We start from the raw sequence: 70769 nt of genomic DNA, 5'->3' as shown, positions 1-70769 counted from the left end.
TCAGTCCTACAAACAGGACTTTCCTCAGGACCAAACACATTAATACATGCATACAATTCGATTTATATACAAGATACATAGCATAAACGAGCTTACCCTCAGGTGAAGTGCATTTCCTGATCAGCGTCCTATGCCGCCCTGTGCGCATGTGCAAACCAGGCTCCGCCCCTGTGACGTGATGACGTCATCACGCCCGTTTCCATGACGACCGGAAGCTTACCGCGGTCACCATGGGAACGGAAATGCAACTGCCGAAGTCACTGAAAAACACCCTGGCCGTGAGGGGAACTATTGAAAAAAGATTTGTTGATAAAGTGCATTGAGTGTGTGATTGACTAATAGAGGTCTAAGTTTAATAAGGCAACTTACTGTTGCTAATAATAGTGCTGTCTATATAAAGTGCTAATAGCTGGAATACATTAAAGTGCAAGTGCATATATGATTGACACTGTGAATATAGCAAATGTAGCAAATTGTGCAAACAGTGATATGTACAAGAAGTGCTCAAAATATATATGTATAAAGTGCTTAAAGAATATTTTCTAAAGGGCATAGGACGCTGATCAGGAAATGCACTTCACCTGAGGGTAAGCTCGTTTATGCTATGTATCTTGTATATAAATCGAATTGTATGCATGTATTAATGTGTTTGGTCCTGAGGAAAGTCCTGTTTGTAGGACTGAAACGTCGACCTCATTTTAATTTGTTCGAAATAAAGATTGGATTTTAAAATTATTCCGTGAGTGCTGCTACCTTGTTGGATTTCCTGGATATTCAAGCCCTGGCAAAGCACCCGGTCCTAGAGGCAAACTATAGCGTGAGTGCAAGAACTTTCTCCTTTTTTCTTTATATATATATATATATATATATATATATATTGCTTTTTCTAATATAAAATATTGGTCCTTTCAGAGTAAAACTTTTAATTATACAGTAAGCATACTCACACGCCGACACAGACAATCTCACTGACACGCACAAGCTCATTGATACACAGCCTCATAGACAATCTCACTGATATACATAAGCTCATTGACATAAAAACACAAGCTCACTCACTAGCAGACACACACACACACATACATGCAAGCAAGCTCACTAGCAGGCGCACACACACACAGCTTAATGTAGTGTTTCTGGTGTCTATAGCCTGTCCCTGCAGGCTTTTGAATGTAAACACTGACTTTGCAGAGAAAAGGCAGTGTTTACATTGCTTCCAAGTGACACCTCTAGTGACCGTCACTCAGACGGTCACTAGAGGTGCTTCCTGTGTCAGTGAGTAAAAACACTATTTTTAAAACACACACACACCATGGCAGACACACACACACATAACACGACAGACACACACACACACCATGATAGACACAAACGTGACACAGACACACACACCATGACAGACACACACACCATGACAGACACACACACCATGACAGACACACACACCATGACAGACACACCATGACACAAAGTCCATGACACACACACCCACACTATGACAGATAGACACACACACCATGACAGACAGACACACAAACGCACACCATGACAAATGCACACCATGACAGACAAACGCACACCATGACAGACACACCATGACACAAAGTCCATGACACACACACCCAGACTATGACAGATAGACACACGCACACCATGACAGACACACACACACCATGACAGACACACACACACACCATGACAGACACATGCACACCATGACAGACACACACACCATGACAGACACACACACCATGACAGACACACACACCATGACAGACAAACGCACACCATGACAGACAAACACACACCATGACAAACAAACGCACACCATGACAGACAAACAAACGCACACCATGACAGACAAACAAACGCACACCATGACAGACAAACAAACGCACACCATGACAGACAAACAAACGCACACCATGACAGACAGACACACACCATGACAGACAGACAGACACACACCATGACAGACAGACAGACACACACCATGACAGACAGACACACACACACACCATGACAGACACACACCATGACAGACAGACACACACACAAACACACATGCATACACTGACAGCATTACACATGTGGGTGATTACCTGTGGGTGATTGGCTAGGGGGTCATGCAGGGCAGAGAGCTGGGAGTGCTGTCGGCCGCAGAAGGTGCTGGGAAGGCGGCCACGGAAGGAGCTGGGGAGGCGGCCGCGGAAGGAGCTGGGGGGGCGGCCGCGGAAGGAGCTGTTCTGGCGGCCGCGGAAAAAGCTGGTGAGGCGGCCGCGGAAGGAACTGTTCTGGCGGCCGCGGAAGGAGCTGGTGAGGCGGCCGCAGAAGGAGCTGTTCTGGCGGCCGCGGAAGGAGCTGTTCTGGCGGCCGCATGGGAAGCTGTGCTGTCTCTGCTCCCCCGCCCTCGAGCGCTACTGAATGAGACCGGGGCCGGAATATGACGTCATATTCCGGCCCCGGTCTCATTCAGTAGCGCGCTGGGAGCAAAGACAGCACAGAACAGATCCTTCTGCGGCCGCCAGCAGAACCAGATGTCTGCCCGGCCCCAGGTGCCGACGGCCCACCGGGAAATTTCCCGGTGTCCCGGTGGGCCAGTCCGGCCCTGTCGGTAAGTGGGAGAAGCCGGCGTTCGATAGTTTACAGTGGTGGTTCGTGAGGTCGAGTGTCCGATTTTAGTTCCAGACACTCGACGACCAAGTCCCGCTGACTCCCCTCGTGCGAACAAGATGGCCGCCGTTTTCTTTCCAAGATGGCCGTCGTGTTCGGTAGTTTCAAACTGCCGAACTAATATCCAGTATTCAGACAGTAAATGGGGGAAACACACGAGTACAAAAGAAAATGTTCAAATAAAGTCCATTTTCTTCACACCGACCTTCATACAGAAGTTCACATATGCACAACTGACAAGCTATATTAAGACTCGACCACAGGGAAAGGCTCTGCAACGTACCCCCACGGAGTTTGAGCAACTATGTCTCGACCCGGAACCACTTCCACACGAGATATCCATATTATATGGCTCGCTACAAAAACAGATCCCAGTAGAGACACCTAGGTTTAAGGGGAAATGGGAAACGGCCTTGAACCAAAAACTTAGCGACGGGGAATGGGACAAAATATGCTCATTAACACACCACTGTGCTGTCTTTAGCAGACACCAGGAGACCGCATATAAACTCCTCACACAATGGTACCGCACTCCGGACATCTTACACAACATGCACCCAGATCAATCCACACAATGCTGGAGATGCGGGACAGGGACAGGGACACACATACACATCTGGTGGTACTGTGAGAAAATACAACCCTTCTGGCAAGGGATACATAAAATGCTACAGACATTCTCGGACCAACCACCACCTTTTGACCCATCTGCAATGCTCTTACACCACACTACCATACCAAGCAACAAATACAAAAGATCTCTAACTATACGGATACTAAATATTCCCCAACATTGGAGAAACACAGAGGCACCTACGCTTCGGGAATGGTTCGCACAAATGGAAGACCTCATACACATGAAAACCACAGATGGAACACAACAATACCTGGACATCTGGACACACTGGATATTGAGAACGACAGGGGACAAATTCGCGGACGCACTCGGGGAGACAGGTCAACCCTAGAGACCTTTGACTCCTAGAGACCACAAAGAACCCCTACGTGACACACGCCAGAAGGAAACACCCGACTTAACACCCAAACAGACAGACCCTTTAGGAATATGTCCCACCCCATTCACCAACGACGGACGCTTGACAGAATAAAAGTGACGCTCCACACGAACCTCAGCACAACCTCGGTCACGCACACCGAACGAGGGCATAACGATACCCAACTTACTAATTGACACAGGCCTATAAAATGACCCTAAGAACGAAAAACCGGGACTTAATTGTCCCATGACGGTACAATAATAACACCTGAGACCTGCGAGTCTATCAACATGCTTAATTAGGAAAGACAGAGGCCTGCGCGCCTCCACACACAAAACCTAATGAAGGACCTGCGAGTCCTGCTCAAACACACGCTCCGAACTGTTCAACACTGTTCATCAATATTGTTTATGGTTACTAAGAGACCTGTTGGAATGCTATTACAGTTGCTATTTGATATATATATACAAAATTACTGTTTTAGTGAATAGCAGGGACCTGCGCGTCCCATAGAGATATAATGAGACCTGCGAGTCTATCACAAATATTTCTCAGAAAGGGAAAGGGGCCTGCGTGCCTTAATGTATTACACCCTTTGGGGGATCAACAAGTCTCATCTTTACGAATGATTAATGCTGTTAACCGTTGTAATGATTCCTGCAAAATATAATAATAAAATTATATTTACAAAAAAAGGGCCAGTTCAATTAATTTCAATAAAGTGTTTTACATACATGCCCATGCTCACATGCTTCCCTGCAGCCAATCAGGGAGCACTTTAGACTATTTAAGCCTGTTTTGTCCATTTCTCTGTGCTCTGTCGTGGTTTCCATTTGGTTATCTGAGAGCGCGTTCCTTGTATTGATTCTAGTGTATTTTGACCTTGGCTTCCCTTTTGACTATCCGATCTCTGTATTCTTTGACCTTTGGCTTAGCTCCTGACTATTCTAATTTCTCCATTCCTTGACCCGGGGGGGTTGTTCATTGTTTACGTTATTTCTACATCTTGTTTTTTCCCTGTCTTGTGGCTATTTACCTTTATACGTTAAATCCGGCCATTCTAAGGCCCGGTAATACGTCTTAGGTATTTTCTTATTATCTACTTTAGTTCTGCGTGTTGGTCATCTCTAGTAATTCTGACAATGGATAATCGTGCTCTGAGAACAGCCGGCTGAAGAAGCATTGTTGTATGAATGAAAATGCATGGATAACAGCTTTTCACATAGCTAGGGTTTTTAGCAACACAGCACTTCATGAGGACTTTGTCTGGTCTCCCCAGAACCAGGATAACAGAGAAGAAAAATCAGGAATGCAGAGTAGGGTCACAAAATGTGGACTGCCTCGCTAAATTCAGGTTAGATGGCAAATATAGGTTAGAAGGGACAGATCATTTTGGAATATTAGGGAAATAGATGTATTGAGGTAAGGGATTGTGAGAAAGTCAGAGGCTGGGGGTTTGCGATGGTCACTACATATCAATCTAAACTGCATCGAGGACCAAACGTTACAGCAAAGTAAATGCTACTCCACAGTATAATTTTTTTTTTTTAATTAATGGAAAAATATTTTAAAATAGCACACACTGCTGATGGGTGGGAGACAAAAAGATTTGCAAACATAAAATAGTGTGTTTTGTGCATTTGCATGCTTTTATGTATTTTATGTAAGTGCGTAGTGAGTAAGGTCATCTACATACATTAAAGGTGTTTTTTGTTTTTTATTTTTTATCCCACCCCTTATTGGGGCTGCTGGTACTTTTTTTTAAAAGTGTTTTTGTAAGAAAGAACAGCTTTTTAAAGGATATTGAAAAATGGTGTCTACATTGATCAGCAGCTTGTATTGGCCCATGAATTTAATGGCATCTCAATCTTCCAGTCAGCAGTAGAGTTAATCTCGTCAGGAACCCACACAAATGTGCTCCCCAGAGAAATACAAACACATCTTTCTGACTATCTCATGTTTATTCAGTTAAATTAGACCGGGGGTGCCCAAAAGGTAGGTCCCCAAATGTTTTAAAACTACAGCTTCAATGATGCTTTATCATTCTAAACGCATGCAAAGCATCGGGGGAGTTGTAGTACTACAACATCTGGGGATCTACCTTTTGGGCACCCCTGAATTAGACATTATTTTTTAATAGCACTATGCTTTCTAAAGACCCAATATTTTTAACTTTGATGTTGTAGTGCAAGGTTGCTCAACCCGTGTACAGAATTCCACATGTGACCCAACACAATCTTTAATAAGGTCCACAAACACATCCATCAACTTTTTAGTGCCAACTTCAAGACCAGAATTTAATTAAATTCCAAACCATGTTTAAACCGCTGTCTGCACAATATGCTCCTCAATAAGTGGCTCCAACATCTCAGCTCCAGATCGAGTTCCAAGAGAGACTTTACAATTTCTACACTCAAGAAAGGTCCTGAACTTACCAAAACGACTTAACCTTTCCTGTGGCTGTAATGGAGGGGACTTCCAAATGGTAATTATTGACCTTCAATGTGACTGAGACCTGAAAAAAAAATTAAGGACGTGTCTGTCCTAGAATATTACCAAAAGTATGTAGAAATGGAAAACTTTGTCATTTTAAGAAGGTATGCGGCAAACATTTTCTCTCTTTTCAGGAGTCCATACTTGCGTGAACAGATGTTTCCAGAATGAAGCACTCCTAGTCAAAATTGAGGACAAAAAGTACTGATTGTCATCCAGAGCACAGCCTCCCAAACACCTAGCATGGAAATATCCTAACATTGAATCATTAGTTAAAAAAAACAAAAGAACCCTGTTACTGAATCTTTCATTTATTTCATTGCTATTATAATGTATGTAAGAGTTTTCATACTCCAATTTTTAAAAGCTTGATCACCCCTGTTCGAGTAGATTACTATTGCAGAGTTATTTACTTTTTTTTTATTTTATTTTTTTATATTCTTTATTTTTCACTCAATAGAACATAGCAAGTGTACATTCCCTGTGGGCGAGCCAAGGGTTCAGGCGGAAATACAATTTTCAAAAAACATGACACATGTCAACAAAATACAATACATGCCTATACATTATAATACCAACAGTACTTGCTGTCCATTGAGGGATTTTATCATGAAGGACAGACATTTAGGCGATACTAGTAGCCCAATCTATTCAAGAATTAAGCTTGCGTTTGAGCTACCTTGTTCCTCCAACCGTATAATCATGTCTGGAGAAAATGAAAAATAAAAAGAAAAACCACTTTCCGAGGCGAAGCCCTGGGAAGGGCTATTAAAAAGAACACAAATTAAAGTGAGACCAAAAAAGCGAGAACATCTAGAGATGAGGGTGAGATAAGAAGGCACGAAGTGGAAAAAGGAGAGCAGAGAGGATATGGAGATGAATAGGAAGAGAAGGATATGAAGGAAAGCGGAGGAGGGGGGGGGGAAGTGAGGATGTGGAAACCCCGCCACATTGATGTGGGAGCTATGTCTCCCTCCAGGAGGGATCTCCTCTAAACCTGGACATATACCCCAATAAAAGGCCCTGTCATTCCCCGTTTGAGCCCACTAAACTGTTGTCCCATGGTTCCCAAAGTTTTTGAAACATCGCAGTTGTCCCTCTCACTCTTGCTGTCAAGTCGTCCATGATTCTGCATTCTCTAATCCTAGATATTACCCCAGAGAATTCTGGGCCCTCTGGCGAGAGCCATGCAGTCGCTATAGCACGTCGTGTGCTCAGTGTTATCTTATGCACTAATTTCTGTTCTCTCCTAGTCCATCCTTCTAGAGATCTATTTAACAGGTATATCCATGGGTCCATGTCCAGAGGCCTGTTGAACGTCTGTCTCAAAAGACCCTCCACAGACCTCCAGAAGCTACTTATCTTCGGGCAGTTCCACCACATGTGGATATATGTGCCTCGGGATCCACATTCATTCGATATAATTTAACTGGCATGGTATACCACCGAAGCATGGTTTTGAGTTATTTACTAAACTGAGAATTCAATATGAATGTCACATTAAAATCAAGAGTAGTCAAACTGATTGCATAGGTTACTTACAGGGTTAGTTACTAAAAATGAGATTCCGCAGTAAATTCGAAATTTTGGTCAAAAATGCCATATTGGAAAAATGTTCTAAGTCAGCTATGCTTTCATTTTGTGTACTCTGGCCATAAATTCGAAATTCACTTTGAATTCTCACTTTAGTGTCTAACACTGTTACAGAATTTTACCAATTCATCTATTTTAACTTTGAAATTCACATGTAATTCACCTTGAATTCTCACTTGAGTGATTTACCTTGTTGATTTTCCTTACAGTTACAGATCTCGGACTGCTTACAACTTGAATTTGTTGAATTTATTCTGGATATGTGTCACCTTGGATTGCTATCAGTCTTCAGCAATCACTTGGTTATTTGAACCACTGCCCAATTTGCTCTCTCCAGACTAACATGCAGAGACTCGCATTCCGAATGAGTGGTGTTATCACACTCTGCCTGGCATAACCTGGTTGGCTATAATGCAGCGAGGTTCTATCATAATAATAAAAAATAAAATAATAAAAAGTTAATATACAGAAATAATTACTAATATGTTCTTTTAATAGAACTCTCCAAATACCATAACCCAGGGGTGTCCAAAATGTAGATCCCCAGGACTACAGCTTCTATGACGCTTTGTCATTCTAAAGGCTTGAAGAGCATCATGGAAGTTGTAATTCTACAACATCGTGGGATCTACCTTTTGGACACCCCTGCCATAACCACTATGGTGTGCTGTTGTGTTTAGTCAAAAATTTTAGAAATGGCAGAGGCGTTGCTGAGGTCTAATCCTGGCTAGAGCCCTGAGTGGCCTCCTCACAAGCCCAGAGACTATTATTATTACTATTATTATTAGAAACAGACTACAATTTTAAGTAGTGTTATTATTAGTCCCGAGTCCCCTTTTCCACTGTTAGCTGTGGACTTGAAGGTTGTGTGACTTTAAATTCATCACAAAATTCTTGCACTCCACAGAGCTATGCCAGAACATCAGTGATGATATTATTACATGGACAGTTCTGGCCAGGAATCACTAAAGGGCACTGACTCCAGGCAGTGGTGTATCCTGGTTTTGTGCTGCCCTAGGCAGGACAAAACTCAGGCGCCCCCCTCCCGCCCACGCCACCCCCACCCAACCCTCCCCCCCGCCCGCGCCACCCCCACCCAACCCTTCCCCCGTCCCGCCTTCTAAATACACACACACACATTCACTGACAAATACGCATACACTAGGTAACAGAAACACACACACACACACTAACACACACACTCACTAGCAGATACACACACACACTCACACTAACAGACACACACACACAGTCTAACAGACACACACAGTCTAACAGACAAACACACTAACATACACACACACACTTACAGACACACACACACTAACACACACACTGACACACACACACTAACAGACACACACACACCCACACACTAACAGACACACACAGACACACTAACAGACACACACACACTTACAGACATACACACACACTAACAGACATACACACACACTAACAGACACACACACACACACACACACACTAACAGACACACACACACAGACATACACACACACTAACAGACACACACACTTACAGACATAAACACACACTTACAGACATACACACACACAGACACACTAACAGACATACACAGACATACAAACACACTCACTCACTCACTCACATATTTAATAAAAAATTTTTTTAAATTTAACCCCCCAGCCTCCTTACCTTTGGGAATGCTGGGGGGGGGGGGGGTATCTGTCTCCCTGGTGGTCCAGTGGCTGCTGGGCAGTGCGGGTGGGTGGGGGCCGCGAGGGAGCACTTCCTCTGAGCTGTCTGCTCAGCTCCCTCGCGCGCCGCAGAGTGATGCTGGGAGGCGGAGCCGGAATATGACGTCATATTCCGGCTCCCAGCCTCACTCTGCGGCGCGCGAGGGAGCTGAGCAGACAGCTCAGAGGAAGTGCTCCCTCGCCGCCCGCCCGCCCACCCACCCGCACTGCCCAGCAGCCCGCCGGCCGCCCAGCATGCCTTGTTAGCCGCAAGGCTAACAAGACATTTGCCTTGGGCATTTGGGGGCGGCTTTTTTTGCCGCCCCCTGAAAAATGCCGCCCAAGGCAAATGCTAATACGCCCCTGACTCCAGGTTGAACTAAGTTTAAATAGGTTCTGGCCCTGATGTCATGATCCTACAATAGTTGCACAGGCACATTTGCGTAAAAATTGACACTGCATGAAATGTTTGAATTTTTTTTATATAAGACCCCAAAGTTACAGCACGTATCATGAAGGGGCTGAAAATATATAGATCATATAGGTGTGTCCAAAATGATACAAGCTGGGCAAAATTAATTCTAGTACGTCATTTCTGTTTACTAATTTAATATTTGACCTGGAAGTGCCATTTCTAGTGTAAGGGAAAACTTACGTAGGGGTATCATTTCTGATAGGTGTTCTTCAAGAGTGTTTCATTAAAGGGACTCTCCAGGCAGAGTCTTTTACTCACCTGGTTCCAGCGCCGGGAGCCTCGTGAAGCCGCGCCCCCTATTTCGTCGGGCGCGAGCAGGGAGCAATCAGACGCTTCCATTTGGAAGCATCATTGCTCCCTTGTGCGCATGCGCGGCTTCGCCGCACATGCGCACATACTTCAGAGGGCGGCATTCATGCCGCCCTCTGAAGTCCTGAGCGCACTACCGCGCATGCGCTCGGTGTGCGCGGCCGCGAGCTGAGCTGACTGACAGCTCAGCTCGCGGTCTTTGCCTGCCCCCCTCCTCTGCTGACAGGCTGGAGAGAGAAGGCGCGCACACAGTGCCTTCTCTCTCCTGCACACGTCAGACGTATTTTAATACGTCTGACGTGTACAGGGCCTTTTTAGGCCCTGCATGATAGGAAGTCCCTCTGGTGGCCGTCTGAGTGACGGCCACTGGAGGTATTCCTATCAATCAATGTAAACACTGTATTTTCTCTAAAAATACAGTGTTTACATTAGATTGCCTGCAGGGAGCTATAGATCATACCTGAACAACTACATTAAGTTGTAGTTGTTCAGGTGACTATAGTGTCCCTTTAAGTCCCAATGTTTACAGAATGTCCTTTAGAAAAAAAGTGTTCAATATAAAATGATAACTTAAAAGAACACTATAGCACCAGAACCACTGAAGCTTAATGTATTGGTTCTGTGAAAACTCCGACAGACACTATAGAAACTTTGCTATTGCTAAACACAAATACACACACCAGTCAAGCCATAAGACTTGCTTTTCCCATATAAATCTCACTTTAACAGTGCTCTCACTACTGCAAGGGATTCTGGGCACCCAGAATCCCTTGCAGTAGTGAGAGCACTGTTAAAGTGAGATTTGTGTGGGAAAAGCAAGTTTTATGGCTTGACTGGTGTGTGTATTTGTGTTTAGCAATGCATTAACTATCTATATATATATATATAGATAGATAGATAGATAGATAGATTTACAACAGAAGAAAAAAAATAACTGAGTGAAATAGTTACTGTAACCATGGTGATTTTCAGAAAAACAAAAAAAGGAAACTTCACTTAACATGAAAGTTATGTTAGAATTCTAATGGTTCCTCAGGCCGAATCCATAACAGATACCAAGTCATTAACCCCTCGTGACCTTGCAGAAAATCACTACTTGTTGAAATCACTGTAAGCATACCTTATAATTCTTTATTTACAGAGGGTAAGACAGAATCCTCGTGTTAAGCCTCTCGTACTTGTACAGTGACGTTGGGAGGAATGCTTTGCACATTCATTCGCACAGTGTGTACGTTCTAGGTGACAAACAGCTAAAGAATCTACCTGCATATTCAGTCAATGGGAATATGTGTTCACACCCCGATCCACACCCATGCATGCCAGGGTCAGGAGTTTCACTCAAAACTATTCATCTGTTAAAGGGGTGCTATAATTAAAAGTTGCGTTTTTTGTTTGTTGTGGTGTATAGTAATATAACGTAATTTGCAAAGTTGTATCTGTAACCTGTAAGGCATCTTATTTTATAATGCATGCTATATTTGTATGAATATCTACTTTTTTAAATAATATTTCAGATTTCCATACAGTGCCAACAGTCCCGAATTTGACGGGACTGTCTCATATTTTTGGAGTCTGACCCGCCAAATATTTTTCCAGGGACCTGTCCCGTATTTTGAAATCTGCAAAATGAAAAAAGGAATAGTCACTAGAACTATGCATTTAACAATTCAGCAGTGTTCCGTGCATGGTCAGGCTAATAGTCAGTCTACCGCTTGAGCACATCCTTGTGGTTGTGTTTCAAAAAAGCGCAATGCATGGATAGCTATTAATTAAATCAAATTAGTGACTCACCGCATAACAATCTTGCCCCTTTCCCATCCAAAGTCCATTCTTCTAATTGTTAGGAGAAATGCTAATTGATCTACTTTAAGTGGTGTGTTCTCAGTATGAAAAAATTATTTTTTCTTCAAATCAGTAGCTGCAGTGGCGTACACACAAACCATGGGGCCCAGGTGCGAAAATGATCCGAGGGGCCCCCCCTCCCTATTCTCCCCCCGACAAACACACACACACATACAAACAGACAGGCACACATATATACATACAGACCGACACACAGACAGGTACACATAAAGACACACACACATACAAACAGACAAACACACACATACATACATACAAAGACATACATACAAACAGGCAGACACACACACACACAATGTTTAAGTCACCCTCCTGTTTCTTACCTTTTAAGTGCTCCAGGTGTGGCTCAGGTGGATGGGAGTCAGAGTTCCCACTGTGACTCCCTGGTCTTCCTCCCGCGCGGGCTCTCAGTAATAGCTGGGAGGAGTGACATGCAGTCACTTCCTCCCAGCTCTGTGATGTCATCACAGGGGGCCAGGTCGCGCTGTTAAAGCGCCCAGCGCAGACTGGGCCCCCTTACAATCCACATCCATCTGGTGGCCCTGACAGCATGTACCACCCGATGGACCCCTTGGATGGCGGCCCCGGCGGTTTGCCGCACAGGCCCAGGGCCGCAGAAGATGATGGCGGCGGATACCCGGTCACAGGGGTCCGCAGGGCGGCCGGGTCCCCTGGAGTGGCGGGCCTGGTCGCAGCTGCGACCCCTGCGACCGCCGTATGTACGCCACTGAGTAGCTGGCATGACAACACATCTGTGCATATTCAGCTGAATTTATTATATTTACAGGGTTATTTACTAAAGAGATAATTCAAAGTGAATTTCAAAGTTAAAGGGACACTATAGTTAGCAAAACAGTTTCTATGGTAAGTTAACATCTGATTGAAAATTAAACCTTTTTTTTTTCATGCATAGACAGAGGAGGTTTGGTTAGGGCTGCATGCACTGTAACAAAGGTGATTAATCTCCTAAATCACAGAGAATTGAACACTGAGATTTAAGAGACATGATCTGTACACCACAACTGCTTAATTAAGTTAAAGTTGTTTTGGTGACTATGGTGTCTCTTTAAGGCCAAGGTAGCTGATATAAAAGCTCAGATTAGTCAAATAACCCTGCAAATGTAGCAAATTCAGCTGAATATGCACAGATTTGTCAGGGTCCCCAGATACAAGAGCATAATAACACTCTCCTGCTGTATATCAAAATATAGAGGTTAAGGTTTCGCATATGTACATACTTGAAAACGAGAGAAATCTAAATGTATCTTTCCTTGTAAAATATTTTATAAATAAATATGTTGTCAGACATTATTATTATTAGATACACTATTATGTATTTAATTCACTGGTGCATATTGTAACGCTTTGTGCTGTAGACAAACATGTCATGCTATGCCTTTGCACAGAATACGAGACTGTTGAGGGACATTTCAACCAAAGAATGACATATATAATAACAATGTTTTAACTGTTGATTCATATAGTAGATGTTATCTAACAAAACACATTTCCTAAAATTCCTGTGACTTATAGAAACTGATCTGGTAACTTGTTCCTTTGATATACAAGAAAGTAGACTCACTAAAGTTAAAGACAAAACCACTAACAAATAAAACATCAAAAAACAAATAAATGAAAGTCCATTTTTAAAAAATCAATTATTCCATAAGGAATTTTATTTGTATGCATTTTTTTTTTTTTTATTAATTCTTTATTTTTATTTGTGCATATGAAAACAGATTACATGTATTCTTGCAGTGCCACAACAGCGACTGCAGGCGGATTTTGAACATCAAGTTGTCATGGCATGCAGTGAAAAGCAGCACATTTTTGTTATTGTTATTTTTCATGCAAAAGTATCACGTTAAATAAGACAAGTATATTAGTGCGTAGATTACAGTGCTAGACAAAGATTTACAGACACTCTAATGCCTTACCCAGACATCATTAACATGAACTATTACTAAGTATGCGTCTGAACTAAAAGCTGGTTCATCAATCTAGTAAACAATATAACCTTGTAAGATTAGCCATGCAGGTTGAGCATTGTGAAGCTTGATACATACGTAGAGTCCACATAATGTATGCCCCGGCGCGCCCTGTGTGTAGTAGAGCCAGTCGGTCCCTGTGGGGTCGGCTGATGCCTGTGCCAGAGGCAGCAGGTGTTGATGCACCAGGTTTTTCGGTGGTCTGGATCAGCTGCCTGCGCTGTGACTCCTGGTGGTTGAAGCCAAGGCTGTATACGGTTGGATAAGGAGCTGAGATTTGGTTAGGTGCTAGTCCCCAGGTGAGTTTTCGCCATTGTTTGTGGCTGTCTCCGTTGAGCCCAGGTTGCGACCAGGAAGGGGCCAGGGCTGAATGCTGCCGGGTCACATGGTTGCCATTACGGACTGTGTGCCGTCGTTGGATGCCTGAAGGAGTGGATAAGGTCTCTTGCCGCTGCTTGCTTTGGGGCTTTTCTCTTCCACTTCATCTCCCCCTGGGCTGCCACTGATGTGTGAGGCCACGTTGCGTCCTGCCGCCATCTTAAGTAGCAGAATGTTGTTGCTTTCACCCGCCTTATGGCCGGCCAACAGGGTCCATGCTTGCATGCCCATGTATGTGAGCGCGCCGTGGGGGACCGCGATGACCCCCGCTAGTCCAAGGGGGGGGGAGGTTCTGCATCTACAGGACTTCGGGGCTGGAGGACCGGTCGCGTCCCCAGCCCCGCATCAACTGCTAGGCCGCAGGTCGGACCTGCCTCGGCTGGTGCCTCCAGAGTGCCGTTATTGCCCCAGTCTTGTTCCCACCCGGGGCTCCATAGGGTGAGTAGATGTGGAGCCTGTTTAGCCTGGCTGGATGGCTACATGGAAGGCTTAAAGTCCGCCATTTAGTGGGAGCCCCGGGTGTTTGCATCCTCTCCGCATGGCGGTCAAGCTCCGCCCCCCCTGTATGCATTTTTTTGGTGTCAAGTGTTATTTTTTTTTATTATTTTAAAGGATATAATTACAAACTATTAAGTTTGAGCGACCGACCGACAGCAAAACCTTGACATAAAATCACCAAAAATAAAAATGTAATGTAGAAGGCTCGTTTGGTGCTGCTAATTTGACACCATTGACAGTTGTAAGCTTAGTAAATTCAGTTTGTGATCATTTTAAGAATTAGTGAATAAGGTTAACAACAGAGAATAGGAATTCAAATGAATTGGGAGATTGTGGTTATGAATTGAAGAATTTGAGGTCAGAGTTGGATTAAAAAGACACTGTAGGCACCCAGACAACATCATCTCGATGAAGTGGTCTGGGTACCATATCCCTATATTTTTAACTCTCCTGCTGTCGTTTGGCAACAACAGCAATGTTTTCACACTGACAGCCACTAGAGGAGCTTCCAACCACATAGCCGAATTACATACAAGTACATACTGTCCACACTTCATGATTATTATTATGTTATTTATATAGCGCCATCAAATTCCGCAGCGCCTTACAATGGGTGGACGAACAGACATGTAGTTGTAACCAGACAAGTTGGACACACAGGAACAGAGGGGGTTGAGGGCCCTGCTTAATGAGCTTACATGTTAGAGAGAGTGGGGTAAAATGACACAAAAAGGTAAGGATAGTATTAGACTAGTGATAGTTGCAGAAGAGGAATCAGCTGGGAGCTATTAACAGTTTAATTGATACGCTTTTATGAAGAAGTGGGTTTTTAATGATTTTTTTAAAGAGTGGAGACTGGGTGAGCATCTAACGGAGGAGGGAAGCGAGTTCCACAGGATCGGTGCAGCCCTCGAGAAATCTTGAAGGCGAGCATCAGAGGTGGGAGTACGGACAGAAGATAGACGTAAGTCTTCAGCAGAAAAAAAGTTCATTGTTGAGTACAAGTACTATACAATGTGGGGGGAGAAGATTTGGCTTATCAGTGCATTCAATTTTATCTGGTTCAAAGAAAAACAAGAATCTAGTATATCATTAGGGATGTGCATGGGCAAAAAATTCGGAACTTCAGCAATTCGGAACATTGGCAATTCGGACATTCGTAAGCATCGCTCTCTTGTTTTGCCACTTTTCAGAAATCCGAAGCACTTTGCCACCACAACCACTTAGACATCTGTAGGGCTCCCTAACCCTAACCACGACAACCACTTACACATCTCTAGGGCTCCCAGTGCCCAAACTGCCACCACAACCACTTACACATCTATAGGGCCAGGAATTAGCTTATTGGTTAAGATTCCATCCCTCTCTTGTTTTGCCACTTTTCAGAAATCCGAAGCACTTTGGAAATTCGAACTTCAGACATTTGTAAACATGTACATTCGGAATGAAACAAATTGCACATGTCTACAATTCATATTTACCAGTGGTTGCCAAACTTTTTAGGTTCAAGGCACCCTTAATAGTTCAATATTAAAGCCACTGCAAGGCAAAACAAATTTCTAGGTTGTATATCTGTACAGTGCTGCGGCATATACTGGCGCTTTAGTATATAGTGTATTGTGTTGGTGTTTGATTGAAGGGGTGCCTGTATAGAATTTTAGTGTTTTAATAGAGGGGTGTGTTTGTATGTAATGTTTACGTTTTATTACAGGGGTGTGTTTGAATGTAATGTTCACATTTAAATGCGGATGTACATTTGTGTGTAATATTTGTGTTTGAGTGAAGGGGTGTGTTTGTATATAATTTTGGAGTTTGAATGCTGGGGTGTATTTGTATGTAATATTTGTGTTAGATTGCAGGAATGTGTTTGGATGTTGTGCTGGTGTTTGACTGCTTGGATGTATGCACATACACACACACTTGCACAGATACATATAAATACACTGACACCAGGCCCGGACTGGCCATCAGGCACACCGGGCAAATGCCCGGTGGGCCGCGGTGGCCTTGGCCCGAGGTCGGCAGGGAGATCACAGGATCTCCCCTGCTGGTCTTTGCAGGGCCGGCACTATCCGAGCACCGGCCCTGCAGTAGTCCATGGCGGGCCGGTGGGGAGATCAAAGATCTCGCTCACCGGCCCACATACAGTATACTGCGGCCGCCGGGGGAGGAAGTGAGGGAGCCAGGAGGGTAACCCGGCAGAGCTCTAACTTGCAGCTCCGCCAGGTTCCTCTTGTGAGATTCGGAGCATTGCCATGGCAACGCTCCGGGTCTCGCAAGAGTGAACTCTAGCCTCACAGGCTAGAGTTCACTCACCACTAAGACCACCAGGGATGGATGGCAGCAGCAGCATCCCCCCTCCCAGGCATAAGGTAAGCAAGGAGGGGGGAAATAATCACCCAAGTCACATCAGCCTCACAGACACCCCTAACACACTCCACCCCCTGACACTCACAGCACCCCTAACACACAGCACAAACGCACACACTGCACCCCAAACACTCACAGCACACACACACACACACACACTGCACCCCTAACGCTCACTCACACACTCTGCACCCTCAGGGCACTAGTGTCAGGAAAACCGCTTTGTTTTCCTGACACTAAAGTGATCCTTTAATTTCAAGAATAAATGTAAAGAAAGATTAAGCAACAAAATCAGTTTAGGCTTTGTCTCCTTTTGACTGGAAAAAAACTTTGTTGAAAAACATGAAGTAAAACAAAATCCATCTTCCCTGACCAGTCAGTTGAGTGCATAGTAAGCAGTCAAGACAGAGAGGTCCCTCGAATTGAATTTAGCAGACAGACTTTAAACAGATAAATACATTGTTGTGAGGATTGTAGGTGAAACATGCTAATGTTCCCCTTTCTCATTTTGGGAGGAAAATATAATTTTATATTTAGAACCCCGCAAAAAAAATATAGAAAAATTAAAAAAACAAACCATTTAAGGCAGAACTATGTCACCATTTTAGAAGGCTATTATTTAGCTGTAATCTCTGAATGGAGAGGAGGATTATGGGACTTGGGGCAGGCATAGCTGATAAAAATAATAACTATTTATGAAAGCAGTTGAATTGTTTTGGACTGGCTGCTGTTTATTTAGGCACACAAGTTTTGTTCCCGTGTCTCAACAGCTTCTTTGTCTTTTCTTGCTTAGGCGCTGTGAATTCTCACAGAACAGGTTGTATTCAGGGTTAATAGCGTAAACTATATTGTAACACAACATTCCAGCCATCTTTCCTGAAATATGTGTGGTAATGTTTGTATTGTTTTGCACTGTTAGCAAGATTTAACAATGTTCTACCCTTTTTTTTACAACATTAGTACCCGAGCCAATTTAGTGGTCTTATGTACCGTCAACATGGTATAAATTGAGTTTCCAGTGCGATATAGCATATAATATTGGTTCTACAATAAATATATGATATGAAGAACTGAAAATAGCTTTTACTCAATCTTACAATCCCATGCTAAATGGCAAAAAGAAATGGTGCTTTGCTGTTTTTTATTTATTTATTTTTTACTACATCACAACTTGCAGGTTACAGAGAGTTAAAGGACCACTTAAGTCACCCAGACCACGTCATATCAATGTCAATGAAGTGGTCTTGGTGCAGTAATCCTGTAATCTTTTGTTAAATTCTTTTTTTTTTTTTTTTTTAGAAGCCATATATATTCACACTTTATTTTTTTCCCCCAAAGAAAGCATCATTACACTTTGATATGACATGTATAACAAAACAATTAAGTACTGGAGAAAAGAGATTGAACAAGTATCGCTAAGACTCAGCATGGAACAGGAAAAAAAATAAATTAGAACACGCTCATGACTCAGTTATACAAAAGGATATAAAGGGTTTAAAAGACATTACAAGTTGTAAGGACGTATTAAAGCACAGAATAATGCAGAGTATTTAAAGGCTCTAGCTGCAGTGGTTCTGTCATTTTTAATCCTGCAATGTAAAACACAGTAGCTTTGTAGAAACTGCGATGTTTACATTGCAGGGTTAAATACACCGCTAGTGGTTGTTGTTCTAACAGTCACTAGAGGCACTTCCCTCCTCCAGAACGATTTAAAATTCTGATAGCAGCATTTGATCGGAGGAGAGCAGCTTTTAGCTGCACATGTATGTGTCCAATCCAATGCTTCTCTATTGGATGAGATTGCGGATACCCAGCAGGCAAGCTGATGTCCTCAAGGTGGAGCAGGCGACTGCAGTGAAAGAGTCCCAGCACTGGAAATTCGGGCAATAAACGATAGGGTGATCAACGCTTACACAGACAGATGAGAACCTATAGTCCCCAAAATACAATCATTTTCAGTATTATAGTTTACCATGAAGTGCTGACAGGTGGGTCATAAAGCTATTATATTCCATATGAAGATTGTAGTTTGTGTGAAAATTTTATTTTTTCATTTTACAAAAGTGAAAATTTCAATTGATATAAGCACTTTTATAAATCAGACAACCAGTCATGTTACTTCCGGTTTGGTTAGCTCATTGGAGCTAAACTCAAGACTTCTCATTGACCTGCATTGGGAAGTCTGTGACTTGATGGCCACAAACAGACTGGGCTGGGGAAAAGGTGAGACAGAAAATCTGCAGTTTTTTTGCAAGCTGTTTTTTTAGATATATATTTAATAAAAAAACATTGTGGTTTCATTTGGGGTATATCTACTAAATTGTAAAAAAAAAAAACAATCATTGGCGTGTTCTTTTAAAGGGGGACTGTTACATATCTATTACTTCTTGTGATGCTCAGTTTTCTTTAAAATGTATATAAAAAATTTTGTAAATTCCATCAACCCTCAGGCACAGCCAGGGCACACATTAAAAATAAGCAGAAATAGAATAGTTTAGTTTCCCCTCTTCTCTGTAGGTTTTCTCTATGTTGACTGCCTGATGATACAAAGTACAGAACCTGTAACAATAAATGACAGACAGCAAAGAGATGCCCAGACACAGGATAAACAAAATAATTGTGACATTAAGAAGCGTGGGAAGGGACAGTCTTCCTTTTGAAGAAACGCTTTCTTAGGGGTTATGGTGCCAGGAGTGTCTTAGCACAGTGCTGGATTGTCTTTTTAGTACAGTTTGAGTTACCCAAGTTACTTGGGATGCCTCGGTGCCTGCTCCACGTCCAAACTTCTCTGGTGGGATTAGCCTCTATAGAATAATGATGTATGTAACGCGCAGGACCACACTCATTGGCTGAGATTACTGGACTGACGCTCTAAGCCAGTGCTAGCTAACCTTGACACCATAAATTGTTTCTGAACTACATTTCCCATGATGCTCAGCTAGCGTTTAGACTCTAAAAACTAGCCGAGCATCAAAGGAAATGTAGTCCAGAAACAATTTATGGTGTCAAGGTTAGCCGTCAATGCTCTAAGCCAATGAGCATGGTTCTGCTTAGCTCTGCAGAGTAAGCCATATTCTCCTGCAGGACCAGACCAAACCCAGGTATATTGCCGAAGCATCCTAAAACAGCTTTATGATTTTGTGCCAGGGTATTTCTGTTACCATGACCACTCCAGCAGGTTCCAGTAGTTATGGTGTCTGGAGAGTTCCTTTAAGGTGTCTCTAAACAGACATTTTAAGTATGGTGTCCATGTGTAATGGTTATTGAATGTTATATTGCAGATACAGTGCATATTTATCTATTAATTCCTTCAGGTTGCAATATCAAAACAGGGGAGATGTTTTGTTGTTGTTTTTTTTTTTTTTTTTTACACAAAATCTTGTTCCAAGGATTGCGATTACTTTCCAGTTATGCCAACGTAACAGATTTATCTGCGAATCAGCACTGTCTGGTGCCAGAGTACTCTGGTGCCCCTACACTGTAAGTAGTCAAACCAATTGCCAATGGGTGTTCACTGCTTACCTGGAGTTTTCCAGGCCAGTGAGAGCTGCAAGCTCTTGCAAGGAGCTTCCAATTAGCTCTTCTGAGCCAAGTGCTGCCATTCAGGGCTAGCTTATTGGCTGGGAGCAGTAGCAGTTTGACTACTTACATTTGGGGGGAGAAGTGGGTGCACAAGGGCACTCCTGGCAGTATAAGCCAGGGCTGGATTAACATAGGGACTAATGGAGCTGAAGCTCTAGGCCCATGTAACATTTTATTGAATAGGCCCTATAGATATATATATATATATATATATATATATTATTTTTACTACTTTTTACATAATCTTGCATTGTGCAGAGTGAATCAAGTAGGGATGTAGGGGAACCAAGCTTGTGTGGATTGATTTACCATAAAACTAGTTACGGTGCAAATGCTCTTGCTGCTTCGGTCTCTCCAACACTGTGACAGAACCCCTTTCTTCATCCCAGACTGCACACCAGTCTTAGTAAGAAGGTAATGCAAGAAGTGAGTGCTAGGTGACAGTCCCCATAAAGCAGAGCGATTGTGTCATTAACGTTTGCGCCAAGCTCAGGGTGCTATCTGGATAGTATGCCCTTAGTTGGCCAGCCTGCATAAATGGGAGGTAGCCTGACATGCATTCACACCATGCTGACCTTCCTACCCCTTTTCAGGGCATGTCTGCCCCATTGGGCAGTGCCAGTTATGCGATTCCCATCAGTAGCCCCAACCCTTTTACCCCGCCCACAGACGTCCTGCTTCACCAGACACTGCTGTTAGGGGGTATTGTTTTGCTTGAGAGATGGAAGCGAGAGATTAGCATAGGTATGTGTTTTCTTATAGCTGCACTCTGAGTTTCCTCCAGCACCACCTCCATCAAATACATGACTATTGGGAGGAGAGACTGTTTGTGTTTTCTGTCAACAAGATTATGTAATTGGGCCCATTCTAATTGTCAGCACCAGGCCCAATGGGCTCTCAATCCAGCCATGCCGTAAGCAGTAGATCTTGGCCAAAGAGACAGTCCGTGCAGTCTCTGCTGTTAACAAGCAGTTATTTATTAACGTGAGAGCTGAAAGTGAATTTCAAATTTAAGGCCAGAGTAGCCAAACTGAAAGCATAGCAGATTTAGAGACATTTCCATGTTTGGCTATTTTGACCTTAAATTTGAAATTCACACTTTGCTTAACAACAATTTAAGAGAATATAAAATTTAAGGCCGCAGTAACTTGACTGTAAGCACAGCTGATAGAATTATTCCAGCCCAGCAATTTTTACCTTAAGTTTGAAATTCACCAAGGTAATAATTCAGAGTATTGGTTAAAACAAGGACCATTTAACCGTAGACATCTGAAAAACAGGGTGTGGGACAGGAGGCATAAACCTGTGCTAACATTCTATTTTCTCTCCTGCTGCTACAGTGAATGGTTAAATCAATAGATTATAAACAACACTGGAATGAAGGAGAGGCCCTTTAACCCTTTTTTGGTGCCAGGATAATAAGTAAACTATAGAACATCTCAAGGAGAGATGACAGAGCTTGGGTGTGACAATAAGCACTCTCAGCAAAGGAAAACCCAATAGATCAGGTTAGGATAGTTTGCTATTGTTGCAAATTGTGGGTGGTGCTGTAAGGAGCATTGAACAGATAGCAACATATTAAGTCTTGTTTCAATTTAAAGGAACACAAAGATCTATAACTGACACGATCGTATTAAACCCACTATGTGGGTCTCCAGACCCTTTTCTACCACATCACCGGTCTCGCGGCTGGACCCACATGGCTTTGCCACCTTGGCAGCAAACTCATCGCAATCAATCCAGTGCTTTGCCATAAGAAAGCAATGGGAGGTTATTGCGCATGTGCGTCAAAACGCTGTGCTACGGTGTCTCAGTATCTCTGGGGAACGTCAAGCGTCTTCATGCTGAATGTGAAGATGCTTGACGTCAGTGTAGCACTGACACAGAAAGCACCTCTAGTAGCTGCCTCTCATTCGGTTTTAAACTGCAAGAATTCGTAAAATTGCTACATCTATAATCTGGCTCTTAGACATTAAAGAGACAATCCTGCTTGCTTAAAAGCTTTATGTATGAAGTGTATTCTCTTTATTTTAATAGAAATTGTCACATTTATAAATTAACCTTATTACACCACCCTTGCGGTCAATCAGATAACAGGTCCTGCTACTTCCTGGTTTGGTTAGCTCAGTGGAGCTAACCTCAAGGGGCAGCAATTGCCCAGAGCACCAAAGACTTCTCATTGAGTTGAATTGAGAAGTCTGTGATTGGAGAGCCACAGAAGGTCTGGGTGGGATTGAAATAATCTGTGTCCTAGATGTAATGTGTTTTCTAAAATGTGTCCTGAATAGAGGATGTGGGCATCAGCCAACTTTTCCAGTGACTGGTGCCAATGGATGACTTGTAGGAAGGGGCCCTGCTTTCTGCACATTAGGTGTAACCTATACAAGTAGCATTGATTATACCAGGCACTCCCAGGTGTGACATCTGGTTATTCCCCTTCAAACTACAGCTCTCATTAAGGAGTTTAAAATTAAGCTTAGCCCTGTTAGCTAGCCATTCTTCATACCGATTCACATGTGATAAATCTTGGATTTTTGCAAAACATTTTCAAAAGGTGTCGTAACACTGGACTGGGTGGACCGAATTCTCACAACAGCAGCTTTTGTTTTGTTTATTTTGCAACACCCAGTATGCATGGAACATATTCCAAATGTTATGCCGTAGAATTCAGATATAAAAAGAAACTTGACAATTTTAACATCAACATAGATTTTAGAAAAAATACCAGTACTTAAGCACTTCAGCTTGGTGAAGTTCTTCAGGCATTAACTGCATGTCCCTGCGGGTCTATTTTATAAAATTACTGCAATCAAGAGAAACTTTTCTATATCTCCTTACGGTCTCCTTTAAATCCAGGATGGTTTCCCGTCTCACTTGTGTTAAACTGTAATACAAAGTGGAAGCAAGAAAGAACCCCAAGCTGGACACATCAGTAATCAGACGACTTCCATAGAGGCGGATTGGGACTGCACTGACGACACTCTTGTAATGCGGGCTTAAAGAGGAGTTTGATTTTAACACTTTCAGAGCCAACATGGAGGGAGAACAGTACTCTTAAGTGTTGAAGGAACACTCAAATTCAGGAAAATTAAATTGAAGTGTTCCTTTTACAAGATTTTTAAAACAAAGAACAAACAGACTTTCTGGAAGTTAGCCATTTTATTGACCCTCACTTTGAATCTAAAAAAAATACATCCCGCCAAAACAGGAGCAAAAAAACAAAACAAAAAAACGACTTTGCCTTTAGACTGGGTGGGAAGGAAATAATTACTCAAAGTATCGTAGGGAAAAAAATACAAAACAATAAAATAAAAATGACCCACTTTGTGCATACATTTATAGGCACAATGAACAGTAGGAGGGCAAAATAGTTATGGTTAAAATAAATTCACATATCCAGCTATTTTATTATGGATATTAAATAAAATTTGCTCCACTTTGCAGTGCTGGGAATATATCCATATTTGTTATATATTTGCTATATATTTTTGTACACGTTGGGTAAGAAAGTGGACAATACCATATGAGGCATCCCAATGGCGATTGCAACATTACTATAAATAAAATGACTTCTAGTTTTCCAGCTTTCATAAGCACCTCTGGCTCCAGGAGCAAGACAGGTGATGGGAGTGATCAGCTCATGAACTGAAAATAGTTTACTCTCCTTTGGCCCAGAGATTGCTGAACTCGTTAACTGCGGAACCCAAAGATACCCTTGATGTACCCAGTCAAGCCACTCTTGGACTTCTGCTCCAGCTTGTCCTCCAGAGAAGGCAGAGCCACATGATTAAGGGCCAGGTCAAAGAAGAGAGGTTTGCAGGGAATAGGCTGAAAGTCTGGGGGGAAGCGCACCAGGCTGGCGTGTTTGGTAACCAAGCTGGGGTCCAGGAAGAAATTGTCCAGGTGATCAGAAAGTGGCTAGGATAGACAAAGAGTGGTACAAGATTGAAATCAGAAACAGGTAAATATATCCAATACTGACAGTACAAAATCCACAGATAAGAATCATTTGGCCCATCTAGTCTGCCCAATTTTCTAAATACTTTGATTAGTCTCTGGCCTTATATTAAGTCTAGGATAGCCTTATGCCTATCCCACGCATGCTTAAATTCCCTCACTGTGTTAACCTCTACCTTAATAGCTGAATATTATGCTACATATACATGTAACTTTTTTCTATAGCATATTTCCACTTGATATGTGTATGCTACTTAGCAGGAGTGTGACCATAATGTTGCCACTGAACACAGGGCCGGACTGGGAATAAAAAGCAGCCCTGGAAAAATGTTATACCAGCCCCATCATAAATTGTGCCAGCTGTGACAGATATACAGTTACAATTATTTAACCAACAAGAAGGAGCGCACTCACAGGACTTAAAATAAACAAAAGAGCTGTTTTTTCTAATCAGATGTGCAACATCTTACTTCAACGTTTCATCCTTATAATTTTGAAAGGTCCAGTAATGGGAATGAAACATTGACTGAATGCTGCTGCATGTCTGATTTAAATTAATCTTATTTTGGTTAGTCCTCATTCCTATGAGTGCACTCTTCGTTGTATGTAGTTTGATACCAGGGAATGAACGACTGAGAGAAAGGAAGGGTTATCCACTAAACTAATATTTTTGTGAATGAAAATGTAAATTGCTAAATTTAGGCTACAATAGTCAAGCTGTCACTATGCCCAAGTTAAAATTTTGTTTCAAATCCGCTATTTTGGTTTAAATTATGAAATTTAGATTTTCACTTTTTAAAATTAAAACTATTAGTAATAACCCTTTGGCAAATGTCAAACCCTTCATAGTGAGTGAGTGAGTGAGTGAGTGAGTGAGTGTGTGTGTGTAATTTCCAAGTGTATTATGCATGAAAATATTATATATTATAAACATAATTATTAAAATTATGCTTGCGATATATATATATATATATATATATATATATATATATATATATATATAGTGATATAATACCATTTGTGCATATGTATCTATGCAGAATACTTTCACAAATAACATAGATAAAGCAAAGCTATATTTTATTTTTTTAATTCAACATGTCATTTAAAAAACCCCCCCAAAAAAACAAGCATAAACACAGATTTTTGATTAATGGATACTCACTGGCACGTACTGATGCCCACACACTCACATACACTGGCGCACAATGATCCCTACTCACACACATACAGTGATCCATACTGACACTAACACAGTAATCCATACATAGATCCATACTGACACTAACACAGTAATCCATACTGATACATACATTGATCCATACTGACACCCACACACAGTAATCCATACTGATACATACATTGATCCACACTGACACCCACACACAGTAATCCATACTGATACATACATTGATCCACACTGACACCCACACACAGTAATCCATACTGATACATACATTGATCCACACTGACACCCACACACAGTAATCCATACTGATACATACATTGATCCACACTGACACCCACACACAGTAATCCATACTGATACATACATTGATCCACACTGACACTCACACACAGTAATCCACACTGACACTCACACAAACATTGATCTATACTGACACTCACACAAACATTGATCCATACATTGATCCATACTGACACTCACACAAACATTGATCCATACTAACACTCACACAAACATTGATCCATACATTGACCCATACTGACACTCACACATACATTGATCCATACTGACACTCACACAAACATTGATCCATACTAACACTCACACAAACATTGATCCATACATTGACCCATACTGACACTCACACATACATTGATCCATACCGACACTCACACAAACATTGATCCATACATTGACCCATACTGACACTCACACATACATTGACCCATACTGACACTCACACATACATTGATCCATACTGACACTCACACAAACATTGATCCATACATTGACCCATACTGACACACACACATACATTGATCCATACATTGACCCATACTGACACTCACACATACATTTATCCATACATTGATCCATACTGACACTCACACACATTGATCCATACATTGATCCATACTGACACTCACACACATTGATCCATACATTGACCCATACTGACACTCACACATACATTTATCCATACATTGATCCATACTGACACTCACACAAACATTGATCCATACATTGACCCATACCGACACTCACACATACATTGATCCATACCGACACTCACACATACATTGATCCATACCGACACTCACACATACATTGATCCATACCGACACTCACACATACATTGATCCATACCGACACTCACACATACATTGATCCATACCGACACTCACACATACATTGATCCATACCGACACTCACACATACATTGATCCATACATTGACCCATACTGACACATACATTGATCCATACCGACACTCACACATACATTGATCCATACTGACACTCACACAAACATTGATCCATACTGACACTCACACAAACATTGATCCATACTGACACTCACACAAACATTGATCCATACTGACACATACATTGATCCATACTGACACATACATTGATCCATACTGACACATACATTGATCCATACTGACACATACATTGATCCATACTGACACATACATTGATCCATACTGACACATACATTGATCCATACGGACACATACATTGATCCATACTGACACATACATTGATCCATACTGACACATACATTGATCCATACTGACACTCACACATACACTGATCCATACATTGACCCATACTGACACATACATTGATCCATACTCACACAAACATTGATCCATACTGACACTCACACAAACATTGATCCATACATTGACCCATACTGACACTCACACAAACATTGACCCATACTGACACTCACACATACATTGATCCATACATTGACCCATACTGACACTCACACATACATTGATCCATACATTGACCCATACTGACACTCACACATACATTGATCCATACATTGACCCATACTGACACACACATACAGAACTCCATACTGACACTCACATAATATCTTCAAAAACACCTCCCACACACAATTACACACTCAAATATACACACACCCTATGAATCCTACCTTGCTCCGTGCTCGCTCAGCTCCTGGCTGAGAAGCAGCCTGCCTGCAGCTCTGTCTGGCCCCACTCCTCTCCCTGCCTGCAGCTCTGTCTGGCCCCACTCCTCTCCCTGCCTGCAGCTCTGTCTGGCCCCACTCCTCTCCCTGCCTGCCAGCACTTTACACACAGGAAGCAAAACGGCAGAGGACCCGCGTGGGCTGCCCTGCTCTGCCTGATTGCCGGGTCACATGCTTCCTGTGTGTGAAGGCTGACAGGCAGGCACAGAACTGCTTCCCTCCCTGCTCCTTATCCTTCACTCCCGAGCAGCATTGACACTTCACTTTGGAGTGCCTGCTGCTCACTGTGTGGGGAGAGGAAGGGCTGCTGCACTGTGCGGCCCCAAGTGCACCGGCCCACCGGGAAATTTCCCAGTATCCCGGTGGGCCAGTCCGGCCCTGACTGAACATCGCTCAAAATGTATTAATTTTAAATAAAATATTGTGCAATAATCCTAACAGGCTTTTACAGTAACCAAAGCTTATACAAGCACTGGGAGTTTACAACAAAATATAATCTATATACAATTTCAATTTGCAGCCTCTTTTTGATTGGTATCCACTGACTTTTTATAGAAATGCTTTAGCTGTCCAGCTCTGTATAGAAGATATTGCAAGTGCTGGGTTAATCCATGCAGCCTGCCATAGCCATCTAGGGTTGGAGTGCATTGATATAGGAGTGGCAGCAAAGGGCACATGTTTTGGGTTCTAGATGAACAACTTTTGTTAAACTGTTTGAAGAGGGAATAGACAAAAACTCACACAGCTATACTCAACATGAGTTGTAGTTCTTAAAATGTCTAAGAGTAATAAGGGAAAAGAGATGAACTTCAAGGGAAACTATGGGCGCACACACATTAGGATTTTCTCATTATTCAATGCTTTCCTATGGGGTTTTTGAATAGCGTGAGGATGTCCAAGAGTCAGTTAGGCGACCAAAAGTCCCTGTAGTGGCTGTCTGTAGACAACCAATGGAGGTGGAGTTAACCCAGGCAGGTAATTATTGCAGTTTCTTTAAAAAACTGCAATAATTACCTGCTCAGGGCTAAGGGACCTGGGACAGTGCAATGAGCTTAAATTTCATTCTGATAGCAGAGCTACATGTTGTAGCCAGGACTTTGGTTTTCAGTTCAGTTGTAGTTTAAGACCTTACCTTGCTCTCTTTCACTTGCAATGGAGATATGTCCTCTGGCACTTCACTGGAGTCTGAGGGAAAGAACAAGAATATCAGTGAATACAAAGTGCCACCTAAAAGGCTTTGGCTGCTGAAGTTTTTCCTTTTTTCCCTCTGTTCCGTATACAATTTAGATTGTTAAGCAAAGATTATCAGGAAGCATTACTTTACTGAGAGGGTAGTGGGTGCATGGAAAAGCCTTCCAACTGAAGTGGTAGAGGTTAACACAGCAAAGGAGTTTAGGCATGTGTGGGGTGGCATAAGGCTACCTAATTATAAGATAAGGCCAGGGACTAATGGGCAAATTGGGCAGACTAGATGGGCCGAATGGTTCTTATCTGCCGTCACATTCTATGGAGATTGGTGCTCCGCCAACTGCATATGCGCAATCTACTAGGATATTAGATTATAACGCATGCGCTTCAGTTTATCGCTTCGTGCATACGTGTTTTTTTTCAGGATTCTTAGATGTCAGACGTGGTTGCGCTGACGTCTGTTTTCCCGGTACGTCAGGCGTCGTTACTGCGTTAATTTTTATCTTTAAATTGAGATTCATTAGACTTGCAGCCTCCCATTGGATAGATATTCCTGACACCCCTCATGGTTGGGTAAGTGATACTTAAATTTTATTGATTTCGTTAATGATATGGACACCTAAAAATTGCATATTTTGTGTGTAATTAATAGCTTCAAAAAGACCATGTAGGCCAAAATGTTGTGATTTGGCTGTGGGTTTGAATAAATTGCCTTTGCTGAATTTTGGAATGCCTGGACTTGTCTACGCCTAAAAGGTTTGACATAAGGTAGGATAACTATGAATACCCAAAGGGAAGCCAAAAGGTAGTATGGAAGAGATAGAAAGCAAATACAAATAAATGATATAAAGCATAGTGGGGTTTCCTGGCTATCTACACTGCAGAAATAATGACGGCACAAGAATGAGGGAAGACAGACAGAAAACAAAAAGTAGGGTAAATACACACAGACAAAACAAATAGCAAAAAATAGAGAAAAACATCAAACAACAAACCCGAATATGCAACCAGTGGATGAAGCATTAATAAGAATTGTTTAAGAACATCTGCACCATATACCGGTACTTACCCAGGATGGCAGCCGCGTGCATAGAGTACTTCTCAGCATTCACCTGCATTATCAGTTCCTGCACATCAGGCAGATCCTAAAATCATAGCAAGGAAAGACACTCCAAATAAGGAACACTAGTGATTTTTAAAATGGATTTAGCAGATATACTTCTAAGGAAAACACGTAATGTTCTGCGGGTCTTCTTTGGGGATATATGAAGAGAGAGAAAAAAAAAAAAAGCAGTGTGTAAAAGCTGCATCCCAGCTGTCTGCAGTCGTTTGCAGCCCATCCTCTCTCTCCCCCTTACAGACTTTCAGTTTGTGTCTCTGCTGGAGCTGCATTTGTGTGATTTATAATGTAGTACAGCTCACTGAGAGAAGTGGAAGGCAGGTGGAGCCGGGCTACAGTGAAGCTAAAGGAAGAAAACCTCACCAGCTGAGTGATCGCTGGGGAGGGCATTTCACTGTGGATTTATAAAAGTACAGATTTCTACAGAAATTGGCATTTTTATAAATTATCCAAAAAATTAGACTCCAGACAAACAAAAACACTTACGCAAGCTGAAGTGCGTGCACCTTTAACTTAAAAGCAGCTATAGGACTGAATGTAATAATTTTTGTATAGATATAGGTTACACATAGTATGTTTTAGAAAGATTATAAACACACACTTGTAGAATACACTAATTTTTTTTTTTTTAATGAATAAAAAACAAAAACAAAAAAAAAAACAGACTATATGGAATCTTAACTTGCAATATCTACTATCTACTGCAAACATTCTACTACACCTACACAACATTTCTCATCTGTGACAGGCAAAGTGCTTCTGAGTTTCACTAGAAAAGTGCTGATTTCTATGATCGCGTCACTTTTATAAAATGGAAAAAAATAAATGCTCTACACACAAAGCACTTCAGCAAACAGACGTACTTTGAGTTTTTGGAGTGTTCCTTTAAGATATACAGTTACAGTGGCCAGACAAGTATTTGTTAAAAATAAAAATCATGAGTAAAGCATAATTAAACAGGCACACTAATATTTGTTCGAAAACATTACAGGTGTCATGACAGAGGTGTCATTTTCTAAACATTTGCAGAAGCAGGCATCGAGAGTGAACACAGCTAATAGAAAAGGAGCTGCAAGACTCAATAATACAATAAAAGCCTTGATTCTTGAAAGCATGTTCTGCTGTATATTAGAACGTAAACCTGAGCCAGCGATCGCCCTATGCTGGTATGTCTAAACTAAAGCTCACCAACTTCCTGCATGTTAGGTCTGTGTCTTCTCACAGTTATGTCTGTGTAATTTTGATTAGGCATAGGAACATAAAATGGTGAAGAATGCATGTTCTAGAAATTGGGTAGGCTGAATAAACTGCTTCCCAGCAGTACTGGTTGAATGTAAGGCAAAAGAACAGTTCATAACCATTTTTAAAAAGGCCATGATCTATAGAGGAGGTTTAAGAGGGCAGTAGCAGCAAGTCATAAATAGTTACCTTAAGGCTCTTTTTGCCATCTCCTGCTTTATTTCGAACCTCCTTTGCATACTTCAGCACCCGATCATAGAGGACAAGTGCTTCACTCCACTTCTTCACCAAGACGTAGGACTGAGCAATGAAGAAACACCTGTAGCAAGAATTACAACCAAGGTTTTTTATTTTTTTATTCTTATTTTTAAATCAAGTACCAGGAAAGCCCCTAGATCACCTGCCATACCTGTATGCTTTGTAAACAAGTGTCTTCAGAGCAATCTCTTTTTGGAAACTCTGATCATCCTCCAGGCCGGGAAGCTGCGTCAGCTCTGCCAGATTCTGTCATAGAAAAAAAGAAAAGTGGTTTGTTATCTGTACTTTTTTTTCTATTTCTATCATTCCTAGTCGTATCCAATGTATTAAGAAGGGATTCCAGACAAAGAATGCAAAAAAAAAAAAAATATGTAGGGACCATTATATTCCTACTCCCAATCTCCAGCTCCGAAGAGGATAGTATAAAATACATTTGGAAACAAACTGTAGCTAGTTAAATAAGCAGGAGAGACACAGAATATAGTAACCAGTCAGCTAATTAAAAGAATAAACAGTACTCATCACCAGTGTGCAAAGGCATCTATCCATTTATATACAGACCCATTTTACTGAAATGGAAAAAAAATCATTATAGGACTACAACACAGCAGAGGCTAATTTGGTCATTTGAATCAAAGTACCGAATCTACAAAATAAAAACGGAAAAATCTAGACAGAACAGCAGACAGATGATTTTCTAATCTCACCTATTTCTCTACACAAAGACGAAGTAAAATTAACTAATAAGCTAATCTGTACAAGGGATGGACTGGCAAAAAATGTTAAAGGGGAATGGTCACTTCCAACGGTGTTTATTATGCTTACTTATCTCTAACTTTAACAAATATGCATCTATATATGTGAGGAGTGAAAACTAAATGTAGAAATCAAAACACCGTCATTCTGCAACTTAGAACCTCCATCGTAGCTCCCTGTCAATTGCCATCATAAGTGCTATCTATGGCACCTGGCACTGGCAGTAAGCATACAGAAAGAGGAGAAATACAACTATTTCTACCATCAAATTTGCAGTTGGCTCTGGCTTTGCCTCGTCTTAATTGGAATGGAATGGAATTTGACAAACCTTTGACAGTTAACCTACAAATAAGTTGTGCTTGTTCCTTTATGTCCCCCATCTCTGGCAAGAAAGTACTACTTGTCAGAGGTCTTCAACTGAGCCCAAAGTGGACACTGTACAAAGTGCTCTTCCAATGGGAATACATATACTACAATTCTTTGTAACCAGAAGACAAAAAGCAGATATTTATATGCTTGTATCGTGCAGAGAGGCAATGTCGAGTCTCACATACCTGCAAGATGATGTCATATAGTCGGATCAGATCCTGAGGCCGTGGACCTCTTTTACCGTCTTCCTCAGCTTGTGGCTGACGAAGCAGAGCCTTCTGAAGAGCACTGGCCATACTCTCATTACGACGGATGGCGGTTGAAAGCTTGATGTGTGACAGATAACTAAAAATGAATCCCAAAGTTATTGTACACGGAAAACTGCCTAAATGTCAGGTTAGGTTCACTGGTTATAAAGAGGACAAAAATGGAATTGGGGGAACACCCAAAACATGCATTTCACAGGAATGTGCACACATTTTATAAGGCTACTAAAAATCACCTATCTCAAACAAATATGGGGGGTCAGTTCCAACATATGGCCTTACTGTGTTAAGCCGACCACTAAAAAAGGGAATCTTCCATAAAGCCAATTCCCTGTAACCCTACTGGGGCGAGGAACACTTCTCAACCGTGGTAGCTTTGCCCGGTGTCTACAAGCGTTAGGCGTAGAAAAAAAAATATAGAGAGACAAAAGTAGTCACTACTGTAGTAGCTACAGTACATCTCTTAATTGGGTTGGAACTTCAGTGAAATTCCAACACTCAATATGAGTATTTCATAAATGTTCTATTCTATTTGGAGGCAACTGTTCTAAACCAAAACAAAAACCAAGACTTTGTGCTATGTATTTGCACAACTGTAATTTAAGGGTCTAAAAACAAAGGAAATTGTCCACATTCTGAAAAAAAAAAAAAAAGATTCATACATCAGTCCTGATTTGAATCTACAGTAACTTTTGATAGTTAACACTAACCCTATACCAACCGCCAAACTGATTTACCTTACCTTAACACTAACTGTATCGCTACCCTATTACTACCCCTAAATCTAACCCTAACCCTATCCTAGCCCAAACCCTAAGGTATTCCACTGCTAATAATCAATCCTGATATTAGAAATTGGTTTTACTATTTAACACAGTAGATGGTTGTATATTGCCACAATCTAATGTCCGTTTTACTTAGTGTAATTCTGAATGAAGACTGTTCCTAGCTGATTATATATAGAGATCGGTGCACTGATCCATATCAGCTGGGGACAGGCTGGGAGACCCTGTTAGAGTCTATTCAGTCTCTGGGGTAGACTACCTGTAGGCAATGCTTGCTGCTTGGAGTGGTTTAGTGAGTGGATGCATGTTTTTGCGCCAGAGAAGTGTGATCCTGCTTAAGTCCTGAAAAAAGGACAGTCGTCATTCCTCGAACTCAAAGAGTCTTTCCTTGTAGCGCTGCCAGGAGCCCCAATTTTTCTGATATCTATTGGCACCGCAGTATGATGTCTCGTGGAGCTGCGTTAGGTGCTTGCAGGGATTTAGCTATTCTGTAAACACCGAATAGGAAAGTTTTGGCTTGTCTTGCTGGTAGTAGTGCGCCCACTAGGCGCCTGATAAAGTGCGGTAATTCTTCCAGCGGCACCGATTGCTGCATACCTCTGATTTTGACGTTTTTGCGCCTCCCCCTATCATCCAGTAGCTTAACTTGTCTAGACAGAGCTGCTTGTGTAGGTGTTGTTCCTTCTCCCCCAGTACTTGTAGGCCCTCATCTTCGTTCTCTGTCACCTGAGTGTGTGCTGTTACTGCATGCACATCGACTTTTAGTACGGTGTTTGAGACCTGCGTCCCATCTCACCTGTACTTTGTAGTCAGGGTTGGCAATCTTCCAGGTCAAGAATGTGCCAGGGCCAGAGTCCCCCTGCTGTGGCTCACTGCTGTCCACCCGCGTGGTAGGCCATGCCACCTCGGCGTCGATTTTTGGAGCCAGGAGTCAGAAAAAAAACTACATTGGCGGTGTCAGCAGGATGTCCTGGGTGCATTGGCAGGATATGTGCCCATAATTGGTGCGGGATGCCACCGATGTTGCTGGATTTAGATGGGCTCTGCACGAGCTCTAGGAATGTGCGTCTGCATCGGTGTGTCAGGCTCCGCCCCTCAATTGCCTTTTTAATGGGGCACTTGCAATGCTGGCTGCAAGCAGCTCAGCAAAAAGTTTGGGACCACTAAAAATGGTCCCAGCAGATACACAGGTCCCAGGTATCAAGCTATCCTTAACCAACATTAAGCCTAACCTAGCATTAACTCTTACTTTAGCCAGGCACGAACCAAAATTTTATCCCCAACACTAACACTAACCTTAAGGAAACCCTTTGTTAATTGCAGTACTGATATCAGCAGATGGGCATCCTAGTTAAAAAAAAAAAAAAAAAAGCATAGAGCTATTGTTCTGCCATCTACTGGCGGTTTTCAGCATTACAGGGCTATCTCTGTACTGCTGAAAATCTGGCATGCCGATTACACGGTGAACAGTGCTGGACAGCTGGCAAAGCACAGCATCAATTACAATCAGCATGGAACCATGCCAGATGACCACTTTAGGGTGTGTCCAAACCCTGTCCAAACAATCACAGCGACTAAACACGATTTGCTCAGCCATGGTATTCCAAATGCAATAAAAAGGGCTATACATAGTGCTTACATTTATGAAATGTGGCATCTCCCCACAGAGGGGAACCTGAGGTATCGATTGGTATCGGGGACTCCCTGATGTGAGACTGGATTTAACCCTGCACACAGCAAAATGTAATGTTAGGACAATCCAAGCCGTCCTAACAGCGTTGGAGTCCAATCTGTGGAGGGCAGCATGGTTCATACTAACATTGTGAAGGTGTTAAGTGGACTCACAGGAAGATATTGACGGTATTGTGTCACTGGCCAATCAGTTTGACTACAATTTACAGAATTCTGAGAAATCTATTACAAAGGCAGCTGGAGGGCGAAGATCGGATCACAACAGAATGAGCAAGAATGATTTTTATATAAGAGGAATTTAGTAAGAATCATATACCTGTGAAGGAACTGTATGTTTGACACTTTGCCAGTTTCCCCATCCAGCAAAACATCCCTCTGCCTCTGTGAAAGAGAATAAAAAAACAGTGAATTAAAACAAAAACAAAAACAAAAAAAAAAAGGTATTCATACCATGCATTTATTATTTTTCTTTTTACAGTGGGAATTCACATACATGAAATATGGATGCAAATATGGGCGAGATGATGTTTAAAGTGACACTATAGTCATCAGAACAACTACAGCTTATAGTATTTGTTCTGGTGAGTATAATCATTCCCTTTTGGCTTTTTGCAGTAAACACTCTTTTCAGAAAAAAAATGCACTGTGCAGCACTTTAAATCAGCGTCTCCACCCGCTGCATGCAGACATTGAACTTTCCTCATATAGATGCACTGATTCAATGAGGAGGTGCTGATTGGCCAGGGTTGTGCTTGATTTGTGCTGGGCTCTGCCTCCTTGACAGTCTCAGCCAATCCAATGTGGAAGCATTGTGATTGGCTCAGACCACCACTACTGATGATGTCAGCAAAAAGCAGGCAGATCAGGGACAAAGGCAGCAGCCGCAGACCTGTATACAAGTAAGATGTTACTATATTTAAGGAGGCAAGGGGGGGTGGAGGGGGCTAAATAATTGTGTTAACACTATAGGGTCAGGAATACATGTTTGGGTTCCTGCCCCTATAGTGTTCCTTTAATCCGTTATACAGCATAGGCTTTCTTCTTTAAAAAGGTCACTCATGCACCTTAGTTCTTTTAAATCACAGCATTTTCAAGCAGTCTAACAAACAGCAAGGCTCTATCAATGCCCAAACTCATCCCTTAGATGCTGCAATAACATGGAAAAACATTTTTCGCTTTACTCCTACAAATCTGAATGTTTAGACAGCAATGGCAGGCAATTAAATGAAAATGATGTTGTACATTTTACTTTACACCATATGTTTGTTTCCCAAAAGAATAGTTTGTTAGATGTATTAATAATATCACGCTTTCGCATTATTAAGGAAGAGAATAACAGAATCTGTTGAACTTTCAAAAGAATAAAAAAGTAATATGCCTTTATAGGTTACCTGTTCTGATTTGAGTTCTTCTCGTACACCTTGGATGGCATCTCTACACTCACTCAGCACAGTTTCAAACAGGCGCTCCTTAGTCTCTTCATCTTCAGCCTAAAACCAAATGAACTCTCTTTAACGACACAGAGATTGCGGAGGACATTACAGAAGATTAGCATGGCTGGGGCCATTATTGAAAGGCCTGCAAGCACTGGAACCACAACTTGAGATTTGATAGTGGAAAAGGAAAAAGTCGCACAATTTCAAAACACAGTGAACTATGAGCACAGCCACTCTTTGCGCAGTCTTTAATGATTTTCAGATTTGGTTTAAGGAATGTTAAAATTTTGTTATAGACACCTCCTGGCAATTAATTTGCATGAGTCACTGAAATAACGCACAAATTTGAATTCTGCAGTTTACAAACAAATCCATCAAAATCGCTTTAAACACCAGGTGATGCTTAGTCCAGCAATTAGAGTCTATCATTGTCCTCCAGATTTGTACAGATTATTAGAAACCACTGGGCTGAGCTTTGGGTGGTGGAAAAGCTCATTTTTTTGTCAAATGACTAAACAAAAAAAAAAAGAAATTCACAAAAAGAGACCATTTCCAAGACTCCTTGCACCACAATCGTTGCAATCAGCTATAGTGGTAATGATGTTTAGAGTGTTCCTTCAGCTAAATATATTCACCTGAATGAATTGATGACAAATTTCTTTGGAAACATGTTGTATAGTAAAAGCAGGACTTGTTGCGCGAGGCTCAGGTTGGCTCTAAAAGCTGGAATGATCACGCACAATGGAATAAACCTCAAAGTATAATGATCAACTCTAGCGTCACATATACTGCACATTTTATCACCTTTGAAGGTCAAGCAGTTATTACAGCATACCCTATAATACCACTTGCTGCTTACCTGTGCAATAGCAGCTTCAGTGTCCGCTAGTCCGAGCAGGAAAATTCGCACTTTGTCAATTTTAACTGGTACTGTACGTCCTCGCCATTCCACTTCACTCATGGTGGCAGCTTGCTTAGCTCTCGTCTGGGAAATAAGAGCCTGTGGAGGAAGTATAAACAAAGTAAGCCGTGACAGCAGGGAGCTGCTATCTATATTGGATAAAGGGCCGGCATACTAAAATGATGAATATAATGTGAATCCATGAGGATTCCCAATATAATCAGCATTTAAAGATACAATGGTAAATTATTAAAAGGACACATAGGGCCGAACAAACAGGATATGTGCAGTATTTGTGGGTTTTTTTGTGTTTGTTTTTTACATTAAACTGGCATTGTTAATTGAGTTTTGTGGTTTTCCCACAAAAGAAAGAACCTGTATGAATGGGTAGAGGGGGGGGGGGGGGGGATTTGAAATTCCACCATTATCAAGGTGTGCAAGTGGAGGTGGGCAAAGAGTATGGCTGTAAGCAGCTGCTACCTTCCACATCTTGTTATTTCCCCATTAAGAATCAATCATTAAGGCTGAAGTGAACAGCATCTCACTACATTAGACTAGGTCTATGGTGAATGCCAGGATATTCCATCAAATGAGCAATGAGCTGTAAGTGAACCTGACACTAAATGTTCATTCCACAAAATGATTTTAGACAGGTAGCTCATTTTCAAGTCTTTACCACCAGAATATAGATTTGCAATACTGTATAGAAATAAAAAGGAAATGTATACATACGAAAGCAGTTTGTATAACGCAATGTATAGGTTCCATTTAATCGTCTTTAATGTGATGATATGTTATAATGAATCTCTCTAGTAAGCCTTTAGCCTGTTTCCCTACAGCTTTAAATACAGAACACTAAGAGGTGGTGGATTCAATTTACCTCCAGCTTTTCCGCCATAAGCCCCTCTGTACCTCCAGTGCGAAGTCTCATTTGCATTAACTCGTTCATAGCAGTTTTATCCCCTGAAAGTTACAGGATAGCAGAAAACACGTAAAAAAAAATATCTGCAATGAAGACAATACTATGGCAGTATGCACACAGACTCAGAAATACACATAAGGCATTACACATGTCTATCGGATTGGATACCTGCATAGAATGGCAGAGTCACAATGCTTACCAATGTTGTAGGCACAGTAACGGATATTAGGAGAGATTTCATCTACTCTTTGGTTGTACAGCACTGCCTGCTCATCAGTGAATGCACTTGCCAACTTTTCATAGATGGTCCTGGAATAGAGAAGACAATCTATGAATGATAAGGAATTGATGGCTGCTTGTTTATGGCAGACAAAATGGCACAAACAGGGTTAGCTATTAAACACAATTTCAGCCTAAACTTTGCCATGTAGATTTAATTTGCCAAGATTCGGTGTTTAGTGAATACACTTACTTGCACTTGTTGAATGCCTTCATGGCATCTTCCCAATGTTGGTTCTCAAACTGCAGCATCCCATTAAGGTAGGCCATGTACGCCTAAGTGACCGGACAGGCGAGGAAAGAAAAAAAAAAAAAAAACAACAGCATTAGTAAGCACATTTTTGGAAGTGTGGAAAGATCTTTTACGCAAACATGGAAACGTCTTGCGTTATATTCGAAAACATAACTTTTATTATATTTGTCTAGATTTAAATTTATTTATTTTTAACAGTTTTAAATCACGCAAAGCACCATAACTACTACAGCATGTTGTAGTCTTTATGGTGTCAGAAGTGCCTCAGTATTGTAAGTAGTCAAATTGTTTTTAGAACAGTCTGACTTTTTACCTGAAGTCTGTTGGATGCCTTTCCCTGCCTCCACTACTTCTGACAGAGAACAGTAACTGATCATTAGAACAGAAAGCGATGACAGATTTGACAAAAAGGTTTATTCAATAAACATCAAACTGCGAGGGAATTGAGAGAAAAAAAAACACAAACTAATTTTGAAATTCAGACTATAACAGTCACATATAGTATATACAATAACCAATGTGTGAGCGCTAAAATCCCATGCAGATAATATGGCAGCGTTCACAAATACAATGCACAAGAAATTGTGAAAAGCAAAACAATAATTACCAAAAAGAACGCGCTAAATTAATCTGTAAATATAAAGAAACAAATAATGGTGCAGACCATCTGGTAATAATAATATGGGGAAAAGGGGTTGTATGTAAAAAACTCACATGTCCCAGAGCCCTATCACCCCTGGCTCTGGGTTTGAAATGCTCCTTGGGAGAGGGGATATTCCCACACTGCAGGGTAGTCAGGAGGATATGTCCACTGATGATTCTGTTGTGCTGTATATAAAAGGAAAGAAGGGCAGGACCTCCAATTGAATAGTATCACAATTCGTTTTATTGTATAAAATAGGTTAAAAACCCTTACTTTGGATGTGGTGGGTATAAACTCGCAGAGTCACCCACATAAAAGCATAAAACACATGTACTCGAAAAAAACGCTTCCTGGTTGTAGTCCGGTCACGTGATCGCTTCCGGGTCCGCCCTCCAATGACGTCCGTGTGACGCGTTTCGCCCGCCTCCACAGGCTTCTTCCGACCTCGGAAGAAGCCTGTGGAGGCGGGCGAAACGCGTCACACGGACGTCATTGGAGGGCGGACCCGGAAGCGATCACGTGACCGGACTACAACCAGGAAGCGTTTTTTTCGAGTACATGTGTTTTATGCTTTTATGTGGGTGACTCTGCGAGTTTATACCCACCACATCCAAAGTAAGGGTTTTTAACCTATTTTATACAATAAAACGAATTGTGATACTATTCAATTGGAGGTCCTGCCCTTCTTTCCTTTTATATACAGCACAACAGAATCATCAGTGGACATATCCTCCTGACTACCCTGCAGTGTGGGAATATCCCCTCTCTCAAGGAGCATTTCAAACCCAGAGCCAGGGGTGATAGGGCTCTGGGACATGTGAGTTTTTTTACATACAACCCCTTTTCCCCATATTATTATTACCAGATGGTCTGCACCATTATTTGTTTCTTTATATTTACATATAGTATATAGTTCAACTATGTAAATTCAACAATTTTTTTTTTTTTTTTTAAATTAACTACAATTCGCAGCTTTGTACCATGATTATTTTTTGCTTAAATTGAAATAAAACTGCGAAAAAAAAAGAAAGATGAACAAGAACAGTCTGCAAACAAAAGTTAACCATAAAAATATGCGGGATAATTTACAACATAATGTGAAACAATTCTCCAGGCTGCAATATACTGATTTGGTTTCCAGATTAAGTTTCACTGTACCTCTGTTTAAAAATGTTAAGAGATTGTTCCTTTAAATAGATATATCTACCCGAGTTAAGCATATTAGAAACGGCTTTTAACTCAGCTGGAAAAGAAGTCAACTTGACATTTACTTCCTCTCTCATGCATTAACATACAGGACTCTGAGTGGCACTTTATTCTCAGACAAGCTTCTAGTTTGTGTGCTGCATTAGAAATTAGACTTAGTACATGCAGGAAAAAAAAAAAAAAAAAAAAAAAAATAATATATATATATATATATATATATATATATATATATATATATATATATATATATAAGGGATGCGGGCAGAAAGGAAGGCTCTCATTCCTTTAGTGACATCATCTCTGCATTAATCAAAACGATGGGGACAGCCAGAACGCCATATAAAACAAAAAGTGCCATTTGGCCTTGAAAAATTGTTCATTTTTCTCAAACCAAAGTGTGAATATAATGCAGAGATCAAGATTAAAGTCTCTAGCAACATTTTGTTTAGATGTGCAATAACAGTCATGAATGAATGGGGTGCTGCAGTTCTGATAATAAACATGAACAAACCTGAATTCAGGTATTTATTGAGGAACAACTAGTGGTCATCTTTGGAACTACAGTATTACATATGCATAATTTATATTTAGGAAATCTGTAATATTTTATGGAGTGGCAATATATCCATCAGCATCCTACACCATACCTGTCAAGTAGAATATTTGACCTTTGAAAAATGTAAGTCTCTCACACATTAAAGCAAGCTTTAAAAAATAAAAATAAAAAAAAGCTTGTTGCATAGATCTTCTGTCACTGCCTTCTCGAACACTAAGCAGGAGAAACTGCTATAGAAGAGAAAACTATTTCTATGATTCCCAGTTTAGTGAATAAATCCCATTGTTAATTTTCAGATGGACATGGCATTGTCAGAGCTCAATTTTTTTTCTTGGCATCGCAAACCATTTTTTCATTCAAATGATTCTCATCTTCCAAATTATGAGCCATCTAGAGGATCATTTGAATCTAAGTCAGCTGAGACAGGAAAAAACAAATCAAACTAAGACCAGCCTATTTGCATACATTTGTACAATGTAAATACATAAAAAGACTGCATTTCCTATGTATAGTAACAGATATACTTAAAACTAAAAGTCTTTCAAAGATCACACTAGAACAAATAATTTCAGTGATGCCGCGAATCTCCGTGTGCTTGGCCAGACATACATACATATATATATAATAAAAGGGGGGGGGGGAGAATTGCAAGTGCTCATAAGATAAAACCGTTCTAAAACAAATTGGACTCTCACATTTAATAAAAACCTTACCGGCATAATATATCTTACGCAGGGGAGGGGATTCTTGTTTCAATCCTGCAGCGTTCGGAGTCCCGTTGGTTGCAGAGCAGTAGTAGTAGTAGTAGTAGTAATGAGAGAAGGTCCTTCCGGTATCGATATAGTCAGGCTCAGTATATCAATAGTGCTCCAGATTTAAGCCAATGTCTAGAAGTTTAAAACTAAGTTCCCAAACAAATTTCGCCATACATTTGGCTTTATCAATGGTACTCCGTTTTCTTTTTTGTATTTAAAGCTAACCAGACATAGTGGGTGGTCAATGAAAAACAGTAATCACATGTGTTTTTTTGAAACCATGCAAATAATTATAATTTCTTATAGTTTGGTTACATTGGCAGGTATATTTCATTGTATTTACAGACTAAGTTTAAAAAAAACAAACAAACATTGTTGTGATGATACAGGCTACTATGGAAACCTGACACTCGAAAATATAGCACCGCTATAAACTCTGTACAATAAGTGAACTTCTAATCTTCGTTCAAGGCATATAAGAATATGTCATACATAAGTAATTTGTCAGAGTTCACAGATAACCGATATAGGTGCATGTTGCCATGGAAAACCAAATACAAATATGTGAATGATCCATTACTTTAATTCAGTGTGGGACTGTAACTAAATTTAGTGATATATTTCATATATTAATTTAACCTGTACAATTATAAGTCTGACAATAAATCTATGGAGTTTGAAAGAAAAAAAAAAACTAAACAAACAAAAAAAAAAACACTATCTGGTTAGCATGAAATTCAAAAGAGACCAACGAGAAAACGAAGTACCATTGACAAAGTCAAATGTATGTTAAAATGCGTTTGGGAACTAAGTTGTCAACGTCAAGACATAAGCTGAAGTCTGGAACACTTTTGATATACTGAGCCTGACTATATCAATACCGGGAGGACTTTCTCTCATTGCTACTACTGCCCTGCAAAAAGACGAGACATAGGACCCTGTAGGATTGAAACAAGAAGTCTCCTAAGATATGTTATGTTTTTAAGGTTTTCAATAAATGTGAGAGCTCAATTTGTTACTTTATAATAAAAAAAAGGTTTTATAAACTATTTATCCTATGTGCTAGGGATCAAACGATTATCGGCCAATATTCAGAAGTTTCAGCAATATCGGTCTATAAAGACACCGATGTTACCGAGAATGCAGACCACTCTTGAGAGCACGCAGCACACTCTTACTTCCCTTCACAGCAGCTCCCCTGTCTAAATATCGCGATTCCCGCAGCCGGCAGAGCGTTGCCACGGGTCACCGCCATAAGACAAAAGTAGCCCATACTTTGTCTTATGTTTAAAAGAAAACTAGAAACAGGGCAGATTTCAAACCTGACCCTTTTTTCGACATGTCTAGTTGCTTTCAAGAAAGCTATAACAGACGGACACCAACAAAAGCTATTGAACAGAACCCCTCTGGGTTTCACAGCAAAATGGGAAAGGGAGACAGGAGTCGACCTAACAGACCAAGAATGGGCCAAGATATTCACGTTGACACATAAAGGTTCCATTAACTTGAAATACCAAGAAAGCAACTACAAAATTCTGACGCATTGGTACAGGACGCCAGACATCCTAAGACATGTACACGAATCAATACCAGGCGAATGCTGGAGGTGCAGAGCTGACGTGGGCACGGGGATACACATCTGGTGGACATGCTCGCGGACAGTCCCATACTGGCGCATGATAAACCACCAGATCCGAGACATCACAGCCACAGACCTACCATTTCAACCACTGAATGCTCCTAAACCACACGCACACACCTATACAGGCATACAAAAGAGGTCTCACCATACACCTACTTACAGCGGCAAAAACACTTATCCCTACACACTGGAAAAGCACAGAGGAACCTGTGAATAATCTCAGTGTTTCTAAACTATGGCGAATACAGTTTCCAAAAAATAAACAAACAACCAACAACAGAGGATATGAGAACACTGAGACAGGCAAAAAACGTAAACGTTGCTTTGGTTACCCCACGAGACACAGTTAGCACGGGGTCCACATCACAATTACCCATTTAGCTTTGCAACAAAAACAGAGAATATGACGAACTTTGAGAACAAGCAAAAACGTAGAAAAACTAATTAGCTTGCCCTTCGTTTAGTATAGGTTGTCTTTGTAATGTTACAAGTGAGCAAAAACATTTTTGAGACTTGTATAAAAACTGGTGGGGCACTGCCCCAAGTGCCCTCATGGATGAACAAGGGAGGTAGAGCATGCCTGCAAGGGTAATTACATCTTTCGTCAGCGTACACAGGAACGACAGACGTAATTTTTGCGCAGAATTAACACTAGGCAGCCTTGAACAGAGTTCCAGGCTCTCTATGTCATGTGTGGCTGCGTGCAAATAGCCCCCAGTACAAAAATCTCTATATGTTCAAGCAGAAACCAGATTGTTACCACCATGAGAACTGCTAAAAGCAGACAGACAGTCATGGTGGTTGGACTTACCCTTTAGATGCATTTTATAGGTTTGTGTTTTTTTTTGTGTCAATCATGTTTATTGAAGAAAACATTTTTTTTTCCCATGAACTCCGTAAGCATCCGGTATGTAAGACAATAAAAGGTACAATACATATATGACCAACAATACACTGTCGGATGTTATCACTGCCTTCGAAGTAGGTTTTCAGCCTAGTAGCTGACTCGCAACCTTGATGTTGGCATTCTGGTAATCGTGTCGTTTAGTGCGTCTAGTCAGTTGGGTCCGACCGTAGATCCCCATAGGGATCTTCAGACCGTCTGGGGCAGTTTTATTTCGGCCATCCCTACGTCTGATTGTGGCGCCCATGTGGTCGCTCAGTGTGTTTTTCTGCTAACTCGTAGGGTTGGTCTGTGGTAGAAAGTGTGCTAGGTACCAGGACCCTCCCAGTAGGTTGCGTTTCGGCTCACAGCTAATTGTGGGTAGGTGTAATTGTCCTGACCCTAGCCGGTATAAGTCCGTCTTGTGGTTGCTCGCCGTCCATCTGAATGTGTGCTGGGGAGGGCGGAGGTCTGCCACGCTGTGCTAGATTGGCCCATTTGGGTCAGCCTGTCCGTCGGGCTTGTCGTACGTATGTGTCTGGGTTGTGCGGCTATCTGTGTGTAGTCAGGCAGAAGCCGGTTTAACCCAAGTCTCCGTACTGGGCACGGATATTGGAAAAAGGAGCAGAAAAGACAAGAAGAAGAGTGAAAGAGAAAAAAAAATAAAAATAAAAAGGGGGCAGTGGGGGAGAAAGATCAGGGGAGAAGTAAGGGGGGTGGGGGGACAAGGGGGATAAGCAGCATGGGCCCGCCCACCCCTGGAGTTTCATCTTACCCGCTTTAGTGTGGGATCCGTATACTTATCGCAGTTTTCTAGTTCTACCACCTCGGGCGGGTTCTGAACTCGGGTGTCTCAAGCCACCCCTCTGGAGACGTATAGCCTCCAGGGGTACCATGTTAAGGCGCACTTATCCGAGCGCTCTCGCAGGGAGGCAGTCAGCGTTTCCATGTCGTAGATATTCTCAACCTTATCGTTCCATTGCCTAAGAGTGGGGACTGTCGGGCCCTTCCAGTGCAGGGGTATGAGAGCTTTTGCTGCATTAAGCAAGTGAATGGTCAGGGAGTTTTTGTATGCCTGCGTGGGGACAGGTGTATGGTGCAAGAGCATCGAAAAGGGTTGTAGGGGGAGGTCGTCACCGGTGACCTCTTTGATCATCTGCCAGTACGGTGATATACGGGGACATGACCACCAGATATGTAAGCTAGTGTCCCCCCTTGTGCCGCATCTCCAACAATCGCCCGTGTTAGTCCCGTGTATGTGTCTGGTGTTCTGTACCAGCATGTTAACAATTTGTAACTGGTTTCCTGAAACTTCGAGCTTATTGAACATCTATGTGTGACGAGGTATATTTCTGGAGCATAGCGTATAGGTATGAAACCCCGTGGTCTATATGTCGTCTGTCCGTGCACAGCCGTTCGAATTCCGAGAGTTGACGTAGGTGAGTTCGTCCCTGGAGTTTGGCATAGTATGTCTTAACTTGGTGGTAGTGGAATTTGTCCAGTTGGGTGGGTTGCTGGTCTGGCATCAAGTTACCCAGCGTTTGGAGCGTTCCCCCAGGACTCCACTGGTGCATGTAGATCCAGTCAGTCCTCTAGAAGTTTTTAAGGGCAGCCGGGTGGAGGCCCCCTGCCAAATCCGGGTTGTGTGTAATGGGTGTAAGCGGGCTTGGGGAGGTGGTGAGTTGATGAGCATACCGCTGTCCGCACCAATCCCTGAGGGTGGCATCTATCATTGGGTTCCTTGTGTGGAGGTCCGAGAAAGTTGAGCCGCCGAGCCTTAATGGGAAGGTGCCCTGTGTCTGTTGCAGTTCCATGTTTACCCAACGTTTGGTGCTAGGGCGCGCATGCCATTCTACTATTCTTTGTAAATGTGTGGCCCGGTAGTATGAGATCATTGAGATCAACAGTAGGTTGCCCTGTCGTGTGGTTGCCATGTCAGTGGCCCGTTGGTGCTGTTCTGTTTGTAAGCGTTGGACCTCTAGGTCATCCACTCTGTGTTCCAGTGCTGTAAGGTCCTTCCGTACCGCCGTTATTTCCTCTCTGATAAAGGAGCGGAGTTCGGCTACTAGATCCGTCTTATCCTGCCTGGTGAGCATGTTTGCCGAGATCGACGCCAGATCTGCAGACATCTGCGTGAGGGCATCCCTCCACGGGGAGTCTTGTGTGGAGCCCGTCCGGCTGCTCAATCCAGAGACGAGGGCGCCATTTTGTCCGGGCCTCGTGCTACGGCCAGGTACTGTGGGGTGGAGAGATATTCGTCCATCGGTCCAGATTGTTGGCTCATGGGGGGCTGCTGCAGACCCGGGGTAGTCCCCCTTTTCGTTTTACCCATATGGACGATTATTACTGCAATGTGTAAAAGGCTTTGGCGGGTTGGGGCCTAGGAGCTCTTACTGCCTGCGTCCTACTCCATTAGCAGCCTAGCCATGCCCCGGTTTATGTTTTTTTTCCCTCTCTTTTCAAATCTCTTTTGTCTTGCATTATAAAAGGAAAATGCTTTGCTCCTTGGTGCAGTTTAATTCCAACCCTTGGCCACTCCTCCACTGTTCATAAACCAGCTTCCTGCTAGTGAGTTATGTAATCAGGATGGTGGTCAAACTTAAATAAATTAAAAGTAAACAATCTAGAATTAAATGACAGTTACAGGCTTTTTCATACAATAAATGCTCTACAAAAATATGTATTTCTTTGTACCTGAGCTTCCAGCTTAGTTTTTGCATCCACACGATCACTATCACACAGACGTTCTAGCTCCTCAGCATATTTGACAGCCTTCCGTAAGCGAGAGAGTAGGTGAAAGCGTTTGCGAGGTTCTGTATTGGCCTCCATTTTAAGTTGCATGGCATAGCTCCAGGCCCTTTCAGCATCCATTAAGACCAACAGCAGATATCTGGAAAAATAAATAATTAAAAGGCCGGAAAGGTGATCAACATCTTAATTGAATTTTAATAGTCCACTGCTTTCCCTCTACAGGCTCTCCAAAAAGTTGTAAACATTAAAGGGGGCATTCCAGGCATCTACTACCCTTTATAGTGCATTACACAGAGGATACATTAAAAAAATGCTTCACCGACATAACCCCAAAGATCCCATTTTATTTAGGATTCTAAAGTAGAAGAGCGCCTTTATTGCAAATCCATACTCCGCTAATGTTCACGAGAAACACGCAGAAGCTTGAGTGGACAGAGCTGCTTCTAAATGAAAGAGACAAAACAACAAAAAACAACAGGGCAAGTATATGGAAGCCTTTGGTGCCTTCCGCTCACTCATGGGTGGTTTATGCTTTTCTTCAAAATACTATGCATTTGGCATGTTTCTACCAACAGCAGCTCTGGTCCTGGATCTTCCCGGAACCAAACGCCTGTCAGTCTCTTTCCAGCTGTGACTGCATGTAGTTTGGGGTACAGAACACAATAAACCATACTACATAAGCATGCTTGCTCTCAAGGACTCAATGCTGTGGCAGATGCCTGGAGTGCCCGTTGAAGAATACCCCGGAAAAGAATGGTTTCAAGAGCGGCCTTTATTTTCACTATGATAGTCTAGGCATCTAGCTCTTCTCTGCTAGTCTCAGGCCACCTAGGAAATGTGCATCATAACTGAAGATAGATAGTTTAGTAGGCATCACAACTATGACAACTCACCTGTTATCAGACAGCATCTCTACAGTAATTTTCTTCCCTGTAAATTTATGCCTATTTCCCATTTTAAAGTTTAGCGTTTTCCGCAGGCGTCTCAGTCGACGAGAGCAGTACCCTCTGTGAATAAAAGGAGGTGTCCATGAAAAACTTCATGTAACATGAGGTATGACTACACATGTCAAGCATTTTAATATGAATTCCAAAACAGGGATATACATCAATCTATTACAAATATTATAGATGAAAGTGGTTCAAACACATTCATGACAAAAAGAAAGTGTAAACAATAAGAAAGCAAAATACATTTGTTTTACACAAACTAGATATACTATAAACAGAAGAAATTAAATACATGACTGAATATATGACAGTTATAAGGTCAGACAGTGTTTGAATATATGACAGTTATAAGTTCAGTCAGTGTTTGAATATATGACAGTTACAAGTTCAGTCAGTGTTTGAATATATGACAGTTACAAGTTCAGTCAGTGTTTGAATATATGACAGTTACAAGTTCAGTCAGTGTTTGAATATATGACAGTTACAAGTTCAGTCAGTGTTTGAATATATGACAGTTACAAGTTCAGTCAGTGTTTGAATATATGACAGTTACAAGTTCAGTCAGTGTTTGAATATATGACAGTTACAAGTTCAGTCAGTGTTTGAATATATGACAGTTACAAGTTCAGTCAGTGTTTGAATATATGACAGTTATAAGTTCAGTGTTTGAATATATGACAGTTATAAGTTCAGTCAGTGTTTAAATATATGACAGTTATAAGTTCAGTCAGTGTTTGAATATATGACAGTTATAAGTTCAGTCAGTGTTTGAATATATGACAGTTATAAGTTCAGTCAGTGTTTGAATATATGACAGTTATAAGTTCATTCAGTGTTTGAATATATGACAGTTATAAGGTCAGACAGTGTTTGAATATATGACAGTTATAAGGTCAGACAGTGTTTGAATATATTACAGTTATAAGTTCAGTCTGTGTTTGAATATATGACGGTTATAAGTTCAGTCTGTGTTTGAATATATGACAGTTATTGGAAGTTGCAGAACTGAGCCAGTACCATTTAAAGGGCCAGAACAGCCTATTAAAACACCAATAAGTCCAAATGGTGTTTCTAACTGGCAAAATCTCCCAGGGACCATAGTCATATGGCAAGAGGCTGGTAATTAGTCCTCTCCAGGCACAAGTGGCGAAGGGCACTTCGTCACAAGCAATATCCTCCCAATGCTTTCCTATGGGAAAGCATTGGCTTAGCGGAGTTTATAAAGACTGATGATCTCGGCTGTGGAGGCGGGATCAGCTGCAGCAAAACCGGCATGGCGTGGGAAAAAAGTGGGTAAAATCACCTCTTGCATGTGATCGGAGGGGGGTATATACCTAAACAGACACACACACTCAAAAATTGACATGTTTATTTTTATTTATGTCGACCCAGCCTCCATACTTTTGGCAGAGCTGAGTGGGTCTTTCCCTGGGGCTGCTCTGATTATCTTCCTGCACGCTCTCTGTAGTGATACCGGGGCCGGTATGACATCATATTCCGGCTCCTGACATCACAAAGTGCGAGAGAGAAGAGGGGAGCTGCAGGAAAATTACTGCCCTCTCGCGTCTTGCCACAGCCGGCCGCCTTCAGTGTGCTCCCCGGCCAGCTCCATTGTTCCCTTAACCCCTTAAGGACACATGACATGTGTGACAGGTCATGATTCCCTTTTATTACAGAAGTTTGGTCCTTAAGGGGTTAAGCTAAAAGGCTGACAAATCCTAGGCGTCAGGGTGATATTTATAGTCACCATGGCAACCTGGGATTTGTCGAGCCCTGCCACAGGCAGATCACTTGCTCCCTGTCAGCATGTTACTCTCCAAGCAGGAGTTTCTCAAGCTTGCTGGGGGAGTATGAGATGCAATGATACTTGCAGGTCTGTGAAAGCACTCAGGATCGCCCTGCATGGTGAAATGTCCTCGGCTGCTGTGGATTCTAGATGCCACTGCTTCACAAAAACCACGTAAAGTTTAGGAGTGCAGATCTAGTAAGGTTTAAATTTCACATACTGACTTGTGGTAAAGGTATCATCCTATGACAACCCATTGTACTGCCAGTGTTTTATATTGTTAATATATTACAGAATATGTTGGTGCCATATGAATGTTAATACTATAAATATAACTACCTGTAAATTCATTCATTGTATAGCGCATCAAAACATTTTGGCATTTACTAACAAACAGTAATATAAAGTACAAGAAACACTCACCTATATCTCTGGAAGTCCCCATGGCGCAACCCATGTTGCTGTTGAGACTCCTTAATGATTTGGAGGACTATACGATCAGTTAAAGGAAATTGTAATAGAGATGGAAACACATATGCTGACATGAAAGTACCACTCTAGGCACCAAAACCACTACATGACAATGACGTGGTTATGGTGTCAGAATGCAATGGTGCCTTCTTACATTGTAGTGTTGAACCACTTCTGAATGGTTTAAAAAGGTAGGTGGAATAGGTGGAGTCATTTTAAATGTAAAACAATTCTAAAACAGTTGAGTAAGAAGGCACTGGTAGATTTGAGGCTCTATTTCTAACCTAATCATCATAATGCAGTCTCCAAAGAACTACTTCATGAGGCCTTTTGAAATACTAATGCTAAGCACATTACAAATGCTTGTCCATATTTAAGATCAATTTTGCATAATGTTTAGCTTCCAAAGCTGTCTAGACCTCTGCTTTAACATAAGGAATAAGACTACTATCAACACAATCTCTTTCTAGACATTTGCTTCAACATAAATAATAAAACTATAATTTAAAACAATCTCTTTCTAGAGCTCTGCTCCAACCTAAGGAATTAAACTACTATCATTTAACACAATCTCTCTTTCTAGATATTTGCGTCAACATAAGGAATGAAACTACTATTAACACAATCTCTCTTTCTAGATATTTGCGTCAACATAAGGAATGAAACTACTATTAACACAATCTCTCTTTCTAGATATTTGCGTCAACATAAGGAATGAAACTACTATTAACACAATCTCTCTTTCTAGATCTCTGCTTCAACCTTATTAATGAAACTGCTATCAACACAATCTGTCTTTCTACACATCTGTTTCAACATAAGGAATGAAACTATCATTTAACACAATCTCTCTCTCTGCCCCCCATGCCTCTAGCAGACCCTGACTATTGAATGCCCACATTTCTCCACGCCCCATTATATTACGGGATTGATCCCCTCTCCCCATTATATTACGGGATTGATCCCCTCTCCCCATTATATTACGGGATTGATCCCCTCTCCCCATTATATTACGGGATTGATCCCCTCTCCCCATTATATTACGGGATTGATCCCCTCTCCCCATTATATTACGGGATTGATCCCCTCTCCCCATTATATTACGGGATTGATCCCCTCTCCCCATTATATTACGGGATTGATCCCCTCTCCCCATTATATTACTGGATTGATCCCCTCTCCCCATTATATTACTGGATTGATCCTCTCTCCCCATTATATTACTGGATTGATCCTCTCTCCCCATTATATTATTGGATTGATCCCCTCTCCCCCTGGTAGCTTTGCAATGACTGACACGTCAGCTCTCCATCAGTGCCTGCTGCCAGGACCCGGCGTTCTGGGTTACGTTTCTACCACCATGAGGATACTCTCCAGTCCCAGGGTGTCTCCCAGGGCTCCAGTCTTGCCCCCCTGTGTCGGCCGCTCATTTTCCTTGTTTTCCTCCGCGTTAGTTACCGGCTGCCGCTCCGCCGCCATCTTCCCAGAGAGCAAAGGAGCCTGGGCACCAGCGAGAGGTGAGCGTCATCAGCACAGACCGCGCCGCCCCCCATTGCATGCTGGGATACTAGCGCCAGGCATGCTGGGATATCGGCGGACTAGAATCACCCAAATGTCACGTGACATGAATTCTACGAAACACAAACAGTGAGACTAGCTGTGAATTAACCCCTCAAGGGCTAAGGCTATTAATGTTCCATGTTCATAACCTAAATAAAATACCAAGAATTGGGCAGCAGTAACTCTCCTGTCATATTACAGGATCATTCATTATTTTAGTGTATTTTATTTTGAGTGCAGCAACTCATTATTTATAAACACAGGGTTTCTATCTTTATACAATATAGCAGGTAACCTGGCAGCATACTAGATATGCTTTCAATCATTTTTTACATTGGGGGCGTATCTGAAAACAGTTTGCAAAAGCTGCAGTTCTCTTGTCTGCAACCTTTGCCAGCCCTCCTCTTCTTACCCCGCCCAGACTTTCAGTGACTGTCCAATCACAGACTTCCCAATGTAGCGCATTGTAAGATAGGTGCTCCAGGCAATTGCTGCCTCTTCTCGCTACTTCCTGGTTATTTAAATCAGTGGAACTAACGTGATATCTGCTTGACAGCCAAGGGAGTGTAACTATGGTAATTTGTATACAGTAATTAGCAACAACTTTAAAACCACTGACAGATGAAGTGAATAACATTGATTATATCGTTATAATGACGCCTCTCAAGGGATGGGGTATATTAAGCAGCAAGTGAACAGTCAGTTTTTTTAATTTCTTGGGTTGGAAGCAGGAAAAATAGGCAAGTGAAAGATCTGAATGACAATGACAAAGGCTAATTAATTATGGCTAGACTGGGTCTAAGCATCTCCAAAACGGCAAGTCTTGTGGGGTACGTTCAAAATGAAATGTGGAAATAATTTAAAAAAAAAAAAAGACTTGGAGGGTGTTCCAGGTATGCAGTGGTTGGTTGATACCAAACGTCATGCAAGGAAGGACAACCGATGTCCTAGTGTCAAGTTCATGGGTGCTCAATGCTCATTGGTGCATGTAGGGAGTGAAAGATAACCCGTCTGGTTGAATCACACAGATGAGCTACTGTAGGTCAAGTTGCTGAAAAACTTATGATGGCCATGATAGAAAGGTGCAAGAACATAGTTGCATAGTTACATAGCTGAAAAGAGACTTGCGTCCATCAAGTTCAGCCTTCCTCACATTTGTTTTTTGCTGTTTTTGTAGCCCGCCTCTGCACTTTTTCTAGTGCCATAATATCCTTCTTTAGAACAGGTGCCCAAAATTGCACAGCATATTCAATATGTGGTCTTACCAGTGATTTATAAAGAGGCAAAATGATCTTCTCATCCCGAGAATGAATGCCCTTTTTCATGCATGACAATACCTTACTGGCCTTAGCCACTGCTGATTGACATTGCACATTGTTGCATAGTTTGTTGTCTATAACAATTCCCAAGTCCTTTTCGTGTGTTGTTATCCCTAATTCGCTTCCATTAAGGGTATACATTGCTTGTGTATTCTTTACGCCAAAGTGCATAACTTTGCATTTTTCAACATTACGTTTCATCTGCCATTTGAGTGCCCAGTCCCCCAGTCTATCTAAATCCCTCTGCAGTAAAGTAATATCTTGTTCACATTGTATTATTTTACAGAGTGTTGTGTCATCTGCAAACACTGAAACATGACTTTCAATGCTTTTTTCAAGATCATTTATAAACATGTTAAATAGAAGGGGTCCCAGAACAGAATCCCGAGGGACACCACTTGCCACCTCTGTCCAGCTTGAAAATTTACCATTAATGACAACTCTTTGTACTCTATTTTTAAGCCAATGTTCTACCCAAGAACAAGCATTTTCATCTAGACCGATTTCCTTGAGTTTGAACACTAATCTATTGTGCGGAACTGTATCAAATGCCTTGGCAAAATCCAAATAGATCACATCCACTGCAACAACCTGATCTATACTTCTACTTACTTCTTCCTAGAACGCAATCAACTTAGTTTGACATGACCTGTGCTTCATAAAACCATGCTGATTTTTGCTGATAACCATGTTCTTCTCAAGGAATTATTGAATATTATCCCTTCATAACCTTTCAAATATTTTCCCAGCCACAGAAGTTACACAGGTCTATAATTTCCAGGCAAGGATTTTGAACCCTTTTTGAATATAGGGACCACATCTGCCTTCCTCCAATCCTCCAGAACACTTCCTGAAAGAAAAGAATCTTGAAAGATTAAAAACAGAGGTTCACTTATTTCTACACTTAGTTCCTTAAGTACTCATGGATGGATACCGTCAGGCCCCGGAGCTTTGTTTATATGAACTTTCTTTAGTTGCTGCAGCACCTTGTCTTGAGTTAACCAATTACAATTATTATTATTATTATTATTGCCATTTATATAGCGCCAACAGATTCCGTAGTGCTTTACAATATTTTGAGGGGGGATGTAACAATAAATAGGACAATTACAAGAAAACTTACAGGAACAGTAGGTTGAAGAGGACCCTGCTCAAACGAGCTTACATACTATAGGAGGTGGGGTATTAGAAACATTAGGACAGGAAATATCAAGTAGGAGTGAAGCAGAGCTGGAGGAGAGAGCAAAGCTCTGTCCCATAGGAGAGAGCAAGAGACAGGTATGTAAGGTAGAGATTACTCTGGGAGGCCATACGCTTTCCTGAAGAGATGGGCTTTAAGGCCCTTCTTAAATGATTGAAGACTAGGGGAGAGTCTGATGGCAGTAGGCAAGTTATTCCATAGGAGAGGAGCCGCCCGCGAGAGGTCCTGCAAGCGCAATTATTCTGCAAGTTTTTAGTAGCAGTCAGTTAGTTTGCACATCTATTGCCATGGGTTCTTCCTTAATATATACGGAGGAGAAATAGTTATTTAAAATTCCTGCCTTTTCCTGGTCTTCATTAACTAACACACAATACATTGCAGTTTGCTGCATATGGGGCTGGGTAGTTGCAGACCATTCAGCGTGCCAATGATTACCCCTGTCCACCCCCTGAAAGTGCCTTTAATGGGGATGTGAGTTTCAGAGCTGGACCATGGAGCAATGGAAGAAGGTTGCCTGGCCTGATGAATCACGTTTTGTTTTAGGTCAGGTGGATGGCTGGGTGCGTGTGCGGCTTTTACATGAGGAAGGGATGGCAGCAGGATGTACTATGGGAAGAATGCAGGTCAGCGGAGACAGTGTCATGCTCTGCGAAACCTTGGGTCCTGGCATTCTTGGGGATGTTACTTTGACACATGCCAACAACCTAGAGATTGTTGCACACTATGTACGCCCCTTCATGACAATGGTGTTCCCTAATGGCAGTTGCATCTTGCAGCAGGATAATGTACCCTACCATACTGCAAAAATGGTAAATGGTTTGAGGAGCATGAGTTCAAGGTGTTGCCATGGCTTCCAAATTCCCCAGATCCAGGGCCGGCGCTACCATAAGGCGGCCCAGGCGGCCGCCTTAGGGCGCACCGGCCCTGGGGGCGCAAAATCAGGCTGACCGGAAGGAGGGAAGCGCACTTCCTCTTCAGCTCCCTCGCGCGCCGCATACTGATACCGGAGCCGGAAGATGACGTCATCTTCCGGCGCCGGCATCCCTACGCGGTGCGCGAGGGAGCTGAAGAGGAAGCACACATGGGAAAGTGCTCCCTCCTGCCAGCCAGGGAGCCAGCCAGCCAGCCAGGGAGCCAGCCAGCCAGGGAGCCAGCCAGCCAGGGAGCCAGCCAGCCAGCCAGCCAGGGAGCCAGCAAGCCAGGGAGCCAGCCAGCCAGCCAGCCAGGGAGCCAGCCAGCCAGCCAGCCAAGGAGCCCAGGAGCCCAGCAGCACCACTGGACCCCAGGGAATCCCTTCAGCACTCCAAAAAGGTAAGGAGGCTGGGGGATTAAATAAAAAAAAAAACATGTGTTAGTGTGAGTGTTAGTGTGTGTGTGTGTGTGTCTGCTAGTGAGTGTCAGTGAGTGTCAGTGTGTGTGTCTGCTAGTGAGTGTCAGTGTGTGTGTCTGCTAGTGAGTGTCAGCGAGTGTGTGTGCTAGTGAGTGTCAGTGAGTGTGTCTGCTAGTGAGTGTCAGTGTGTGTGTCTGCTAGTGAGTGTCAGTGAGTGTCTGCTAGTGAGTGTCAGTGTGTGTGTCTGCTAGTGTCAGTGAGTGTGTCTGCTAGTGTCCGTGTGTGTGTCTGCTAGTGAGTGTCAGTGTGTGTCTGCTAGTGAGTGTCAGTGTGTGTCTGCTAGTGAGTGTCAGTGTGTGTCTGCTAGTGTGTCAGTGAGTGTGTCTGCTAGTGAGTGTCAGTAAGTGTGTTACTGTGTGTCTCTTACTGAGTGTGTTTGTGTGTGTATTAGTGAGTCTGTTTGATGTCTGTTAGTGAGTGTGTGTTTGTCAGTGAGAGTGTATGTTTTGTAAGTGAGTGTGTATGTATGTCTGTCGCTGAGTGTGTCTGTCAGTAAATGTGTGTGTCTATTAGCTGGTGTGTATGCATCTGTTCATGAGAGTGTGTGTGTGTCTTCAGCACTTACCTTTCTCTAGCGCCGGACTCCCTTGGCGCTGGGGATCCCTCCGCCTCTCAGCTCCGAATGCTCTTGCCGCGCACGCATTCAAACCGCCCATAGGAAAGCATTACTCAATGCTTTCCTATGGACGTTCAGTGTTTTAGAATAGCGGAAGCTCCTCTAGCGGCTGTCAGTGAGACATCCACTAGAGGCTGGATTAACCCTCGGTGAAACATAGCAGTTTCTCTGAAACTGCTATGTTTTCAGCTGAAGGGTTAAAACTATAGGGACCTGACACCCAGACCACTTCATTGAGCTGATGTGATCTGGGTGTCTGTAGTGGTCCTTTAATTGTGTGTGCATCTGCATGCACTGGCGTACATACCGCGGTCGCAGGGGTCACAGCCCTGCAACCCCTGCGACCAGGTACCCGCCTCCATGAGTTGCGGCCCCGGCCCGCGCAGAGTAAGCGCGAGGGGGGGGGGGGCACGGATCAATTTGCGCACTGGGGCCCCATGGGTCATGTGTACGCCACTGCACCTACCCTGGTGTCTGCCGCAGGCTGTGTGGAGGGGGCGAGGATATGAATGACATCATATCCCTGCTCCCTGTGTACCACACAGCGCGGCTGGCACCCTGTGATGGGGCTGGGCTGCAGGACAGGACTCCAAGGAGCCAGACAGCATGCATCCAGGGGACAAGATTGAACTGATGTAAGTATGTAATTGTGTATGTCTCTGTATGTGTGTATGTCTCTGTATGTATGTATGTATGTATGTATGTATGTAGGTCTCTGTATGCCTGTATGTCTTTGTATGTATGTTTCTGTATGCATGTATGTGTCTGTATGTTTCTGTATGCCTGTATGTCTCTGTATGTACAAATGTATGTGTCCGTATGCCTGTATGTCTCTGTATGTACAAATGTATGTGTCTGTATGCCTGTATGTCTTTGTACGTATGTGTCTGTATGCCTGTATGTCTCTGTATACCTGTATATATGTATGTGTCTGTATGCGTGTATGTCTCTGTATGCGTGGATGTCTTTGTATGCCTGTATGTATGTATGTGTCTGTATGCCTGGATGTCTCTGTATGTATGTTTCTGTATGTCTATGTATGTATGTATGTACGTGTCTGTATGACGGTATGCCTCTGTATGTATGTCTATATGCCTGCATGTATGTCTCTGTCTGTGTCTGTATGTCTCTGTATGATTATTTCTGTGTTTGTATGAACCTTATTTTAAACGAGGGTGGGGGGCACCAAAATGCATCTTCGCCTGTGTAACTAAAAATCCTAGCACCGGTCCTGCCCAGATCTCAGTCCTATTCAGCATATGTCAGTGGTGTATCCTGGTTTTGTGCTGCCTCTATATATAAGCTGGAGTCACTTAGCGCCGCATGCCACATGAGCTCTTATTAGTGTAGGGAGAGGATGCTGCCGCTTTCAGGGACAGATTAGGAAAGAATTCTGCAAACTAGTACATTTGGGGGTGCACTTCATATCTGAGAGTCAAAAAGTAGCATCAAATACTGCTGTCACATTGCAGTTTTAAAACTTACATTTTTTTGGGTGCTAAAAAGTATATTAGTGGGGTGCACTTCATATCTGAGAGTAAAATAGGCAGGACAAAACTCAGGCAGTCCCCCCCCCCGCGCGCCATCCCCACCCAACCCTTCCCCCCAGCCCTGCCTTCTAAATACACACACACACATTCACTGACATATACGCATACACTAGCTAACAGAAACACACACTCACTAACAGACACACACACTCAAAGGCAAACACACTCACACTAACAGACACACACACACTAACAGACACACACTCACTCACTAGCAGACACACACACACTCACTCACTAACAGACACACACACTCACACTAACAGGCAAACACACACAGTCAGAGACACACACAGTCAGACACACACACATTAACAGACACACACACAGTAACAGACACACACTAACAGACACACACACACTAACAGACACACACTCACTCACTAGCAGACACACACACTCACGCACTAACAGACACACACACACATTAACAGACAGACACACACACACTAACAGACAGACACACACACACACACACACACACACACTAACAGACACACACACACTCACTCACATTAACACATTTTTTTTATTTAACCTCCCCCCAGCTTCCTTACCTTTGGGAATGCTGGGGGGGGTTCTCTTTATCCCTGGTGGTCCAGTGGCTGCTGGGTGGGCGGCACTGGCAGGCGGGCGGCTGGCGAGGGAGCACTTTCCCCTGAGCACTCTGCTCAGCTCCCTTGCGTGCCGCAGAGTGAGGCTGGGAGCCGGAATATGATGTCATATTCCGGCTCCCAGCCTCACTCTGCGGAGCGCGAGGGAGCTGAGCAGACAGCTCAGAGGAAGTGCTCCCTCACCAGCCACTCGCCAGCCCAGCATGTCAGTTAGCCGCAAGGCTAACAAGGCATTTGCCCTGGGCATTTGCCGCCCCCTGGAAAATGCCGCCCAAGGCAAATGCCTTGTTTGCCTCGCGGCTAAAACGTCCATGGCATATGTGGGATGTACTAGAACAACACATCCGATCCATGGAGGCCCCACCTCACAACTTGCAGAACATAAAGGATGTCTTGGTGCCAGATATCACAGGGCACATTTAGAGGTCTTGTGGAGTCCATGCCTTGATGCACTAGAGCTATTTGGCAACATGATATTAGGCAAGTTGTTTTTATTTTATGTCTGATCAGTGTAGTAGTGGGAGTTTGAGCGCAAGGTTATTTCTGTGTTCCATAAACAGGTGCCTTAAAGGACCACTCTAGGCACCCAGACCACTTCAGCTTAATGAAGTGGTCTGGGTGCCAGGTCCAGCTAGGGTTAACCCATTTTTTAATAAACATAGCAGTTTCAGAGAAACTGCTATGTTTATAAATGGGTTAATCCAGCCCTCAAAGCCTATAGTGGCTGTCTCATTGACAGCCGCTAGAGGCGCTTGCGTGATTCTCACTGTGAAAATAACATTGAGAGCACGCAAGCGTCCATAGGAAAGCATTGATAATGCTTTCCTATGAGACCGGCTGAATGCGCGCGCAGCTCTTGCCGCACGTGCGCATTCAGCCGAATGGGAGGAGAGGAGGAGGATTGGAGGAGAAGAGCTCCCCGCCCGGCGCTGGAGAAAGGTAAGTTTTAACCCCTTTCCTCTCCCCAGAGCCCGGCGGGAGGGGGACCCTGAGGGTGGGGGCACCCTCAGGGCACCATAGTGCAAGGAAAACGAGTATGTTTTCCTGGCACTATAGTGTGGTGGAATCTCGGTAAAAATAAATTTAGTAGGCCGAGATTACCACGTGGCATGTGTACGTGCATATGCTGACGTATAGGTCGGTTGGTTGCACGTGGCAAGATACGATCAGTAGTGTACGGAGCATGTGCAAGAATACAGGATGTAGTATTCCCCTCCTCCATTGTGCTGGACAAGCCATGCGGTCAAGCAGGAAGTTAGTTCTTGTTCGTATTGATTGGTCAAGAGAATGTGCGGGTGGAGCTTAATATGGGAGGAGTTATGTGCCTATATAAGGAGCCTGCACTATTGTCCGGGGCTCAGAACTTGTTGTATTTTGGTGACATTAGTCCCTCTGAGTCCCGATCGGTGAACCGAATAAAGAATCTCTTCCTTCCTGAAGAAACCTGTGTCCATCTCTCTGTTTTTGGCTTCCGTCAGTTTCTCCGGTATCATTTGGTGCATTGGCCGGGAAGCTCATCGTTCAACGGTAGCTGAGAAGCAGAGGCGTGAGACGGTCTATCTTTGCCCACGTTCTCTACGGCTGCACCCCTGAACTTCTGCGTGGACCTCCCTTCGTCTCGGTGCCACTGGTCTGTTGTCCAGGAGATCATCGGCCTCTACATAGTAAGTGCTGGGGTGTCCCCGTCGATGAGTGTGAACTCAGGTTCAGGAACGAGGAGGTAAGACGACCGCTGTTTTAGACGGCGGACCCACTAGGGGTATACCGATTGTGCGGTAGGCCCATAAGGGGTTAATCTGTGTATGGAATCTGCCCCCTCTGTCGGAGGGAAGGAGCGAAGGCGCACCGCTCAATCGAACGCTCTTTAGTAAGACCGTTTGATTTGGTTTGGAGTCAGGCGGGGTTCTGTGTAAATAGCCCTAGCCGGACACCGGTGTCTTGTCTAGACTAGCGTTCTAGGGTGTACAATTTGTTCGCTAGGTCGGAGGGACCGGGAGACTAAGCGGCGTCTGTGTAAATTCGGTCCGCTAGCTCTCAACCTATCTTGGCTAAGTGGGAAGGCGTGTAAATTTGGAACCCACTAGACCAGGGATGTCGAACATGCGGCCCCCCAGATGTTTCTGAACTACAACTCCCATGATTCCCTGGCTATCTGTTTCATTGAAAGAATCATGGGAGTTGTAGTTCAGCAACATCTGGGGGGCCGCATGTTCAACATCCCTGCACTAGACTATTGATAGAGTAGAAAGACTAAAAGGGTTCTGTTGTAAATTCCGCTCTCTAGTTCACTATATGTGGTGCTTGGGCAGTGTGGCTAACCAAAACGGATGTAGATAGTTTTAGGTAGTCCCTCAAGGTACTGGCCAATAGATTAGTTGGGAATTGTATATGTGATAAAGATTGTTTAGTAACGTGTATATCTTGTTAGATAGCGTGAGCTCTGCCGTCTAGCGAGAGTGTTAATAGTGTGTTGCTGTATTATAGTGCACGGTACCATAACCCTGTATATTTACTGACACTGTATATAAGTACTAATAATTGTCGTCTATTGCATGTCTAACACCATAACCACTAATAATTGTATTGTGACCTTAAATTGTACTTTGACCTATGCTAACCGTACTGTAACTGCTGTTTGTAAAGACGATGTTACTGGGGTGTGTTATAGACGGGTAATTCATATATAGAGAATTATAGCGTGGGTGACGGTATAGTTTCGCCAAAGGGCATAATTTCGATTACTTAGTGACTGGTGTAACAGCTGTGTGTGTACGGGAATTCCCTGAGTGTTTTTATTGTGTTATTGTGTACGTTTCACTTGGTAACTGTACCACGTGGTGCTGTTGCCGAAGGAACGGGTGTGATTGTTGAATAGAGTGTGTGTATAGCATTCGTTGTCAACGACGCTCCATTGATAAGTATGGGCGCGTCGGAGTCGACGATTTTGGATCCCTTAGGATGTATGGTAAAGAATTTTAAAAAGGGATTTACAGTATGTGATTTTGGGGTTAAAATGTCTCCTGCACGATTGATCACTTTGTGCACTAGGGAATGGCCTACTTTGGTTGCGGCATGGCCGCCACGTGGCAGTTTGGATCCAAATCTGGTACAGCGTGTACACGTGGCTGTATCAGGTAGGCCTGAACTTTACGGACAGTTTCCATACATTGATTGTTGGAGGCAGGCCGTAAACGACTTGCCAAGATGGGTCCGAATATGCCACGAGGAGCAATGTCGCCTCATGGTGGCCAGGACTTGTTTGTCCACTAGGACCACGGTTAAGCCCATTTTGGACACACCCCCTGAGTCCGAGATCCCTATGCCGCCCCCTTATTTCTCTGCAAGGGGAAGTGATACAAGTACAGGAAGTTCTACACCCCCTCCCCCGTTGTCCCCATCTACTTCCTCCTCCAGCTCAGAATCCACCCCACGCCATACTAAACCTCCCCTTCCGGTACCAGCCCCCGTTAAGCCCACCTATCCCGATTTGGCGCCATTTCAAGCTTCCGGTCAGGCTTCATCTAGCCCGGCTCGGAATATTTTATTCACCGGCCTTCCCTATGATAAGGCTTCTACATCCGCACGTCTTATTACCCCCCGACCGGAACCCCTAACCGACGCCCCTCCACGAAGCCCTATACTAACCCGACAACTGACCGGTACCCAAAAACCTAAACATTACCAGATGCCTCTTCGCTTGAATCCCGGGTCAGCTTACCTTAATGATGTAGGTCAAATGGTGTATGCTGACCCAGTCTTCGTATATGTCCCATTCACGACTACCGATCTCTTGAATTGGAAGACCCACAATTCCTCGTATACTGAAAAGCCACAAGCAATGACGACCTGTTCACCTCGATAGTCCAGACGCATAATCCAACTTGGGCTGATTGCCAGCAATTATTAATGACCTTATTTAACAATGAGGAGAGGACTAGGATAAACCAAGCGGCTATTAAAGCGCTGGAGGAAGAAACCCGTACTTTAAACCAAGCAAATCCCGCAGCATGGGCCGCAACTCATTATCCTAATGCTGATCCCGACTGGGATGTTAATGGCGCAGATATGGTTCATCTAAAAACCTATAGAGACGCTATAATTGCTGGCATGAAAGCCGGAGGGAGGAAAGCCATAAATATGTCGAAGACGGTTGAGGTGATTCAGAAAAGTGATGAAGCGCCTAGTGTCTTTTATGACCGATTATTGGAGGCATACCGTCTGTATACCCCCTTTAATCCGGAAGACACTGAGAATTCCCGAATGGTAAACTCGGCCTTTGTCAGCCAAGCTTACGGAGATATTAAGCGCAAGCTACAGAACTTAGAAGGGTTCGCAGGAATGTCCATCACCCAACTAATGGAGGTAGCAAATAAGGTTTATATGAATAGGGAATCAGAAAGTAAGAAAGAGGAAGAGCGCAAGATGCGTAAAAAGGCGGATATGCTAGCGGTAGCGATCGCAGGCGTAGATAGACGGGGCCCAGATAGAGGCGATAGTAGGTGGAATAGGGAACCCCTGAGTAGGAATCAGTGCGCGTATTGAGCAATACGAGAGAGACCAACCCAGGGCAGGATATGGAAATTTTAGAGGCAGAGCGAGAGGTAGAGGAGGTCCCGGAGGGAGTAATAGTAATAACAGAGGAAGTGTAAGAGAAGACAGATACTATCCCGCAGCGCAAAGGTCCCGCGATAGAGAAGATAGGGACTTTGTAGGATTGGCTGACTGTAGCGGTACTTACCCTCTCCAGGGGCCGGCCGGGGTCCTCTCTTCTCGCCGCGCGCTCCTGCTCCGGCACGAGCCGCGCGCGGCTCAGCCAACGAGATGATCAGTCAGGCGGGCAGTGACCGCGAGAAGCGGTCACGTGTCCCGCCCGACACTAAGAGCGCGCCGCGCGTCTCGGGCGCGCTCTTAAAGGGACAGTGGGAGACTAAATTAGAATCAGTCTCCCATTGGCCCCTGTCAGGCCACATTCCCCATACACTCACATTTTGGGGGCGTGGATATGACAGGGGCCAATCAAAGTGAACCTTAGGGTATTTATACTCACCTGTTTCCCTTGCTCCTTGCCCTATCGTGGTTTCTGTCCAGTTTCCCTTTAGTGCTTGTATCGTTCAGTTGGTTTTTTGGTGCTTGACCTTGGCTTTGTTCCTGACTCCGCTCTCTCTTTATCCTTGCTTGCTTATCCGCTTTTTTGTCCTCTGTGTACCAGTCCTCGGCTTGTTCTACGTTACGCTGTCTCTCTGTTCCCTTGACCTCGGCTTGTTCTAGACTCTGTCTTGCTTTTTCTCGTCAAGTCCGGCCATTCTAAGGTCCGGTAAGACGAACCCTGGTTTCTTGTCTCCTGACTATCTGTACTATTCCTGCGTGTTGGGGTATATTACCGTGACATTACGATAGGGCCATGGACCCCGCAGGTTTAGGTCAACAGATGGCCACTCATGAGGCTAGATTCGCAGAACAGGATCACCGTATGGATCAAATGGCTCAAGCCATCCAGACACTGTTATCCAGATCAGCTCCGGTACCTGTACCTACGCCTCCTGTAAACCCTATACCGGACACAGCTAATATGCCTAATGCTTCTGCACATCTAACCCCGCCACCTAGGTATGGAGGGGACGCTAAGACATGTAGGGGATTCCTTAATCAAGTGGAATTCCACTTTGAAATGTACCCACGTTCATTTCCCACTGATAGATCTAAGGTGGGTTTTCTTATGCACCAGCTTACGGATAAGGCACTAGAATGGGCAAATCCTATTTGGGAGGCTAATGGGCCTATGGTACACGACTTCAATAGCTTCCTCACAGCGTTCCGTAGAACATTTGACACGACTAAAAGGTCAAAAAATGCCGCCAGGGCATTAATGAGAATAAAGCAAGGATCTAAATCTGTAGCCGATTATGCTATTCAGTTCCGTACCCTTGCCTCACAGGTAGATTGGACTAATAATGGGCTTACTACCGCGTTTATGGAAGGTCTGTCTGATACTATGTTGGATGAGGTAGCAGCTAAGGACCTCCCTGTACCCCTGGAGGACCTGATTGACTATCTTATCGATATAGATAACAGGATCCGTGACAGGTTATATACCAGGTCCAGAAATAGACATTTTGTTCCCTTTAACTCCCCTAGAGCTGAGACTCCCGAGGGATCTAAGGGTTCTGAGGAGGAACCTATGCAGTTAGGGGTTGCCAAACTTACTGACGCTGAAAAGCTTTATAGGAGAAAGGAGGGACTTTGTCTTTATTGTGGTAGGAGGGGTCATATGAGACAAGACTGTCCCGTGCGTCCGGGAAACTATCGCACCTAAGACCGTATAGAGGACTGGCCTTGGGTGTGACATCACAGTCCTCACATTTGCCTCTTAATAAACTACTTCTTCCTGTTTCCCTGCACCTTGATAATAACTGCATAGCAGGGAATATACTAGCCCTGGTTGATTCCGGAGCGGCCGAAAACTTTATTGATTCCAGTTTTGTCAAGGAGAATAACATACCCACCAGAGAGAAGGAGACACCCTTGGCCGTTGAGGCCATAGATGGTAGACCATTATGCTCTCCAGTTATCACACATGAAACTGTTCCACTACATATGTCTACAGGGGTGTTACACTCTGAGACCATTCGGTTTCAGATCATTACTTCTCCTTCCTCTCACCTCGTGTTAGGGTATCCTTGGTTACGTACTCATAATCCCACCATTGATTGGGAGTCAGGACAAATAGTTTCTTGGAGTGATTCTTGCCAAGAGTCTTGTATTGTTAAAGTCACCCCTTTGAATTCTACTAATATTCCTCCCGTGCCTACGGTCATACCCTCTCAGTACCTGTCTCTTAAATCTGTTTTTGATAAAAGGGAGGCTGAAAGATTGCCACCTCACAGGCCTTACGATTGTGCAATTAATTTATTACCTGGTACAATGCCTCCCAAAGGGAGAATATATCCTTTATCTCCTCAGGAGAATCTGGTTATGGAGGAATATATTAAGGAATCTCTAGAGAAGGGATTTATAAGAAGATCCTCTTCCCCGGCAGGGGCGGGTTTCTTCTTTGTATCTAAGAAAGATGGCGAATTAAGGCCTTGTATTGACTATAGGGGCCTAAATAAAATCACCGTCAAAAATGCGTACCCCATACCTTTGATCACAGAACTATTTGATAGGCTTAAACAGGCCACAGTTTTTACTAAATTGGACCTTAGGGGTGCTTACAATCTCATACGTATCAAAAAGGATCACGAGTGGAAGACCGCTTTCAATACCAGGAGTGGCCACTACGAGTACACTGTGATGCCCTTTGGTCTTTGTAACGCCCCAGCAGTTTTTCAGGAATTTATTAATGATGTCCTAGGTCAATTTATACATACATTCGTTATAGTATACTTGGACGACATATTGATTTATTCTACTGATTTACAGACTCATCACATGCATGTTAAATTAGTGTTGAGAACTCTTCTGGTTAACGGTCTCTATTGCAAACTCGAAAAATGTTCATTTGATCAATCTGAAGTCCAATTCTTGGGTTATATAATCTCGGCCAAGGGTTTTCGTATGGATCCCAAGAAACTGTCTGCCATTATGGAATGGCCTCTACCCCAGGGGTTGAAAGCCATTCAGCGTTTTCTGGGGTTCTCTAATTATTATAGGCGTTTTATTAAAGGGTTTTCTGCCATTGTTGCGCCTATAACCAGAATGACCAAGAAGGATGGTAATACTCATGTCTGGAAACCAGAAGCACTCGAGGCCTTTGAATTCTTGAAGGCTACATTTGCCTCTGCTCCTGTTTTACAGCATCCTGTCCCTTCACTGCCCTTTATTCTTGAAGTTGATGCTTCTGAGATAGGGGTAGGTGCTATGTTGTCTCAAAGAGATTCACCTGAAAAGCCGTTACACCCTTGTGGCTTCTTTTCCAGACAGATGTCCAAAGCAGAGAGGAATTATGATGTAGGCAATCGTGAACTCCTTGCTATCATTTTGGCGCTCAAGGAATGGAGACATCTGCTAGAGGGTACTAGGGATCCCATCCTCATTTTAACGGATCACAAAAACCTCTCTTACCTTAGTGAAGCAAAAAGATTGTCTTCCAGGCAGGCCAGGTGGTCTCTGTTTTTGTCTCGTTTTAATTACATAATCACTTACAGACCGGGTGACCGTAATACTAAAGCTGACGCTCTGTCCAGACAATTCGAGACTACTGACAAACTCGAGGTCGATGTTACCCCTGTCATTCCGCCTGACAGAATAATAGCGACTACTGTTCTTTCCATTTCGTCTTCTCTCTTACAAGCTATTCAGGCTAAACAACACTTGGCTCCTGGGGAGAGGCCTGCTGATAAGCTATTCGTTGATATACCGGAGAGACGAGACATCTTGTCATTATATCATGACACTAGAACTGCTGGACACCCTGGTATTTCTAAGACATTCTCAGCAGTTTCTAGATATTTCTGGTGGGCTTCCTTGCGCAAGGACGTCACCGATTACGTTAATGCCTGTAGCACTTGTGCCAGTATGAAGTCCTCCCACAGAGTTCCTTGTGGGTTGTTACATCCGTTGCCCATACCCGAGAGACCGTGGTCCAATATATCCATGGATTTCATTGTTGAATTACCTCCCTCTAATGGTAAAACTGTCATCCTAATGATTGTGGATCGTTTTTCTAAGATGGCTCATTTTGTGTCTCTTGTCAAATTACCATCATCCAGGGAACTTGCCTCTATCTTTGCCAGGGAGGTGTTTCGGTTGCATGGTATTCCCACTTCGATCGTGTCCGATAGGGGTAGCCAGTTTATCTCCAGATTCTGGAGAACGTTTTGTACAGAGATGGGTATCTCCCTCTCGTTTTCCTCAGCCTACCACCCCCAGTCTAATGGAGCTGCTGAACGTGCCAACCAATCTCTAGAGCAGTATCTTCGTTGTTTCGTGTCCCACCATCAGAACAATTGGGCTGACCTTCTTCCTTGGGCTGAGTTTGCTCGTAATAATGCTGCTCATGAATCCTCCGCTAACAGCCCTTTTTACGTTGTTTATGGCCGGCATCCCGTGGTTCTTCCAGCTGCATTCTCCTTACAGGGCATGCCAGCTCTGGACGAACATTTGGCTAGTCTACGTAATACTTGGGAGCAGGTTCAGTGTTCTTTGGTGGCCTCAGCTGCTCGTCAGAAGGTTCAGGCAGACAAGCATCGCAGGGCGGCTCCATCCTATGCTGTGGGAGACCGGGTTTGGCTTTCTACTCGCAATATTCGTCTTCGTGTGCCTTCTATGAAGTTGGCCCCTCGTTTTATTGGTCCTTTTCGTATCTTGCATGTGGTTAATCCTGTCTCGTATGCATTGGATCTTCCAAAAAATTTACGCATTCCTAACGTGTTTCATACCTCCTTGTTAAAACCCCTCCTGTGCAACCGTTATACTCGGCATGTCCCTCCTCCTCCTCCGGCTTCTGTGGAGGGCCATGAGGAGTTTGAAGTGGCGGCTGTAATTGACTCTCGTTTGCTTCGGGGTCGCCTCCAATATCTGGTACATTGGAAGGGCTATGGGCCTGAGGAACGCAGTTGGATTTCCGCTGACGCTGTTCACGCTCCTCGCCTTGTGCGTTCTTTCCACGCTCGTTTTCCTGCCAGGCTTGCTCCTCCCCGCCCGGTGGGCGTGTCTTCAGGGGGGGGTACTGTAGCGGTACTTACCCTCTCCAGGGGCCGGCCGGGGTCCTCTCTTCTCGCCGCGCGCGGTCCTGCTCCTGCACGAGCCGCGCGCGGCTCAGCCAACGAGATGATCAGTCAGGCGGGCAGTGACCGCGAGAAGCGGTCACGTGTCCCGCCCGACACTAAGAGCGCGCCGCGCGTCTCGGGCGCGCTCTTAAAGGGACAGTGGGAGACTAAATTAGAATCAGTCTCCCATTGGCCCCTGTCAGGCCACATTCCCCATACACTCACATTTTGGGGGCGTGGATATGACAGGGGCCAATCAAAGTGAACCTTAGGGTATTTATACTCACCTGTTTCCCTTGCTCCTTGCCCTATCGTGGTTTCTGTCCAGTTTCCCTTTAGTGCTTGTATCGTTCAGTTGGTTTTTTGGTGCTTGACCTTGGCTTTGTTCCTGACTCCGCTCTCTCTTTATCCTTGCTTGCTTATCCGCTATTTTGTCCTCTGTGTACCAGTCCTCGGCTTGTTCTACGTTACGCTGTCTCTCTGTTCCCTTGACCTCGGCTTGTTCTAGACTCTGTCTTGCTTTTTCTCGTCAAGTCCGGCCATTCTAAGGTCCGGTAAGACGAACCCTGGTTTCTTGTCTCCTGACTATCTGTACTATTCCTGCGTGTTGGGGTATATTACCGTGACACTGACACGGTCATGGAGAACTATTGATACCGACCGGGCTCCATCCCCCTTGGTCGAGCGGAGCCTATGGTCGATGTGTCAATAGGGGGAAAAAGGAGTGCATTCATGATCGACACTGGTGCTGAACATCGGTGGTGACTGACCTAGTTGCTCCTCCATCCGGAAGAACTATTACCGTAATCGGAGCAACTGGAAGGAGTGCTGCAAAACCGGTTCTTAAAAGTCGACTCTGTACATTGGGAGGCCACGTAGTAAAACATCAATTCCTTTACATGCCTGAATGTCCAGTCCAATTGCTGGGACGTGATTTGCTATCCAAATTACAAGCGCAGATTACGTTCCTACCAAACGGAACAACATCCTTAAAGTTTAATGGACCTTCAGGTATTATGACATTATCCGTACCAAAGGAAGAAGAGTGGCGACTTTATACAGCGTTGACTAGCCAAAACCCTAAGAGTGATGAATCCTTATTCAACATACCAGGAGTTTGGGCAGAGAACAACCCACCAGGACTTGCCCGCAATATTCCACCCATTCGAATTGAACTAAAGCTTGGGGTTTATCCAGTGAGCCTACGGCAATATCACATCCCGCAGAAGGCTAAGAAAAATATTCAATCTTATCTGGATAAGTTCATACGGTATGGTATCCTAAAATTCTGTACTTCCCCCTGGAACACCCCATTGCTGCCTGTTCAAAAGCCCGGTACAGATGAGTATCGTCCTGTGCAGGACTTGAGAGCAGTCAATGATGCGGTTGTCAGTATACACCCAGTTGTGCCCAATCCGTATAACCTGCTTGCTTTAATTCCGGGCGGGGCTACCTATTTTACAGTCTTAGACCTCAAAGATGCCTTCTTTTGCTTCCGAATTGCCGCAGAAAGCCAATGTATCTTCGCTTTCCAATGGGAAAAGGCTGTAACGGGCTCGAAACGCCAGATGACTTGGACAAGACTGCCCCAAGGGTTTAAAAACTCACCGACCCT

General features: G+C 43.2%; 1 protein-coding gene across 1 annotated transcript; it reads right to left on the bottom strand.

Moving 5' to 3' along the window:
• Window positions 1–24078: 24078 nt before the first annotated feature.
• On the bottom strand, window positions 24079–52722 carry SRP68 (signal recognition particle 68). Its single transcript, XM_063459025.1, has 16 exons — window positions 52568–52722; window positions 51150–51216; window positions 48884–48997; window positions 47934–48129; window positions 39495–39577; window positions 39222–39331; window positions 38981–39063; window positions 38059–38199; window positions 37155–37253; window positions 36080–36144; window positions 33206–33365; window positions 32047–32141; window positions 31827–31956; window positions 30348–30423; window positions 29223–29275; window positions 24079–24856 (listed from the first exon to the last, which is right to left on the bottom strand). The coding sequence occupies exons 1-16, from the start codon at window positions 52674–52676 to the stop codon at window positions 24629–24631; spliced, it is 1809 nt and encodes a 602-aa protein (XP_063315095.1). The 5' UTR covers window positions 52677–52722; the 3' UTR covers window positions 24079–24628.
• Between the last annotated feature and the right edge of the window lie 18047 nt (window positions 52723–70769).

The sequence above is a fragment of the Pelobates fuscus genome, chromosome 6 (assembly GCF_036172605.1).
Source record: "Pelobates fuscus isolate aPelFus1 chromosome 6, aPelFus1.pri, whole genome shotgun sequence".
NCBI classification, from domain to species: Eukaryota; Metazoa; Chordata; class Amphibia; order Anura; family Pelobatidae; genus Pelobates; species Pelobates fuscus.
The sequence above is the reverse complement of the archived record's forward strand: the minus strand, read 5'-3'. Positions and strand labels throughout refer to the sequence as shown.

Coding starts and splice junctions, on each gene's coding strand:
- SRP68 (XM_063459025.1), bottom strand. CDS start 52,676: ATGGCGGCGGAGCGGCAGCCGGTAACTAACGCGGAGGAAAACAAGGAA. Junction 36,145..37,154: donor AAGAACTCAAATCAGAACAG/GTAACCTATAAA, acceptor TCTCTTTCACAG/AGGCAGAGGGATGTTTTGCT. Junction 31,957..32,046: donor CTTGTTTACAAAGCATACAG/GTATGGCAGGTG, acceptor TTCTTGCTACAG/GTGTTTCTTCATTGCTCAGT.